At 39.9% G+C, this 60,948-nt stretch overlaps 3 protein-coding genes across 7 annotated transcripts; all 3 read left to right on the top strand.

Moving 5' to 3' along the window:
• Nucleotides 1-8,709: 8,709 nt before the first annotated feature.
• dtwd2 (DTW domain containing 2) lies at nucleotides 8,710-18,088 on the top strand. The gene is made up of 6 exons (XM_022200966.2): nucleotides 8,710-8,928; nucleotides 9,131-9,221; nucleotides 12,743-12,837; nucleotides 12,917-13,115; nucleotides 14,060-14,188; nucleotides 17,005-18,088. The coding sequence occupies exons 1-6, from the start codon at nucleotides 8,774-8,776 to the stop codon at nucleotides 17,182-17,184; spliced, it is 849 nt and encodes a 282-aa protein (XP_022056658.1). The 5' UTR covers nucleotides 8,710-8,773; the 3' UTR covers nucleotides 17,185-18,088.
• A 3,517-nt stretch (nucleotides 18,089-21,605) lies between these two features.
• LOC110955825 (cytotoxic granule associated RNA binding protein TIA1-like) lies at nucleotides 21,606-36,733 on the top strand. Of its 4 annotated transcripts, none has more exons than XM_051938880.1 (12): nucleotides 21,606-21,831; nucleotides 24,864-24,960; nucleotides 25,217-25,315; nucleotides 27,787-27,841; nucleotides 27,991-28,078; nucleotides 29,640-29,715; nucleotides 29,862-29,967; nucleotides 30,762-30,860; nucleotides 30,938-31,022; nucleotides 31,153-31,279; nucleotides 31,452-31,597; nucleotides 34,756-36,733. In XM_051938880.1, exons 1-12 carry the CDS (start codon nucleotides 21,806-21,808, stop codon nucleotides 34,892-34,894), a joined length of 1,143 nt encoding a protein of 380 aa, XP_051794840.1. In that variant the 5' UTR covers nucleotides 21,606-21,805; the 3' UTR covers nucleotides 34,895-36,733. The 4 variants fall into 4 exon arrangements, with proteins under 4 accessions (XP_051794840.1, XP_051794839.1, XP_051794838.1 ...); XM_051938879.1 differs by having other exon boundaries at nucleotides 31,449-31,597; XM_051938878.1 differs by having other exon boundaries at nucleotides 31,153-31,294.
• Nucleotides 36,734-38,698: 1,965 nt separating this feature from the next.
• c18h2orf42 (chromosome 18 C2orf42 homolog) lies at nucleotides 38,699-48,373 on the top strand. Of its 2 annotated transcripts, XM_051938875.1 has the most exons (9): nucleotides 38,699-38,835; nucleotides 39,108-40,221; nucleotides 41,229-41,348; nucleotides 41,493-41,603; nucleotides 42,510-42,614; nucleotides 44,021-44,128; nucleotides 45,522-45,622; nucleotides 47,616-47,778; nucleotides 47,861-48,373. In XM_051938875.1, exons 2-9 carry the CDS (start codon nucleotides 39,144-39,146, stop codon nucleotides 48,097-48,099), a joined length of 2,025 nt encoding a protein of 674 aa, XP_051794835.1. In that variant the 5' UTR covers nucleotides 38,699-38,835; nucleotides 39,108-39,143; the 3' UTR covers nucleotides 48,100-48,373. The 2 variants fall into 2 exon arrangements, with proteins under 2 accessions (XP_051794835.1, XP_051794836.1); XM_051938876.1 differs by lacking the exon at nucleotides 41,493-41,603.
• Nucleotides 48,374-60,948: the final 12,575 nt, after the last annotated feature.

Below are 60,948 nucleotides of genomic sequence, written 5' to 3'. Positions count from 1 at the left end.
TGGCGTTAAGAAATTCTTCGATAGATTTATTTTCAAGATTCTTTAGATGGCGAGTCTCTCCCTTCTAAAATTTCACCTCTGGCTAAGACAGTAAGAAACATATTCCTGTTTACTTCAAACAAGCTGGATTTTTATAAATGACAATCTTCTTTTAGTTTTTAGTATTTATTACATGTTTTACCAACATGTTTAACTGCATCATTACTGAACAGAAAAAAGCAAACTATAGTCTTATTTTATAAAGCACAATCTTCTTTACATTCACTGTATTGTTTTCTCTATGCTGGTAACATTTTATAAATATATTAAGAATAAACTACAAAATAACAGAACTATTCATTTAAATTAAAGCTCAATTAAAAGTACTATTTTATCATTAATTGAACACATACTTTATTATTATTAGTTGTTTTGTGATAAGTGCCTTATTTTGTGTAAATATATTATTGGAAAAGAAACAATAATCTTATTCATACAGCTATAGTTGGGTATTCTGCAGTATAAAACATAAAAAAGTGCCAGAAGTGATCACTAAGAGTGATGGAAAAGTACTATGGATAGTTACTCAAGAAAAAGAAGCAATACCACAGTGTAGAAATGCAAAGTCCTGTATTCAAAACTAAAAATATGACCAGCAAAATATTTTAAAGTAATAAAACTAAAGTGCTTATTTTACAGAATGACATGAATGATTCAGAAGAAATATACATATTGGTGAACAACTTTCCTAAGAGAGGCAGACAGCAAGTTTACTGCTTTTACATATCACTCATTTCCATTCTAAATGTTCAAAATGAATACAGACATAAGTTTGCATCAGCACATCTAAACACACCATGTGCTTTTGGTGATTGCCATCTTCTGGACAGTTACTGATATGGCCAGTGATGATGAAAAGTTCAGATTCTTAAGTAAAAGTAGCAACACAAACGATATAAATACTTTCTGCATAAAAAAATCTATTTAGTAAACAGAAAAAAATACAATTTTTCATGTTATACTACTCTACATCTCATATTTAAACAGTAAAATGACATTATGAAGAAACTACATAGATAGACTGTCAAAAATATATATACAGATCAGAAGCAGGGAAATTGTTTAATCCTACAGGAACATACTGTATGTCAGAATAACATTTCCTCTACTTGGTTGAACTAAAGCAATTACAGATTAGTTGCAGTATTATGTTGTTTATAGTCATGTTTAATCTGCCTGACTGGTGCACACAGTGTTATGGCCCAATAAGCACGAAGTTTGTGTATTAGCCAATGTTTGTCATGTCCATTTGGAAAGTTTATGATTCACAGAAGGTATGTCAGACCAGTTTACACAAGAGAACTTTTGCCCAGATACAACCTGCTGACTAAACCCTCCCCAACTCTTCCAGTCTTTCACTTCCCACGTCATATCTCTGTCACACTGCATGACAGACATGAACAGGTGTGAGGCTGGCATTTTCATAGAAGCGTGCTCAAAGTCAATAAAAACTGATTTCATAAAACAAAATACTGAGATTTAGCCATTTTTTTTTGCAGCCTGGCAGCTCATAAACAATTATTATAGCAGAAAACGGTGATCAAGCTTGCTTTTTATCGATTTGTTTTCTTTATGTAAGATTATGTTGCACAACTAAAAACTAAACCGAAGACTTTGAAGATTCTTACCTTTGACAGACTTACAGACAGACTCGACATCAGATACAGGCCACCAGCACTAAATTATATATAGACCTGGCAAGAAAAGCAACAGAGAAGCGTTTACTCAATGTTGCTGCATCTTTGACTATTCACATTAGTCAAAGGCAACAGCTGATCAATCCAGATTAGCCTGTTAATTGTGTGGACTATAAATGCAAGGGTTCATCCAGTGTGAACAGATGACAAAATAATCTCCCTACATGTTGCAAATGCTTCACATGAAACACGGGAAGGATAGTTTTCTATTTCAAGATAATGCTGAGCATGAAAACTCAACTCAAGCCTGCTTGCTTAGAATGTGATCAACAGAGCGGCGCTGAGTTGAGCAGAGAGGCTAAAGCAAATTCATCCAAGATAATACAAACAATGGATACAGTGACGGAGGATTTTGCACGTTCAGATGTTGATGCTGAGATGACAGTGTTGACACCTGAAGATATTACTGGGCAAAACGTTGACACTGGTGATGAAGTGGAGACACTTCGAAACAGGTATTTTGTATTCTGGATGAATTGCTGCAGAGTCAAATATGTACCGGTAATAGGGTTTGCTTCGTAGCTTTAATAACAATAGGAAGCTGCAGAGCGAAATCCAATTTTTTCATTTATCCACAATCCCCAGTAGCTCAGAGGCAGCAGTTTATTTTACAGTAATAAATTGGATTCATTTCCAAACAAAATGGGGAATAAATGGAGGAAACTCCATTAGTGACCAACCTGTTTATACTGCAAGTGTGGCTGAGCAGGACTTGAAGCTGTGCAGTGTGAAATTTGCTCTGTCGTTGTATCTGTGTGAATTAACCCTCTGAGTCCGAAAGGCATGTGATTTTTTTTTTTAAATTGCCAAAATTACACCTGTCAGAAGAGCCAGAAACAGTAAACACACACACACGAATCAGAACATTTTCAACTTTCAGATAGTCTTTGAACGTACGGATCTGTGAGCGAGAATAACACAAGTGAAGCTGGAAACTGATATATTTGATTGAAATTAAAAATGTAAAAAGTAAAGAATTTGCACCAAAGTCTGTAACAAAACACTTGAAACTCTGTGTGTCTTGGTGCAATTGAGAACCTATGACTGACAAAAATTGAGATTTTTTTTCAGGTGAACTGTAGGGTGTTTTCATATAGAGAAGAGGGAAGGCAACAAAAGAGACTGAGAGGAAAATAAAACATAGATCAGTTAAAGAAATGTGGCCTCAAACCTCAAAAGCAAGTTGCTGTAAGATACATTCAATATGGTGAAATGCCTTTCTACAGTAGATGTGCAGAGTAGTATGAAAAACACCTTTTATGTAGAAGATTTTATTTTAAATGTACATAGATAAATATCTATATGGACTCCCAATTTTCTCTGCTATTGGTCACTATTAGAAAATGTTGCCGTAACTATACCTTTTCTTTTTCTTAATGATTTATGGGATTTTAACTGCATCATACTGCACAGACGACATTTTTGAGTTCTTTCTCCTTCTAGCCATGGCTATTCTGTTTTTACAGACCTGCAGGGCTTTGATAAAAGAGAAAAAAGGGACAAGACCAAAAATTGCCCAGAAACTTCTTGGGATTCAGAGGGCAAAACTTTCTTGCAAAGAGAGTAGCAGAGGCAGCTTTGCGCAACAATTTTAGTATGCAAATTATGCTAATTATTAGATCTCACAGGCCCCTCGTAGCAAAGTAGGGGTATCTATGAGATTAGATTTAAATGAGTGGTTTATGACAAGTTTGTGTTGTTTGGGGAATCTGACTTGGACTTCAGTGCAAAAAACACTGAACCGGAAGGACAAATGTAACAAGTTGGCTTGATGTGGCTTCTTTGTTTGTGTTGTTTTGCCTTCAGCTTACGTGAGGCCGTCCATGACGACAATGTCCGGCCTAAGATGCAGTGCCTGATGATGGACTCCTCTTTCTCTATGGTGACTATGCAAGGTGAGGACAGCGGGATCGCTTGGGAGACGACCCCAAGTCGCTGCACCACACCCTGGGCATCTGATGCTGGTAACCACACTGTGGATCTCAGCTCTCAGGCTGCAGCACGGCCTGCAACACCTGGGTCTCATCCAGCAGGAAAGATCATCTTTGTCATGGATGAGGAGCTGATGTCAAGAAGGAAGAAAACTAAAGAGAGGGTAAGCAGTCAAAAAAACAAGGCAGTCCTGGTAGAAAGCTCTGAGAACATCTCAGGCCGGCCAGAGCTGGTCGAAGTCTCCCAACCCAATGTGAAAACTGAAGGAGAAGGAGACCAAGAGGAACCGGCTGACCCTCTGGAAGATAAAGAGCAGCGGCTGTTCAGGTTGGTGTCGGAGGGCTCTGAGATCCTCAACATTGTTGTTCCTCCTAAACTGGTCACATTAGATGAAGAAGTGAGTAAAGAAATGGTGGATAATCTGTCGTATCTGGAGGAAAGTCCTGTTGCTAAAGCCAGTGAGCAGACCCATGACAATGACCTGATGATCTCATTGGGATCAGATGTGGCACCGGGTGGCCCGGCAAAGCCTTCACCTCCTGCAGTGTCCAAAGACCCACCAGGAGCTCCAGTGCCCAGACCTCCAGGTAGAGCAGCTGCTGGAAATGTGGACTACTTTGAGGCATTTAATCTGATTGATGCACAGGCTCCAGGGGGTCCTGCTGTGATCGCACAGGGACAAGGGGAACCAGATGCTGAAGCAGTCACTGAGAGCCAAGACACTGAGAAACCTGTTCAGTCGAAAGGCAACACTGCCACTGTAAGTGTGGATACTGACAAGTCAGACAATATCAGTCTGGGGGAAATCACCAGCGAGCTTCTAGATGAAGTCTTCTACGGTGGTACAGAGGGCAACCTGAAAAATCTGGACTCCACAGACAAAAGAGGAGCCACTGGAGGTGCACCATCCAGGCTTCCTTCAAAACCAAGTGGTTCGAAATTGTTTGGAAGCCAAGAGGACATCCTAACTCCAATCTTCCTACCCGAAGGACCCCCGAAAATTATTGACCCCATTTTGCTGGAGGACCCCAAAGCCATGGCCTTCCTTTACACGGACCTGTATGAAGAAGCAACCAGTAGCCGGAACAAAGAAGAGGATACAGAAAGCATGACCTCTGAGAAGTCCTTCCACAGCAGGCATTCAGACCGTGAGGCCAGAGGATATTTAGAGAAATACGTTCTTATCGATGAGACTCCAGTGGTGGAGGCAGAACCAACAAATAAAGAAAAGCAACCCCAGGAAGGATCACGGATATTGACCCAAGACTTGTATGAATTTGGAGATTTTATAACCAAACCTGAAAAAGGTGAGATTCCACTCTCTAAGGAGGAAGTGACAGACTTCTTCAGGTCGAGTGCCAATTCTTCTCCATGCGATATAGAGCCTTTCCCTCGATCGCTAGAAGAAGATGACACACAAACAACAACAAAAAGGAAAGCCAAAACAGAGAAAAGTGTGTCTATAAAAGTAGAAAAATCTGTAGATCCACTTAGCATCTCAAGCTTCGACTTCCCCTCTGAGGAAACAGAGTGGGGAAGTGAGGATGATCATCCTAGCGCCCTGGATGAGAAAACTGTCACCATGCATAAAGGTCAAGACTTGTGGAAACAAGATTCAGACACAAATCATCCAGTCGCTCCTCCAAGGAAAAAGGCATCCTCTCCTAAGTCATGTCTGGATCTAACACCTCTGACTCCAGTTGACGTTATTACACAAGAGAAAGAAGACGACGCAGGAGGGAAGGAACAAAGGGAGGAGGAGAAGGAGACGGCATCACCAGCAGAGACTGCAGACGAGGGTGACGGAGAGGCAGAGGAGACGATGGAGTCGTCCGCTGAAGTTACTCCATCTGAGAATGCTGTGGTGAAAGCTGGGCCTTCAGAAACTCAAAGTGTACAAGACGGCAAGGAAACAGCTGTCAGAGACACAAAACCAGCTGAAGAGAGAGACACCAAAGCAGAAGGAGAGGAAAGAAGTGAGACTGAAGCAGATACAAAACAAACCGAAGCAGAGGAGATCAATGTTAAGTCATCAGAATTAAATGAAACAGAGATGAACACAGAGAAACAAGGAGATACAACTCCCGCATCAACTGAACCAGCGAAACAAAATAGACAGTGTATTATACTTTAGCATAGTTACAGTATTATTAGCAGTATAACATTGTTTGGTCTTAAAATAACAGTGAAAGTATCCTACATTGTAAACATAAATATTTCCCTCCCTAATCTATATAGCTCATAGAAAATGAAGGCTGGAATGTGCTGGAATGGCTTTAATTATGGAAAATTTGCCTCCAGTTGCCATTTTTTTTTCTTTCTTTTTTTAAAAAACATTTTTTTACATTCACTTGAGATAAACACCTAAAGCTCCATATATACATTTGTATATCTGTAGTTTTTATAATTTTAGCAATACACTGCATTCACTTTAAAAATCTACTTTTGAATCTAAAACAGTCGCGATGACACTCATCAGAAAGATTTCCAGGCCTCTCTGGTGATAGTGCATGAATCCAAGTGTGTTTGAAGGAAGATCTTTGGGTCACGAGTGCAAATAAAAAAACGGTGAGAGTGCATGTGGTGGTGTGTGTGTGACTCCGGGGTGCAGCTTCAGCTATAAATAAAGCTGTTAACCTGACACCTCGTCTCAGCTAAGAGTCTGTGTGCTGTGCATCCACTTGTAAACAGAAAAATAATGTAATTTGTGCCCACATGCAGATTCATCTGTTTTTAAACAAAATTATAACCTGTAATTGTTTAATCATTCATGTGTTTGTTTATGTTAAATAATAACACCTTAACTATGCATACTAAACATATAAAATAACAATATAATACAATTTTTTGTGTGTCTTACGTGCCTGATTATATCAATAAATATTTCATCTATCATTTCTCCTCCCTCACTGAAAAAAGCCCAGTTTCAGCGCCGTATTTATTTGAAATGATTAGTTTGGCGAAACCTTTTTTTCCTCTCCCATGGATGAATGTTAAAACAGTCTGCTGGTGTTAAACTCTGCATATGAATGGTTTGGCACAGTGAAGGTCAAAACAAAGCAGGAATGAGCAAAACACATTGCTTCATGGTTGGGAGCTTTTAACAGACTGAATAGTGCCTGAGATGTCATGAAGCACATGGTTTATGTCCTGCTTAATTTGCACATACAATTGCTTCGAGCCTTGAATCCAAAGGTGCCATCTGGAGCTCAGCAGTGATCCTGGGCCTGTTGACCTTGAAGAGGAGACGGAAAACACAATCACGGACATTCATTCACACATGAGAAAACACAGTGTGCAAACCGTTCAAACAGAAGTGAACGTGTAGCAGAGACTGGTATTTTGTTTTGGCAAAGTAATAGCTATGTCTTAAGGCTTTTCTCACCTGTGTCCACCTTACTTGAACTGCTATACATTCACTTTTTATGGGCTTTGGCGACACCCAGTGGACAAATACGAATATTCACATGTTCCAACAATCGAAATCGAATTTCGGTCCTCCACATCTACAGGAGGCAGAAGTGAGTTAATGATTTAAAAACAACTTACCAAGACAAGGCTCGTAGTCATAGAAGTACAGCATACGGAATGGATATGCCAATTAATATAATTAACACATATTTTTACAGCAACAAATGCTGGTTGATCAATGTATTGTTATCATATTGAGATATTCCTCCTCTTCCAAACTTCTGCAGACTGGGAATCACCACATCAGCCAGTATTTCTGGTATATTGACAGACATTCATGCATAGAGTCAACTATAAATGTCATCGTCCATACAGCCTTTGTACTCATGCTGTTTCATACTGTCACACTCACACTTTCCTGCTTCACTGTCAGGACTACGCATTCATTGTATTTTTCCTTCCCAGGTTTTGAAAGTAGCACACTGATAAGTGGTATTATGGCTCATTCTATACCTCCTGATTAACGCCGCAACTGTGCTTCCACTTATTTTTAGTTGGTCACCAATTTACCTGTATCCTTTCCCATCTTTGTAAAGTCTCCCACTCAGATTTTTTTTTTGTATTTTTTTCCCCATGGGGATAAATACAGCCCAAAACTGAGAAAGTTCTGTAGCATTTTTAAAACCATGCTCATGCCATTAGGCTGACTACAAATTCTAGATGTACTCAGTTTTGTCTCACATGCTTTCCAGAAGGCATTTTCACTGCTGTTGCATTGAGTTTTTTACCTTGGGGCCTTTGCATTTCAACTTGCAAATAATCCCATTATTAAAAGAAGACACTGTTTTGAATCCTTTAAGCTTTAAGTGATGTTGCACACACTTTTACTCCTGATTCTGCTAACTTTGCAGCTACTAGCCATCTGTAACTGGCACTGTAGTGCTGCTTTAACCCTTAGTGATTGGACCCTACACTCTTCCATAAGTGGGTCAAAATGACCTGTATAAGGATCAACGTGTTTTTATGACACTCTTTTCATTTTGGTAAAGAATTATAATTTGTATTCTTGTTTGTATTGTATTTTGGTTCACACAGGAGTGATTTCATGATTGAAATACATTTATTTTCCACTTTTCAACCAATTTTGAACATTTTGATGGTTGAAAAAGAAGAATATTACACAGAACAGCCATGAAAGAATGTCAACATCTATTTTGTTGACATTTTCCACTCTTTTTCTCCATGTTTGTGCCCTACATCATCTCTTGTATGATATTATCAGTGACAAAGAGGTTGGGGTTGTCATACAAATATGACAATTTCTTTAAAATTATTAAAGGCAACATAACAATGTAAATGGAATGATATCAAGAGCGTGTCTTTTGAGGAATAGCTGGAATATAAAATGGTAAAAACTTTTTATTACAAAGACATTGCAAGAAAACGACCCATTTTTTTACCCACTTATGCATCAAAGGGTTAACTAACGGTGTTTAGCTGTTATTATTAGGAGCTATAACAGACTAAAACAAAACAAGCTCAGGAGCTGAAGCTAAATAAATCCAATAATATTGTGTTTAATGAATTTGCTGCTTACCGTTCAGTCTGTCTAGTTGGTGTATTTCTATACCAGAAGTGCCTCCTCGGCGCTGTGTTTGAGTACTTGCGCTTGTTAGCTTTTTGCTAACTCCGCAATGGACAATGTCCCCGGTGTTTGCTCCTCGGACCCCCCGGGAGAAAACGGACCGGACAGCGGCTCCACGGACGATGGGTTAGTCGACGCTTTCGGAGACCTGGCTGCCTTGCCGGTGGAGGTCGGCGAGAGAAGACCGACCTGTTTACGGTGCCGGTGAGCTGAATTACAGTGAGGCTAATGCTAGCTAGCAGAGTTAGAGTGTTTGGACAGAAACCCTTCTCCTCCTCTCCTTCTCCTAATTGGCATGCTTTAATGAGGGAGCAGATTTGTGTCGTTACAGAAAGCTCCACAGAGATGGGCTATAGAACTTACTGGGAAATCACAGCTTCACGTCTTCAACTTTCCTCCCATGTAGTCGCCCTCAGAAGGTGTGTCTCTGTCCTTTTCTTCCACCACAACCCCTGGAGGTGTCCACATGTCTGTACGTAGTGCAGCATCCTGCAGAGGTGAGTCCCTACATGTTTACTGTGACACTTTTTAACAGTAGTACTCTGGAAATGGTGTAAGTGATGGGGGATGAAATTCACAGCCCTCATCTGTTTACATGAAGCGAGTTTGAAGCTTCAGCAAAATTACGAACCCTTTCTTTAACATAACATTTCTCTAAAACGTGTTGAAATGTATTAAAGGTCCCATATTGTGCAATTTTTCAGCTAATTAATGAAAATCTCACATATCCCCAGAATATTTATTTTAGGTTTTTTGTTATTGTTTTAGCCCAGTATACTGCAAAGAGGGTTCATTTCACCATGACTGTATATAACCTCTTTGTAAAACGGGCTGTTTCAGTGTCTGTAGCTTTAAATGCTGCTGTCCGTGCCTGCTTCAGGAAGAAGACTCTCTCTGCATCTGTGATTTACAGCATCTAGCAAGACAGTTAACCGTTTGGCAGCTGACACAGCCGTGAATGAGTTTGCAAAACTAGGACTTTCTGTCACTTTTAGCTTTCTCCTGAAGTTATACATTTATAATATAATATTTCCAAAGGTTGTTGCTAGAGGTACGGACCCGTACCCGTAGCCTGTGGACTACGGATACGGCACTTGCCATTTGCCAATCAGATACGCGAGATCTGGTCACGTGACTCCCAGTAGACGCTAGCTGTACGGACCCGTAGCATCGGTACGACAGGTACGGACCCTAAACCTGACCCTAACACTAACCCTAACCTTAACCTTTGCTTACCTTTCAACAGTTTGCAGTGGTTAGCAGCTTCTTGACTCGCGAGACTCGCGTACGGGTCCGTATCTGTCTGGCAAATGGAAAGTGCCGTACCCGTAGCCTGTGGGCTACGGATATGGACCCGTATCCGTAGACACTACCATTTCCAAATTCACAGCACTGCTGTTGTTTTTAACTCATGTAGATGGTGAGTTTGTAGACAACATTGTGGCTTTATAATCAGTTGTTTAGTGGTGCAGGACTGCAGGTTGAACGTGGCTCTGAAGTGACTGCCGGCTGACATCCAACCATCCATTATCTATACACTGCTTAATCCTCATTATGGTCATGGGGGACTGGAGTCTATCACAGGGCTAGATATAGAGAATACAATCAAACTTGCATTCACATATACAGACAATTCAGAATTACCAATTAACCTCCGCATATTTTTGGACTGTGGGAGGAAGCCGGAGTACCTGGAGAAAACCCACACATGTACAGGGAGAACATGCAAACTCCATGCAGAAAGATCCTGGGAACGCTGGGACGTAAACCAGGGATCTTCTGGTGCTAACCACCAAGCCACTGAGCAACCAGCTAGCATGTTAATGTTAATAGTCTGTGATTCAGTCATCATTTCATACTTATTCTGTTGTCTGAAAATGGAAAAAGAAAAATGTGTTTTAAAAAAACAGCAAATAAACTGCTTTTTGGGATTTTGGCTGTATTAAAATGCAGTGTATTTGAACAGGAGAGATAGCCTAGCCGCGCTAGACCCATGTTCTGAATTCTGAAGGCACAAGGGTCTAGGGCCGCTCGACAGGGAGGGAGGTGGGCTAAAAGGTTGTCTTTTAAATCACTCTGCAGCAATTGGGTAGGTATACAACCAATCAGCGTACGTCAACCAATGGCTGACGTAGTTCCTAGAGCGCCGGCGGATTGTGGCTAAGTCCCATTAGCTTCCCAACCAGCAGAGCCAACTGGTATATTAAGGATTTGCCATATCCCGTCGGCATAAGTCCAAATACGTCTTTCTTCTCAATGAAACATTTCAGTGCCGTCCTTTGTTTATCTTTCAAGTTGAATTTTAGCTTCAAATCTTTAAGGGCTGTGGCCAAAGCCGAGTCGAAAGATAACTGTTTATTGTGCACCGGTTGTTTCTGTCAGAATCGTCGTGCCTCTGTCGTCACTTAGTTACGCCCGCCTTCTGACTCTACACTTCATGGTGATTCGTCCAGCCAGTTTTAGGAGAATCCAGCCTTGAGCCTTATGGAGGGTAACTAGACCCTCTCTAGCAGAGAATTAAATTCGCTGCCGTGGGTTGTCTAGCGCGGCTAGGCTACAGGAGAGAAGTAAACAGATGGAAACAACTGCTGGAAAGGACCAACACAAATATGACATAATTAATAACTATTCTAGGCCATACATGGCCCTACTAGTTTGATATCATACTTTATATCTTAAGTTTTATTTTTTGTGTTAACAAAAGGTTCAAATGCAGTTCGGTAAATGCAGAAATGCTGTGACTGAACCTCTTGCTCAGCACTGTTGAAGCCAAACAGGGATTTTTACACTAAAATGACTGGAGCTGTGGAAGATACACTCTTTATTTGATTTATTCAAGCTCAAACTCAACCTCTGAATGTCTTTTTTGTGCAGAAAAGTTAACGTTGACTCATGTCAAGTCAAATGATTCTTGTAATCCACAGTATTAACACTAGAAATGACTACAGGTAGCAAAAGCTATATCAGGGTGTATGGCAAACCTAAATATGACATCCTCTATCCTTTTAAACTCACAGTTTTGTCTCTCCAGATTTTCCAGTTTGTTTTATTTACTTAAAAAACCTCGCCAGTGTCCTCTTAACAGTCCAGCTGCCAGTATCGAGATATGAGAAGCGAGTTGCAATGACATGTTCGTACAGTCATCTGAGTGGGCTGCAGTTATTGCTTTTTTTTATGGATACCATCTGAACTTTAAAAACTACTCACCCTCCTATGCTTGTCTTTTGGGGGAAATGTTATTCTAATGTTATTATAGGAACATAAAGACAGTACTGTTAAATATCAGTTTGATCTGTGATGGAAGAGGCCAGTGTTCCTGAGTCAGAAGTAGTTTGTGAATTAAGCTTCATTTCAGTTTATTATAGTTATATTTTCTTATTTTTGTTTAGTTTTTTTTATTATTTGGATATTTAAATGTAGACTTATTTGAGCATCAATTCAATATTGGTATATCTACTGTTTTAGTTTTATTATAAACATTTCAGCCTCATTTCTTCTGTGTTTTTTAAATTTTACAATGATATATCTTGGTTTTTGAGGTGCACAATTAATCGATTAGTTGTCTACTCTTTCATTAACTGCCAACTATTTTTGTTGTTAATTAATCTGGCCAAGTTATTTTTAAGTGAAAAAGAAAGGAAAAAGATATATAAATTCTGAGATTCCAGCTTCTTAAAGTTTTATGATTTCTGCTTTCTCCTTCCTCCAAGGCAGTAAACTAAATCTGAACAAATCAAGACATTTGAGGACATTACATATTGACATTTCTCACCTTTTTTGAACATTTTATAGACAAAAAAAACAGCCAGATTAATGAACTGTGAGAATAGTTATGAGTTTCAGCACTATTATTTTTTGAGATTGTTAGAAATCCGTTTTAGTAATCTGACAGGAATATACACAATATTGTTTGCAGCTTTTCACCATTAATTAATCATGTCAGCTAATGGCAATAATGCTCCCAGGTTAATGAGACACTAATGGTTTCAATTAAGTTCTCTAACTGTTTTGCTTTCAGGAGAGTCGAGTACTTCGCACAGTGCCTCTACTCGCTGCTTGTTTGCCACTAGGAAAGTGCAATGTCATAGTTGGAAGGAGGTTTAATGAGGAAAAGTAAGTGTTTAAATACGCTAAAAATCCCCAAACATCCATAAACACGTTTAGGTCCTGACTCCCTTTATTCTCCCCTCAGGCACCCGGAGCTGGCTGCGGTGTGTCGGGACAGCGGAACACTGATCCTGTACCCGGGTCCCAAATCCCAGAACCTGGAGGATTTAGTGCAGTACCAAGAAGTGGGCACCGTGAAGCATAATGTGATCATCATAGACGGCACTTGGAGCCAGGCCAAAAACATGTTCCTCAAGAACAGCCTGTTCCACCTGCCCAAACAGGTGTGTAGAACTGCGGTGTTTCATTAAAAGAGGACGAGTTCAAGGGAACAGAGACCAGCATCCTGTTAACCTGAGATGACGTGCATTACACCCACTGGAGGGAAAGCTGCGTCGCCCACATGAAATGACTAATTGACACTCAAGAGTAAAAGAAGAAAAAGTATCTTGAATGTAGGCAGGTGAACACTGTGCAGCATTTCTCCTCTTTTCTCTAGTTTTGGCCAAATGCAATTGTGAAACAGATTTCAGGAATAAGCACAGTATTTACTTGCATATGTTTTCTGGGTGACTGTAAATCAACCTTCAGTGACTTTTATGTCACTTGCTTTTGCACATTTGGTAAATTATACAAAACTATTTGTCTTGCTGGTTTCAGTCCTTTGAATTTCCTTGTCACGTTCAACACTGAGGTTCTTTTTGAGCATTTTAGCGATAATATTAGTGTGAAAAAAAATCAGAAATATTGCAAAACAACGTTGCTTTACAATTTCACCTATATTATGAACTGAAGTGTCTATAAAAATACAATTTGAGATCAATGAGACTCCTCAATAATGATTGTAATCTGGGTTTTGGTAAAACAATAACAGGAGATGAAGTGTAGTTTGTTGCTTCCATGTGTTTGTGGGAGTTTTTCTTTTGAGTTTATTAAATACTTGCACCACCAAACAGCACCAGAATCCAGCATCTACAAAGTGTGAACATTTATGCATGTGGAATAACAGCATTAAGTTCATTTATTGTTCATGATTCTAAACAATCCCCAACATGGAGACTGGTGCACTTTTCTTCACTTCAAACAGATGAGCTGTTAAACACAGTCACAGTTGAATCATTTGTGACCAAACAGATATGAATCTGGAATTAAACCCTTAATCCATAAAAAATAATGTCATTAGAGTGAGATTACCACACTGTTGATCATCTCTGCTTTGGTCTTCCAGGTGCAGCTCAACAGGACTCTGTCCAGTCAGTACGTGATCCGCACTCAACCCTCCAACATCTGTCTGTCCACGCTGGAATGTGCTGCTGTCGCTCTGTCAATCCTGGAGCGGAACGACGAGATCCAAGAGGTGATGTGATGAAACGTTTTTGATCATTGTATGACAGTGTTGGTTCGTTGGTTTCCACAGATAGCACGGTTAGCTAGCCTAGCCACGCTAGACCCATGTTCTGAAGGCACAAGGGTCTAGGCACGCTCGACAGGGAGGGAGGCGGGCTAAAAGGTTGTCTATCAAATCACTCTGCAGCAATTGGGTAGGTATACAACCAATCAGCGCAATGAATAGGCTCCTAGAGCACCGGAAATCAGAGGATAGTTCGGTGAAGCCTTATTTATACAGTCAATGGGTGAAGCTCAAGTATATTACAGACATGTTAACAGAAAGATTATTCAGAGTCGGTGCTAATGGAGCTCAACGACTGTTGTCGTTTCTGTTGTCAACCCTGGCAGAGAATTAAATTCATTGCTGTGGGTTGTCTAGCGCGGCTAGGCTAGTTGTTTCCAGTTGTTTCTGTCAGAATCGTCGCGCCTCTGTCGTCACTTCGTTACGCCCGCCTTCTGACTCTACACTTCATGGTGATTGGTCCGGCCAGTTTTAGGAGAATCCAGCCTCGAGCCTTATGGAGGGTAACTAGAACCACCCTGGCAGAGAATTAAATTTGTTGCCGTGGGTTGTCTAGCGCGGCTAGGCTAACGGTTAGCTCTAAACATGCAGTAACTCTTTGGCTACTTTGGAACAACAGAATGAAGTTAATTTAAACTTGTCGCATGTTAACAGTTGCCTGTTCACACATCGAGCAGATACAGAGCAACGTTAGCCTTAAGTTTGAGTCATGTTTATATTTACCTGATAAATTTATGCGCAGAGTTCACACATGCCTTTTAGCTCTGTTTTTGGAGGTAAACATCTGTCTCTTACGCTGCTAAACACTCGACTGGCATGAGACGATAACAGAAATTTGGTAGTCTGGACAAATATCACTGAAATTCTACAATTGGCTTTACCCATTACTACAACAAAAGCTAATGAAACGAATGCATTTGGACTTTAGCTCTTCTATTTAAAATAACATGGGCGGGAGCTTTCATAATTAAAAAAAAAAAGACATTACTAGATTTTAAAACAAATGTTTCCTCTAGAAAAAACACAAAGTATTTTATGGTGGCGTGAAACACTGGAAAGTAGCCTTCAAGTGTTTAAAACTTGTCGGCACTTTGATGTGAGTTTTGTTCTGAACCTCCGAAAAGCTTCAGATATAGTCATGTGTGTTGGTTTCATCTGCTCAACATTGTCACCAAAAAGATGTTTAGGGGAAAAAACTAAATGTGATATAAAAACACAGAGGCTGCTGCACACGTTGTGCTAACACACACCATCAGTAATACACAAGGGTAATATCTAGGAGTGTAACAAAATGGTCAACTCACGAAACTATACGAAACAGGGCTCACGATGCGAAATACTCGTGATTTGAAATAAAGATTAAAGAAAATCCCCAACAGTAGGATGTTATGCAAAAATCTCATTTTCTTTATTTTTTACCTTATGCAGACATACAAAAAATAATGCTGCATCAGTACAAAATAAATGCTCTTTGAAAAAAAACATAATTGTAGTTTTTTTTCCCCTTATTAAATAAAAAATGAAGAAATTAAAAAGTGCTTTGTTTTAACAATCAGGATAACTACATTCTTGAATGAAAAGGAAAACAAATAGCAGTCCTAAGAGCTGCAATCTAGACCTATAAATGTCACAATGGGCTACTGTTCTGGCCATAACCCACGCCAGCTCAACGAAATGAGGCAGAACACACACATTAACTTCCCTAAACTTGCCTAAAAGTCCCTTGTGACCGACAGCTGCCAGGCAGCGTGCAGTCTGTCTTAACGGCACAGAACATGATTAACTCAGAACATTACAATGTGTAGCGGGTGGGGAGAATTGATGGGATTTAGAAACACCCCCAAAATTTAATCAGTAGTTCTTTGTATCATTTCCAATGGCTCTTCTTCTTCTTTTCCTTTCGGCCTTTCCCTTCAGGGGTCGCCACAGTGAATCAATTGCCTCCATCTAACCCTGTCCTCTGCATCCTCCTTTCTCACACCAACCACCTTCATGTCCTCTTTAACCACATCCATAAACCTCCTCTTTGGTCTTCCTCTAGGCCTCCTGCCTGGCAGTGGGAAACTCAGCATCCTTCTACCAATAAGTCCTGATAAGTCATAACGGTGGATTTGTAGTAGGATCGCAATCATGTGATCATCAGCAGGCAGCTGATGTAGCGTTGTCTTGTTGTCATAGTTACAGTGACGCCATGCTGCTATCTCATAATGATATGGAAATCCTTAACAAATCTGTGGATCCAGACTATAAGCCACATCACTATCAAAATCTAATGAGGTGGTCCTTGTGTCATTTCTGACCTTCCCTGAAAATTTTATCCAAATCTGTTACTTCATTTTTAAGTAATGTTGTGTACAGACAGATTCACAGAAGGACAAATGTACGCCGATAGTCACAGAACTCTGCCGCATTCCTTGGCGGAGTAATAAGGAAACAACAGAAACTCTCTCGGTTTGAACTATGTATAAATATGACACCGTTTCCATTCAGATTTTTTTGGTCATCTATACCTGAACCCTAATTGTTCACTCTATATCACAATCTGTGTGTGTGTTGGTTTTTCCCCCACAAATTTGCTGCGGAATCAGCTGCAGAATTACAGTCGGTTATCATGACATCCCTGTGCTCATCTCTGCTCAGCAACATGTTGCTAACTTTATCTGTTTATCTGCTCGGCTGGTAGCATACAAATCTGCTGGCTAAGAGAGGATCCAGTATTCTAAATGTACTCATTGTGTTTTTCATCATTCTCCAATTCCCAGGTTCTGCTGAGGCCCCTGAAAGCTCTGTGCTCCTTCCAGCTGCAGCACGGCGCTCAGATTCATCACAGCAAGGAGCATCTACTGAGGAACGGCATGTACGACAAGCCCATGCCCAAGAATAAACGCAAGATAAAGAGGATGGAGAAACTCATCACTGACCACAACATCTGCCCAAGATGAGGCCATGACTTAGCAGAGATAAGAGGCTTGACTCATCTTCTGTGTACACTGTGTGGGACTGAATCATCACGGCAGAGCATCAGGGTGCAGGCAGGGAGACCACTGGACTTTGAGGGATTTTTGTTTCTTTTTCTTAAAATATATGTAAGTTATTTATTTGTCATTAATTTAAAATAAATTAATGGCAAATTAAAGCTGTACTTGAAGCGTCATGTCGACAGTAAATCAGGTTTCTTGCTTTCTTTGTTTCAAAACAGTTAACGTATTTACGCTCTGAGTTTTTTAAGAACCTACTCTCGTCTTATGTTGTTACGACTTTATGTGGCTACATCTGGTCACATCTGGAAGGGCTGATTCCGCTGATGTTTTGAAAAGCAAAATCTTCATTCACATAAATAACAAAAACAATAAAATGGAAATAACACAAAACTACCAAAGACACGTACAGAGCAGTGAAAATGGTGACAACTGAGGTTTGTATACAACGTTATGTGAGGAAATCACGGCTGATAATGGAACTTGACTCCATAACGACACTGTTTTTGGAAAAACTGCCTGTCATAATTGTATCTGCAGATTTACAAGGAGCTTTTATTATATATTACAGAAAGCAATTAAAATACTGCACAATGTTTTCTATGCCACAAATGACATCTCAAAAAAAATGGATAACCTTTATTTTCATTTTTGTTATGTAATAAGTGTAAAAATGGCCATTTCTTAAAACATAAAACTACTGTAACAAACCATTTATATCTGCAGAAATAATCAGTTTTGAGGGAAACTGTTGAGTGATTTTATATGTAGAATCCATTTTTCAACTTGGTTAAGATGGCATTTAAGGATAAAGTTTGAAGATGTACACAAGTTACCTCCTGTAAATAATAAACAACCTTTCAGCCCATATCAAGGTTTCTGTGTTTTTCAGTAACATTCTGAAATGGTGTGCCAGCAAAGTGAACATTTCAGTCACTAGGTAATAAAATTAGGTTTTTCCTTTCACATGATCAAGAGTCTTTATTCTCATGCAATTAGTTTTTAACAGTCACATGATGGCATGTTTGTGGTAGCACCGGCTTAAAAGTCAACACTAAAAGACGTGAACAGTAAAACACACAGTGCATTGAAAAAAAATAGCAAAAATACATTCAAAGTAAGAAAATATATATGCAACAGACTGATTAAAGGACAGTTTCACTTTCATCTCAAGCTTTTAAAGTGAGTGTGCATGAAGTTGTACAGTGTTTTCAGGTCTGGGGAAGAAGCTGTCCCTCAATCTGGTGGTGCGAGTTCTTATAGATCTTTACCTCCTTTCTGAGGGCAGAGGCACAAACATTTTGTTACCAGGGTGGGTTGAATCTACAGCAATGCTGCCAGCCTTTCTCTGGAAGCGACCAGCATAAACAGGGTCCAGGTATATGATATGATCAGGAATATTTAAATAACAACATGGATTGCATGTCAATTACCAGAAAGTGTTTGACCATGTTTACAATCCTAAATTGAAGAATTTCTTAATGATGCATAATTCTGAGAAGATTGCTTTCAAGAAGGAAAAAAAATACAGCAGGAAGACCTTTATCAAATGGTCAGTCCTCAAACTGACCATTTCTGCTGTTTCTGCATATAACAAAAAATGTACTCCGAGAGCGCAGTACTCCGCCAAGGCTGCCCATTCCCCCATATTACATTGTCAGATATGCAGCATTTTTTAAAAATGTATTTATTTATTACAAATGCAGCATTTGTTTATTAGTTATTGATGATTACAAATCACAGCACTATAGAATGTGGCCATTTAATACAGATGTGCCTACAAACAAAATCACCTTGTGCTGAGTACAGGCGTGTGTTATGCACGTGTACGTTATGTACGGACACCAAATCGCGTGACCTAAATATGTAGCAGGCAGCAGGAATTGATGGGACTCGGAAACACCCCCACAATTTAATCAGCTTTTTCTGGTATCATTTCCAATGGATAAGTCCTGATAAGTCTGTAGCAGTGTATTTGTTGTAGAATCGCAATCCTGTGATCGTCAGGAGGAAGGTGGCGTAGTGTTCACTTGTTGTCATAGTTACAGTGACACCTTGCCGCTATCTAACAGTGATACAGAAATCTTTAACAAATCCATGGAAGCAGACTATAAGCCACATGACAGCCAAAATCTAATCAGGTGGTCCTTGTGTCATTTCTGACCTTCCCTGAAAATTCCATCCAAATCCGTTAGTCCGTTTTTGCGTAATGTTCCGCACAGATGGAATAACAGATGGAAGGACAAACCAAGGCCGATTGTCACACATCTCCACTGCGTTCCTTGGTGGAGTCATAAATACAGAGCGCCTTAACCCATAGTAAGGATGTGAGCTGTCCACACAGAAGTAGAAATGCTCTTTGTACACTGTCTTGTGTGGTTCTCTGATGGCCTGTGAAATTGATTTTAGGGGTAGAAGAAAGGCCCAGTTCTCAGGACTATTAAACACAGCCAAAATGCAGCCCCACACATCTATAAGTATGTAAGATACTCACAAAATTAAGCAAAATTGCATGAATTTGACAATATGAATACTTACAGTGGGAACTGTCTTTTTTTTTTTTTTAATTTTTCCATTCTAAAGAATAAAACAATGCTGTGGTCCGTACTAAACCAGCATGTTCCCTTGGCTGAGACATCTCTGTGGCAATTCATTATACAATTGATTATAATGGTATTTTACCTTTTCAAAAAAAATTGCAGCTTCAAAATTGCATTAAGCTTTAATGCAGTGATAAAACCTTTTTGATTTTAAAGTACAGTCATTTTAAATGGATGAAATGTTGTCCCATCATGTGAAAAATTGCCAGGGAGAAGGAAACATCACAGTGCAGAAGAAATGTAATCCAGCCCAATAAATGAAAAGTATTTTTCACCCAGCTAAGAGTAAAAATACTCAATTGTAAGCATTTCAATTTTTATTAAGGTAAATCTACAAAAATATGAGCATTGATTTCTGTTTTTTTTTCTGTAGCACCTTTCAAAACTGAGACAACAGGGTGTTATAAAACATTGTTAAGCAAATGAAACCAAAAAAATATATAAAAAACGGAACAAAAATTACAAAAGAAAAGAAAATTCCTGTCTGTCTAAGAGGGGTTTAAAGTCTTCTTAAACATCGGCACTGATCTGTTCTGACAGTAAGAGGGAGCTTGTTGAAGAACAACAAAAAAGGGTCGATAGTTCTGAGATGTAGAGCAGAGCTGATGAAGCAACTGGTAATGCCAGAAATAATCTTAATACTTTTAAGTTCTGAGCTATAATAATACATCAGAATATAACTGTTTATTACTCCACAAGGAGGTGGAGTTATGTGACGATTGTTTGTCTGTCTGTCTGTGTGCAACATTACTCAAACACGGACTGATGGATTTGGATGAAATTTTCAGGTAAGGTCATAAATTACACAGAGACTAAGTGATTAGAGTTTGGCAGTAATGCAGCTTAAAGTCTGGATCCACAGATTTTTTTAAAGATTTCTGTGTCATTGTGAGACAGCAGCACGCGTCACTGTAACTATGACAACAAGTGAACACTACGTCAGCCATCTGATAAAAATTGACAGTTGTGACTTATCGGCACTTATCCATTGGAAATGACACAAGGAACAATTGATTAAATTGTAGGGGTGTTTCCGAGTCCCATGAATTCCTGCCACCCGCTGCATATTTGGGTCACATCTATATTGAATGGCCACATACTGTGTTGCCATGATTTCTGATCATCAATAACTAATAAATTAATGCTGCATTTCTGACAAAGCAATATGGGGGAATGAACAGCCTTGGCTGAGTACTGCGCTCTCTGAGTGCTTTTCTTGTTACATTTTATATTATTATAATATAGCTAGGTACAGCATTTAGGTAAATAAGTATTTTTAAGCCGTACCTTTACACATGATTATAGTTGTAAATCATAGTAAATTCGAGAAAAGACTAATTTCATGCACAGTTACAGAACCACAGGTCCAACTATCCTGCACTCACTGTGATATTAATATGGAACATGAGCTATGCACAGAAAGAAGGTGGAATGACCCTACTTTGCTATAAGCACAGCGTCTCACACTTTACATTAATTTTAATATGGTGCAGTTAAGAGGTTAAAAAGACTTCTGAGCTCCAATATTTCAGGATTTTAACAATGCCTCTGGTAGAAGATGTATTTCTCTACAAGTACTGTTCACATTTTGTGAGAAAAACAGGAAAATTGTCTTGTGAGCTGTATTCATTTGAATGTTAAATGTAATTTATGTAAATTACCAGGTGAATGTATTTATTAATCTGCCCAGAAGTTGCTATCAGTGCTGAGTCTGCCTCCTCCTCCTCTCTTTCTTCCTCCACCTCCAGTATGCTCCTCAGAAGTTGCCTGTGGCAGAACTATTGCGCATGCGTGTTTCGGGTCGGCCCCCGGTCGCTCCGCCATCTTTGTCGGCTGCCCATTGTTCACTGTGCAGCTAACATCGGTGGTAAACCAGTTCGCATTTCGTTTAAAAACAACTTGACAGTGTTACCGGCAGCTGCACGCGACAGTCGTGGATTTGCTCTCAGGGTTGCGTCTTATTTTCGGCCGGCAAGTGAAGCAGAATGGACGATGACCAGCCCAAAACCCTGTAAGTGTGTGTCACTGCCAGCTAACCGCTTGTGTTCGTCACGTAACATTCAGCGGCAGCTTGTTACCCAGAGCTCAGCCCGGTCCAGAAACGGTCCGAAACTCATTATGGAATCAAACATTGAATGCGTTTTTGCACAGGATTTTATTAAACACAGCCAAACTAACGTCTTAATTAAAACCGAGCTCACGGTAACGAACGAGCCCCTGGTAAATTCGACACATTGGTTGATGCTAGCTAGCCAGCTAATTCCAGAAAAATCGCAAATTAACGCGTCGCTTCGCACTACTGTCCTTTTATAACCCGGCTTAAAAGTTGAAGTGTTCTCTAAATATATACTGTTTGGTATGTTCCTTGCATGCCGCGTGGAATAGTAATTTAATTAGGGTCGTTAAATCCATCAGAAGCAGCTCTAGACCGCAGTGAAGTCTTGGAATGAGCAGAGGAACGTTAAACTACCAGGTTTTCAATGGAGTTTGGCGTGCCATCACCCCCTAGAATCACCACGCACAGGCCGAGGAACCTATATACACTTCTGGATGTGTTCAGAGGTGTTGTTAGGATCTTCAAACGTCTTAGCCCAGCCCAGAAATCTTTAGAATTGAACCTAGAAATGACTCCACTTTCAAGGTATTTCAGAGTAAAATGAATATATAATGTAAGGCAATGCTGTAGGCAAAGTAAGGTCATCCCATTTTCTTTCACTGTTCAGTCCTTGTTCCATTTTAGTTTTGCGGGTTAGCTGGTTCTCTAACGGTCTACATCGAAGTCTTATTTAATGCTGATTTACAATGTAATATTATGTACAAATGTTCTTGGAAATACTAGTTTTCACAAAGTCTTTTTTAAAGGTCAGACCGAAATTTTAAACAGTCCAGGAGAATAGATGCAAATGCTGCTGGGGGGGGGGGGGGGGGGGGGGGGAATTCACACTATACCTAGTATCTCGCGTCGCACAATACGTCAGATAAATAATCCAATATAGTATTAGTAGGATCAAATCTAGCTGACAAAAAAGCATTGAAATTGTGCCCATAGTGTAATAATTTGTCTAACTTCAGCAACATACAATAAAATGTGTTGTTGGTGCTGTTCTGCGTCCTGTTACTATATTTTGTTCTAATGATTACAGGGACCATGTTCTGTATTTAGTTATGGGGGAACATCCATGCACATAATAATGTTACTGCTGCAAATATCCTACTGTGAGACTATGAAATGGGAAAATCTGCCTAATTAGGTGCTTGATGTGACATAAAAAAGTGCTGACTTTAGTAAACAGACAAATCGGGCTATTGGAAACTGTAAAATAATATTCTGTTGTATGTGGTTAACTGTATTATATTATTTCTTAGCACATGGTGGGTTTGTCAGATTAATACATCCAGTGCAGTTGTCTAAAAAAAGTCTTCTGTTTTAAATAAAACACAATGGAAAAACTCCTTATAGGCTTGGATATCCAGACAGATCTAACAATGCCACGGCGTTTCTTAACAGAAACCCAAATGAAGTCATACATGGCTTCATGCTGATGTTCATGTTTTTATGAAAACTAGTTATTTTTGTTACTTGGGTGGGATTCATTTATTTCCATTTCAAGCCAGCAGTGAGGTTGAGCGAGGTAGCGGATATTTCAAGTGTTTACCTGTCCCTGACTGCAGTCTATGTTTGGCTGATCATTAAATGTTATAATTACACAATCATTTGGCATAAACAGCCTGGAGATTTCATTGTCTTGAGATGTTTATATTTATTTTCGCTGTGAAGATGGACAAATTTTGTGTTCTTTTAATGCACGAAAGCTGAATATTGCTGCCTGCTGGTGTTTTTTCAAGGCCTTTATTTGTCACAAACACAATTATATATTCTGTGTGTGTGTTTTTATCACATGACAAAAATGTCCTCGTCCATTTTAGCAAGTTACATCATACTTATTCAATTACAAACCATTTCCTCAACAATCAGCCAATCATTTGGTCTGCAGAATATGAAATAAACTGTGATAAATGCCTGTCACGCTGCACTTTTCTTCTGGCATGTCTGATAAGTGTTTGTCCAATCCACAGCCCCGTATCGCAAGAGATTAGGTTTACAACCACATAAAACTGAGAAAATGAGCAAATAGGCCCACCAACAAGAGAGAAAGATTAGTGGACTATCAAACTAATTTCTAATTAATTTTCTGGCTAATTGAATGTTACAACCCAACAACATGACAAGAAAGGAGAGCAACTTACCACTTTTAGAATCTGGAAGACAAAACCTTTTATTGTTTAGACATACGTTTAGCTAAATACACACTAGATAATATAAGACAATATAGCTAGAAAATTCTAGGATGGTAATTTAATATCTATTTAACAGCTATTGTCATTGGTTACTTTGCAAATAAAGATTGTACATTCAAAACCTATCATCAGCTTATTAATACGATGCTTTTCCATCGGTTAATCTTTACATCAGTATGCGTCATTGGTTAAAAAATTAGCTTTACTTCAGTGAACTACAGTAACATGAAGCCTACAGTCCTAATAATACAGTAATTGAAAATATTTAGTGTAACTTCAGCATGCTTGAAATACTTTCATGCTTCCCCAGAATTTTTCATTGAGGTCTTCTTGCATTTTTAGTTTATGGTGGTGGTCTCTGTTGTTGTTTTTAAGCAAAACTGAATAAAAAAGATAGTTTTATATCAACTTGAGGTATTATTGAATGGCTATTCTATTCTTGCCTTTTCAAACAAATCCTTAGAGTTTACAGCCCCCATCCTGAATAATTAAGAGAAATATCCTCTATGTATAGCAGAGCATAGAAATGTGTAAATGAGGATGATTTGCTCCATTTAGAAATTAATTTAACTAACCACAGACTATGAATGATGGCTGGATTTTCAACCACAGTTAAGATTTTGAGGGAGAAGCAAGCTCCCTGCTGTGACACCCACACAGGATCAAATCGCTGTCAGCAACTAAGTCGCATCAGTAATTAATCCTGTCTGTCTTCTGTTCCACTGTTTGTGTTTATGAACCTAGGTATGTGGGGAATCTGTCCCGGGACGTGACAGAAGCCCTCATCTTGGAGTTGTTTGGCCAGATTGGACCCTGCAAAAGCTGTAAAATGATAGTAGATGTGAGTCTATCAGTCATTTTGTCCCACTCTTTTCTGTCTTACCGGATATAGTAGTAGTAAAATCCAAAATAGAAATGTTCTTTAAAGAATTTGTGCTCAGATGCTTTGCTTCCTGTCCTTGTGATCTCTGGTGTCCTCTGGTGTTTATCCTGTTGATAATTCCCCCTCTCCCATTCAAATGCTGAAAGACGGTGTCATTATGCTTGTTGAAACTTGTACACGCCGACTTAATATCTGTGTTTAATGTCCACTCCAGACAGCAGGTCATGATCCGTACTGCTTTGTGGAGTTCTATGAGCATAGACATGCTACTGCCACAATCGCAGCCATGAATGGTCGGAAAATACTGGGTAAGGTAAGCTATCATGTCTCCTGGGTGAGTCAACTGGGGCAAGGCTGGGTGGGCAGGGGTTGAAAATGAAGCGGCTGGAAGAACTTGTCTTGTTATCTTGCTGCCCTGTTCCTGCTCCACTTCACGTAATTTGTTTTATTCCCCTGCGTACATCATTCTTCTGTGCTCCGTCTGAAATGACCAGGGTGGGAACACCAGCCACTGATCTGTGTACGCTTATTGCTGTGAAGTTTCAGAATCCTAGAAACACAATATTTAGATTCTCAAACGTTTTTAAGTTTTTTTTCTAATTGCTAGTTTTGTAGTATTTCATTGTGCAGACGTAAAGTAATCAGATTCATTAGTTAGTCGATTGTCATAGTGTGTTCTGCTTTTCTGTAGTAGGTTAAGGAGGCTAAAAATTGTGAAAGGTTTTTGGTTTTTCTTACCACTTAGAGGACCAATATTCAACATCAAGACTGATTATGTTTAATTAGCAATACTGCTGTTGCCACATGTTTTTGCATACTGTATTGCATTAGAGAACTTTATTTTGAAAATTAATTCCAAAAAATTTAACTGAAGCAAGATTTTAGTAGGACTGCAGCTAAATTTTGACTTAACTCCTTGCACTATAGAACTCTAAATTATATTTAAAAATGATGGCTACCTAGCTACACCCACTCACTGCTGTTGAAGGGGAGGACTCGGATCATAATGTGAGAGCATCACAGTATTTTTAGAAATGTACAACCAAACTGAATGAGAAAACGACCTTGAATCGGGCTCTGAGATGTTTAAACAACACCCTATCCAAAACATCTTGTAAGAAGCGGATTACAAACCCTCAGTCAGTGTATCGATCTGAGAAAGTTCAGGCTCAGGGACAGCTCTAGGTGAATATTGAGCGTATGTTATTGTGGTGTTTAGTGCAAAACCCAGAAATATTTAGTTGAATATCATTAAAGAGCCCATATTATGCATTTGAGTTTTTTTCTTTGCCTCAGTGTGTTACACAGCTGCTTTTTTGTGCATATGCAAGTTATGCAAATCGACACCAAAGGGACTTATTAACTGGCCTTTCTGTTTAAAGTTCAGCTTTTTTGATGTGATTACTTATCTGTGACCATGGAACACATCTGTCTAACACCTGCCTAGCAGCTAGCTTGACACACCCTCAAAGAATGAGCCGCTTCCTTGCAGATATAATTATTTCTGAGATGGAGCTACACCCCCGTATTTATAGATCTGTGGTTATGCTACACAACCTCGCTTTCTCCGGCAAACCAGTCTGAACAAACTGAACTTTTTAGAAAGGGGGCCTCAAAGAGACGGAAGCAAGTATAAAGCATTTCAGAGGGTGAGGAGAGGTGCTGCAGCATTGAGGAACAAAAAAAAAATTACAGTTAAAGTGCACAAACATATTACAGCAAACCCCTAAAAATGAATTCTGAACCTGTGAATGTGTATAATATGGGTCCTTTCCTAAATCTATCTATCTATCCACATTAGAGAATTTGGAAGCTTTAATTTTTTGTATTCAAAAATAGCTACTATTAGTTGCCAATTTATCTGACTTGTTTTCAAGAGTTCACACATTCGTCTTATGAGGGTCACAGGTTGATACGTTATCAGTTACATTTGTAGTTTTTTTTTTTTTTTCTCCCTGTTTCAACAAATACTAAACATTCTCAGCTTTAAATGCAGGGTCTTGTTCTAGTTTACAGTGCAGGTAATAATGAATAATCTAACTCTGAATGACATTGTGTGCAAGACATAAGGTTTCCTATTGTCACTTCATGCTCCATGCTGTGTCTGTTTTAATGACAGTTTTCCTTGAGTGAGTTTCCATCTGTGTATGAATTAATTTGCCGTGGCCCTGCTGTGTAATCATGTAACATTCTTTGATCTACTTTAATTGATGCTCTTCTGTCCCCCTACATTTTTACTGCTGTGTGTTCTTTTGCAAAGTTATTTCCACATAGAATCCACATAAGAGCAACTTGAAGGAAAATACATTCAGTTGAAAATATTTTATCCTCAACAGGTATTGAAGGACCATTTGAGGAGTATAACAAGTTCGTAAAAATCACTTGTTTGTAAGTCCCTTGTTATTTGGACCTTACTTCCTACAGTTTTGCTCCAAATTATTCTTAGACTGAGAGTGAAATGTTCCTGATTATAAAGGTGAAGGCTTAATGTCCCTTTATATTCTCCACTGTATTTTACTGTGTATTAATTAATGCAAAGGTATGTAAAATTAGATGATAGCAATGGATAAATCAGTTTGTGTTGGTGGTTTAAAAACCCAAGTGTGGCATACAGTGACCATCTTATTAAAATACAAAAGTTCTCAATCACAAAATGTGACCTAAGTAATACTGGTGTGTGACAAAACCTCTAATCAAAGAACAAGAACCTTCCTCCTTTCTACAGCACGATTCACCGCTCACCTTTTTCCTCTTCCTCGCTTTCTGCATCTGTCTCTCTTGCAGGAGGTGAAGGTCAACTGGGCCACGACACCAACCAGCCAAAAGAAAGACACAAGCAGTAAGTAGTTATTCTCATTTACCAATTCCACGATGTACAATTTTACAATACAGATGGAGAACATTTTATCATTGAATCATAAATTAAGTTATTCATTTTTATTGTGTTTATGAACTACAGTGGGAATTCATTTTTTACTTTTTATTTAGGTCACTTCCATGTCTTTGTTGGAGATCTAAGTCCTGAAATCACCACAGATGACATAAAAGCAGCTTTTGCTCCGTTTGGGAAAATATCGTAAGTGTGTTCTCTCTGGTTATTAGCTTGTGTAACTGGATGAAGTCAAAACCAGCAATGTGTTCATCTGTCTCCTGAAGTTTTCCAGCTTCACTAGCCATTGTCTAGTGCTCAGCCCTGTTATTTTTTTTTCTCCAAAAAATGCTCCTCAACAGCTGGCCAGTGTAGTTTTAAGCAATCTCTACTTCCTACTCTCTGGACCGTAGGCATGTTTTGGTTTTTTTTTATTTTTTTTATTTACTCCAGTTTACAGTCCTGCACCTCTATGGAAACAAATGTTCTCTGTGCAGTATAGCTAAGTTATAATGCCGTTAATCATAAAGAATGAGAAAACATAAGTTGGATTTCTTTGATTATTTAATAAAACTTGAAATTCTGAAGTTAACATGTACAAGAATTTTCCAGGTGTCCAAAAACTGGTGAAAACAGTGACTTTTCATACTAAAGAGATTTAATTATTTATGTTTTTAAAACCTCTGAAAGCCATATTTTTACTCTACATGATTACTCTAGAAAGCTGATACTACATGTATTTTCTAACAACTCTCTCCTCTATATGAGTCAAAATCAGCTAAGGAGTAATGATGTGTAACAAATCATCTAGAGATTCAAATTCTTTTATTGATTAATCAAAGGACATTTTATTACACTTTGATTGCCTTAACAATAGAAACCTATGAAAAGATTACACTTATGTATGTTACTTTTTGATGGAAAAAAGTGAGCTTTTTTCCGTCAAAAAGTAGCATACATAAGCGTAATTTTGGAAACTTGATAGGCCATTTGTCAAAAACGTGCCTAGTTTACTATCGTGACTCATACTTTTTTTTTAGCCATACTGCATTTATTCTATTGATGAAGTATGTTGTTTTTTTGTTTTTTTTTAACAGTCTGCGATTCAGCAGAATAGTCTCTGAATTTTTTTCCAAGTGACTGTTGGCCTCTCAGTTGTACTGAGCAGAGCATGGTGCAAACTGTTCATTTTAACATTTTCTAAATGAGATAATTATCTCGAAATATTATGATTTTAAGCTTAAACTTGGTTAATTTTATTATTTAAGGCCATCAGAATGTTGTAAAATAGCAATTCTTTCTTATTTAGCATTTTCCAGCTCTGATAAATAGTGTTTTTTGTATGCATCAGGCTTTCGATGCAAAAACAAGACTTGATAATGGAATTAATTCGTTCTTGGTTTTGGTCTTTTCGTAGGATTTGGCGACAAATAATATTTTAGAGTCAGTGAAGTCTGATCCCTGCATTTAGTTTCCTTAAAACATCATGTAATATGTCTTAAAGTGTGTGTAACATAGCCATTCATCTCCAGATAAAATAACTTAAAATGACCCGACTCACATATTCGGGCGAATATTCGGATCCCAAAATTAATATCCGGATACTGCCGTAGCGAACGAATATTCGGGTCCAGCCCTACATTATATGTGAAATTAAGCATTATTGTTTATTTAATGTCAATTTAATTTATATAGTGCCAATTCACAACATATTTCTTCTGCTTGGTTAATGGTGTAAAATGAATTTTTGTATCATATTTGTCTGCAGGGATTGTCGAGTGGTGAAAGACATGGCCACAGGTAAATCTAAAGGCTATGGCTTTGTCTCCTTCTTCAATAAATGGGTAAGTGTGCCAGCAGGGACTGTATGTTAGAGGGCTCAGAAAACGTTGGAGGGCTCTGACTGTTGACTGACTTAGAGCCAGGATTTACATCTTGTATTTGATGCTGTTCACTAATGTTTTGTTGTGCGTTTGCTTTGTGTAATCAGGATGCAGAGAATGCCATCCAGCAGATGGGAGGACAGTGGTTGGGAGGGAGGCAGATCAGGACCAACTGGGCCACGAGGAAGCCTGCTCCTAAAACTACAAATGAAAGTAAGTTCACAGCGATTAAACTGACTGATGAATGTTATCTTGGCCTGTTTGTTTTCATGTTCTGTAGATAGGCTTGTTTGTGACCCTCAGTTAATGCAGCCTGTAAGTTAAATCTGTCTCTAAAAGATGTGTTTCCACTGCTGCCTCTTCTACTTTTCTCTTTGCTAGCAGTGCAGCTCTGGGGATTAAAAATGAAAGGAATTCGAAAAGCATCAAACCTTATTTTTCCAAGGAGACCCTTTTCTCAATCAAGTGTAGTGCATGCATTCAGGAGAGATAGAAAATTGTAGCATAAAGGATTATGGCGAGACAATACAGACAAAGTTTTTATGCACTTGTCAATTTGGAGGTTTTGGTATATATTTTTTACCTGTCTTCTTTTAAATTAAATTAATGAAAAAAAAAGTATTAAAATGACGATTTAGATGTTTTTGGTTTACTACAGTTTGTCTCTTTGTGTCTACAGATTTCAGTTACAATACATGTCTTTGAAGGCTTTTTTCTAAAAGATTTTATTTCCTCCTGCTCTGAGCTAGCACCAAATTTTACTGTTTTATTTCTGGTCTATATTTCGACGTTCATTGTTTTGTTCACGTCATTCATAGTCAAATTTGTAGAACATTTCAGTCCTGACATTGATTTTTTTTTTTTTCTGCCTGTGGATTATATTTTCTGACTTGAGACTTAATTTTGTCTCTAATTTGTCAAAAAAAAAATTACAATTTTAATTTGAAAGCTGGTTTTATCAAATGTTCAGACTTCAATTGTAAATAAAACTTCTTATTTCCTTTTAGCAACCAATACCAAGCAGCTCTCTTTTGATGAGGTGGTGAGCCAGTCCAGCCCAAGCAACTGCACCGTGTACTGCGGAGGAGTCACAACGGGTCTCACAGGTGAGTCACAGTTTAATGTTTGAAGCCTCAAAATACTGCCCACACACTCAACATTAAGACTGTTTTTTTGTTCACAGAGCAAATTATGAGACAGACCTTCTCACCTTTTGGTCAAATAATGGAAATTCGCGTTTTTCCGGAGAAAGGCTACTCATTTGTGAGGTAAGCTGACTTTTTGATGCCCCTGTCAGGTTAAGCTGTGATTTATTTAAGGGAGGTTTAATAGATAATTAGACCTAACTTCTTCTGATATTCAGCAATCTGATGTCTAAGCTTTTATTTCTGTGTGCAGGTTCAACTCCCATGAGGCAGCAGCTCATGCTATCGTTTCTGTCAATGGCACTTCCATAGAGGGTTACGTCGTTAAGTGTTACTGGGGCAAAGAAACAACAGACATGGTCCAGGGCCCCATACAGCAGGTACAGATGGCACAGGTAGGATTATCGTCGGCACAGGTCTTGTTTTGAATGCAGCACACGTGGTGAAATGCAGCAGCACTTGTTCCTGTGCCTGAGAGGTGTTGCCCTAACTTCTGCGTGATGTTGCAACAGGATATTCTGCTTCTTAAAATACTATTCTGTATGTCAGCAGAACACGGTGAGCTTCGCAGCGCAGCCCTACAGTCAGTGGGGCCAGTGGTACAGTAACACGCAGCAGATTGGTCAGTATGTGCCCAATGGATGGCAGGTGCCAAGCTACGGCGTCTATGGACAGACCTGGGATCAGCAGGGCTACAAGTGAGTACCAGAGGACGTGAACATGACAGATAGCTTTTCTGTTTCATAGAAAATTGAAGACTCAATTGTTCAGAGAACACCCAGGCACTTAATCCGACTCCACCTTAGGGGTAGTATAAGTCGGGGGGGGGGGGGGGGGGGTGCGTTGGCAATTCTTCTGCAACTTGATGGCAACACCTTTGACCAATCGCACTTGAAGCACTTTTTTATTTTTCCAGGTTTTTCCTTATGTCTGCATTCTTGCTTGTGTTGTACGTCGCTTTGGACAAAAGCGTCTGCTAAATGAAATTGTAGAAAATCTTGTTTTCATGCAACAGTCTTGTTTCTTTTCTTGTCCTCATCTCTTGCCGTGCCTTCTGCTGTCAGCACCGCCTCATGCTTACACTGGAAAAAAAATGCCCCTTTCAAAGCAAGAAAAAAAAACTTATTTCAATGAACTTTTACCTTGAAATAAGTGAAAATGGAACATGCCAATTGAACAAGTGAAGAGTGGCTTGATAAGATTTCATGAAATAAGATGACATTTAGAATATTGAGATCTTAAAATTAGCTGGGGAAACTTATTTTAAGCTCTATTTTACCAGGATTGTCAAGCTTAGGTGTCTTAAAATAAGTCAGACATGCTAAAAAAAAATAGCAGTTTTTCACTCAAAAATAGATTTTCGCTTTCATGCAACCTCCTAATTTGAGGTGTATGAACCCTCCTGTTGTCTTCATTTACAGGCACCAAAAATATTGTTTCTTTGTCTGAAAAAAAAATCCCCAAAAATCAGCAAGAAAAGATCCCCAAATTTCTGAAAATCTGAAAAACCTTTGGGAAGAAAATTCCAATAATTCCTTAAAAGTTTCCCTTAAAAGTTTTTTTTTTTTTTGAATCCCCCAAATTTGGCAAGAAAGTTGTGATAAACATTTTTTAAAAAATGAATAAAAATCTTCAAAAAAATCCTAAAAATATCTAAAATGATTACATATAATCAGTAAAGCTTCTAATATTCTCTTAAGAACATTTATAAAAAAATCTACCAAAATCCAGTGAAATTCGCTGGATTTTGGTTGCATTTTTTTTTTTTGTGTGAATGTTCTTAAGAAACATTTTTAACATTTTTTTATTTCACCAAAAAGATTTCCCAAAAATGTGGACATCAGAAGTTTCACCGTGAAAATGTTTTTTTTCCACATTTTCAAACTTTAAAACAGGTCAATTTTTCTTGTAAAATTCAACTCAAAACAAGATAATTTCAAAATTGTTTGACTTCAAGATACGTCCGATGCACTGTCTTAAAACAAGTCCTTCCATCTTGCTGAAATGTCACTTCTTAGGCGAATATATCTTAAATCAAATGGAATGAGACACTTTGACTAAAAGTAAGACAAATAGACTTGGTAAGATTTTGAGTTTTTGCAGTGTGTCGAAATCCTCATTTAAATATTGCAACTGGGAGTATTCCATGCGGCCGCCATTTTAGCTTGGTTTCATTCACGTTATTGAAGGCCATGTTTCATGTTAAGAAGCCTATTCACACAGCTGGCACAATAAGCAGGTCTAAGCCGATGAAACACAGCAGTACAGTCCAGCCTCACTGGTCCTATTTACTCTGCAAATCTAAGTGCAATGGAACAGTTTTATCTGTGTTTAGCCAAACGATGTGCATCACACATCTGCCTGCAATCTATGTTTTTCCTGACTACATGCAAATCAGCATAAGCCTCAGAGCCCAGAGGGTGATGCTGATGTAGATGCAGCTGTCAGTAACTGAAAAAGCACAACATTTTCTGACGGTCTCTCAGGGGAGATGTTGGGTCTAGAATGAGAAGCACAGCGCCAACCTTCTCTCTCACCTCCACAGAGATGTGTGAAGGTGAGAGGAAGGCTTTCAGAATAGTGTAGAAAAAAATGAATTCAAAATGTATCATGTTTATAACAGATGAGCAATACAACAGTCAACATCTTCACAAGCCCCATGCCATTCTCACACTAACATTTTGGAAGTGATCAGAGGTCATGATACAGTATAGAACAGCATTCAGAACACCCTTGTGTAATGTCAGTTGAATATAAAATGCTTTAACAAATGTATCACTTTACAGTAATTGCATTACTTCTACGTTGAACGGTAGGGTGTTTGTAGTTTAGACTGACTGTATAAAAAATACAATCCTCACAGGAGGATTTTAATGTAGTAAAAGTCCATACACATTCTATTACTGGGATTTCAGGATAACACATTTTTACAGAGAAGTTCTCCATCCTTCAGAGACCATTTTTTTTCAGCTACTCTTTGCTGGAGGGGTTGTGTTGCTTTTTTTTTTCTTGGGTGCTGTCCATAGAGATTTTATTTAAGAGGAAGTACTCGGGTTCTTAATTTACCTTTTAAGAGATGTTGGACAAAGTTGTCCTCTTTTCTGTTGTATACTTTGTGTAGGAATGGCTGGAACCGCTATTTCCCTGTTTGCTAGGTTCAGTTTGACTTTAGCTGTGTTTTACACGTCCGAATCAGCTGTAATGGATAAATACATACACAACATACAAGGAATTTGGTTTCGGCTGTCGGTGTCACCCTAGGAATATGGAAGAGAATAATAAAAAATAAAGAAACCATGGAAAGACAAACAGGGAGGAAGAAGGTGGTAGTAATGAAATATAACTCAGTATAGACAGAAATGTACAGCTAGAAAGGACTATATAAACGTAGTCGTGCAAATGATCATGATAATTGCATGATGCAGTGCAAAACGCAGAGAATCCTGCAGATGTCCATTGGAATGCTGTCTATTGTTCGGGTGTGTAGGAACGGCTCAGCTGTTTATCAGGGGGATGGCAGTGGGGAAGAAGCTGTTTTTGTGTACAGGGCTCTATAGCGCCTGCTGGAGGGGAGGGGGGACAACAGTTTGTCACATGACAGAGATGTTATCACAAACGGCTGACGCAGGTAGTTACAGTTGTAGGAGTGAACCTTACATGTACATTAGAAGAAACCACCATTAAACCAGATGGTGTAAACGGGCAGATTCCAGCCCATCTTCTGACCATGAATTTAATTTTTCTTATTTTATGTCTGATTGCTGTTCTATCCAAAGCATGCAACTCGGATCACTGTGTCCACTCTGCTTCACTTCTTAATTCTTTTTTTCAAATTTTTGTTTGTCTGTTGTTCCAGTCATCTACATGCTGGGGCTGGATGGACAGGTGTGGGCGCCGTGAGCAATGGAGGTATGGTGGAGCCCGGACAGGGCGTCAACGGGACAGTGCTAACCAACCAGGCCGGCATGAGCACTGCTGGCTACCACACCCACTGATCACAGTAGCCCTCTGTCAAAGCCTGCGAGGCCACAAGGATGATACTCTGCCGGGGAAGGAGTGCATTAGATGTGCTCTGTTTGTCACCTCACAAAAATACTCTGTTAGTGAAGCTGGTATGTCATTTTATCAACCCCGACCAGCCCAAAACGTCACCCACTGCCCAAATCTGCAAGTGTAAAGATAACTATCCACACTTTGACACTGTTAAAGCTACCGCTAATGCACCTTGCATTCCTCTGGGCCCATTTTATTGTTTGGTGTAGTACTGGCCAAATGTAAATTAAACAACATGTCGAGATATTTCTAGCACACTACAGTTTAGTTTAAAAGGAACAGTGAATTAAATATGTATTACAACAGCAGCTTTTCTTTGTTTTCAGCCCCTTCAGAGCCAAAGAGCAAGGGCAGAATTTTATACCAATATTTAACAATCATACAGGGAGGAGAGGCTATGAACTTTGCCATAGAAAGTTCTCGATAGTCCACAGTATTGCAGTACAGCCATGAGACATGTATCAAGCAAGGGGTTTTTATTTTCTCTCAGTTGGAGCCAGTTGATCTCGCTGTAGATCCGCCCACCGGTTGCTAAAGTGAAACGTGAGTCTGAGCGAGTCCTCAGGGCGTCGTCAAGTCATTCTGTGAAACGTAGGAAATCACTGAGTAGGAGGAGTCGGCAGGTTGAGGGAAATACAACAAAACAAGCAATTTTCAGTGCTCCTTCACTTCATCTCCCGGACCGAACTGAACAGACGGAGAATCCCGTCTGCGGATAAGAAATGTGTGTGTGCTTATGTGTGTGCATGAACTGATGCTTTTACACACAAGACAATGTCCAAGTCATCTTCCCCTGAAACAGAAAGGACTACGCCATCCTTTTTTGTTTGTTTTTTTTTGCTACAAATATAATAGACAAAGTGTCATTTTCTTTTCTTGTTTTTGAGTGACTTTAAAATGCTGACATTGTATAAAGAGCTTTTGCCTTTTTGTGTTTCATTTCGGGACTGTCTTATAAAGAAATGTTGAAGTGACACCATCAAATCATGCGACACGCGAGATCCTTTGTTTAGAAAACATTAAGTGGCTGTCATCTGTCAACTTTATTTTTTAAATTAGAGTGTCTCAAATAAACCAATTGCAGGGATTACTGCCACTCTTATCTTACTTATAGGCAGACAAATATTGCACAAATACTTAAGGTTTTCACAAAATTTGAAATACTAGGCTTTTTTTTTTTGTTCAATGTTTCTGCATTCCACTTTATTTTTGATTTCATTTGGAAGTCTGTTTTATGTAAATAACCAAACAGTCTGTTCAATTGTACTGATCTGTATAAAGACATGTTAATTCAGGAAGCGTGCTTGCTCCTGGTTGGGAGATGGATCCCAAACGAGGCTGTTTGACAGTAGCATCCCTGTCCAGTGCTGGTCCGTGTACAGTAGAGACAGTGCAGCATTTCATTCTTCAAGACGTTTGGAGGACACACTGCATTGCTATGCAATGCAACAGCCTTTAGATTGACAAGTAACTCATGATTTAAGTTATTCTGTTTTAGAGCTACATAACGATTGTTTTTATAGATTAAGATCAACCTCCTAAGGATCAGATTTTTGCACTGTGGCCACCCTCATTTTAATATAGTTAAAAAGTCCATTGTGTTGCCTTACTATCAGTGAGTTACTTTTTATTTAACCAAAAATCATCCGAGAGTAGGCAGTGCCTAAGAATGTTTTCAGCCTATGTTTTGGCAAGGGAAGTTCTGTTGATGCTTCAGTAACATGGTTTGTGTTTTTGCTTTGTCCCATTAAAATGCTGATGCTTAAAACGGCTCACATTCATCCTGTTTGAACCTGATCTTTAAAACCAAAACTACATGAAGGGAGTTTAACAAATAAGCCAGGCTTCTTACTTTCAGGGTATTTCAGTTTCACAAAGCTAATTCAGCATAGTTGAAGTTCAGTTGCCATGGCAGCGTATGCTTGTAAACTATCGCGGTCCAGGATAGGCTCACTGTCTGGCTAAAGCCTGAGTTATTTTCCAATCAGACTGCCTGTGACACTGGCCTGATGGGAAAGCCAAGATAATATTACTGGCTCTCTGGTGTGATATATTTGACTTTATCAGTCCAAAAAAATAAAACATTAAATTAGCAAATCTAGTAAATTGCACAATAATAAATAAGATGTAGGCCTGTATAGATGTTCAGTTATGTGATATCAAACATGTAAAACTTCTGTCTCAGTCACACCAGTAGTGATAATTCAATACAATTGTGAAAAAAAAAATAGAATATACTAATAGTTCAAATTTGGCCTCTGCGTCCATTTAATCACCGTGATCTGTTTGAAACAATTTTATGTGACCTTGCCAAATGTCACGTTAAATTTGTAGAGATGTTCATCTCTGTGGCTTAACAGGTGAAATGTTTTTTTGAGGATGAAAACACAAAAAAAATCACAGGTCTAAAAATAAATTTCTCAAAATTTAACTAAAACCTTGTTCAGAAATAAAATTGCTCTATAAATGTATATATTGTTTCAAAAAAAGTGAATTGGTGTGCGGACTACAATACACACACACACACACACACACACACACACACAGCACAAGTGTATGAATAAATAGTTCATGGTGTTGCTAACAGCCAACATGCTAAAGTTGAGCAGATTTAGCTGGTGTAAGAGTTTATTTAAAGTCTTTTTCAGACATGTGATATGGAGCACTGCTGGCTTTATTAGTGGTGGATTCTGTCATTCAGACAAAGGTCACTTATCAAAAAATGTTCATCAGTGCTTTATTCAGGAAACAACACACCCACACAGCCACAGTACACACACAATATTTGTCAGTCACACAAGATTAGAAATACACTAAGTGCTGTATAATACATAATAATGCAGTAAAAGACTAAACCTGGCTGTCAGATCCTGGCCCAGACCATAGACTGTATATAAAGAGCAAATAATATACTGTACATACTCTTTATATACAGTCTATGGTCCAGACTGATCAGAGCTCCATGCCCTCTTTATTTCTAATCATAATTTAATAAAGTAACTGCTGTTCTCTCTGTTTGAATACACACATATGGATACTGCTGTCTCATCAACCATTTAATAAACTCAGAGTGAATAGTTCTAAACAGCTGGTAGCAACAAACTTCAGCTCGTTATCAACTAGTGGAGGGGAAAACTCAACTACAGTTTTGGTGAGCATCATTATTCTAAGCTGTTAGTACAGTGACTGTGACCACTGTGCTCATTCAGCAATGAAGCCAACATTTTTAGGTGCTATGAGACGATTGAAACAGGGTACATGTAATCTAAAGTGGCTTCAATTAGCATGTTGACAATTATAACTGTTACACCATTTCATTATTTCTAAAAGGTGGGTAATTAAATGCAGTTAACTACAAGAGCCTCATACTCATACTCATACTTTGAAGCACGAACCTACATTTAAATTGAATGTGTTTTATTTTAGCAGTAAATAAGTCATTAACCTTGCAGAAGCCAATCTGCGACAGTTTAGCGCATTAACCTGGTTAGTAACAGTTGTCAGCTTAGTTAGCATGCTAACATTTGCTAATAATAGCTGTTACACCACTTAACTATTTTTAAAAAGCTGGCTAACAGCCCTAAATAAACACAGATTACTACGAAAAATGTGTTTTATAAATACTTGACAGATTTATAGTGTTTTAATGTTTATAAGGGCCAACATTGAGGAGAAAACGTACGTGTTTCAATTAACCACAACTCCCATGATTCAACGCTCCTGAGAGACCGCCCCACTTTTCCTCACGTGATCGCCTCTGGCCAATGGGGAGTGTCGTTACAGGCGCAATGCGGTTGTCGGGATGTAAGGAGGAATGGCGACGGCCGAGAGGGTTTTGGAGGCCAGAGCGGAGCTGGATTTGACCAACAGAGGCGGATTAGAGGTAGTTTGAACATTTGCTTTGGAAACACACACAGAAAGCCCGTGTGTGAGACAGTTAGTATGTTTACAGCGAGGTGATGTATCACTGAAACAGATAAAAGACGTAGTTAGAAACACTGAAACTGTTGTAAGATTTGTAAGGCAGTGCCATTTTAGTTAAAGTTTAATTATGTAAATAGCAACAATGCAATAGAATGTTTGGCTGATAATATGCAAACAAATTGTCCTGAAATCCCTGTAGATATGTATATTTTCTTTTCTTTCTTTCTCCAGGCTTGAATCTTCTCTGTGTTCAACTAAAATCCCAAAATGGAAACCGAAGTTACAGTCTCCTCCTCATCGAGCATCGTCTCATCCTCCGCTCCACAGACTTCAACCAGTCAGGCCAACCTGGCAGCAAAACAGCGAGACAGCAGAAAGTCTACAACTCCTGCCTTTCTGTCCAACCTGGGCAGGGCCACCCTGCGGGGCATTCGCAAATGCCCTCAGTGTGGCATCTACAATGGCACCCGTGGCCTCAGCTGCAAGAACAAAGCCTGTGGGGTGTCCCTGAGAAATGCCACAGCAGCAGGTCGAAGCAGCAAGAAGTGTGTGGTGGAGGTGGCTCAGGTGATCATTGACAGTGAGGAGAGGTCGGGGAAGGAGCCTGAGGGAGGAGGGGAGGTCCTGGGTGGTGGCTCAGGTGGAGGAGCTCAGGTGTTTTCCGTCTGTCACAGAGGAAGAGGAGCTACAGCGACACAGTGGGGCTTCGTTGAGCTTGTTCCCACTGATACTGCAATAGCTACTGGGGATGGGGCCACCCTGCTCACCCGCATCAACCTGGGGCGCTGCTTTTTGCCCTCTTGCAGGCAGGGTCAGAGGTCAAATCAGGGTGAATCAGAGTCGGTGGCGGCCAAACAGTCCTCCGACAGCCTCTGCATCCACATCAAGCAAGCCATTGAGTGTCGGAACCGTGCGACGCCGCTGACTTTAAAGAGCTCCACCCTAGAGGGCTTGCAGGCCTCCATTCAAGCCAGAGAGGAGCTGTGGAGGCTGGCCACGGAGTCTCCCGGGCCCCTGGTGCAGCGTGTCTCCAAAGACACCCTGGTTGTGAAGTGCCACACGGACTCCCACCATCCTCTGGGCCTGCTGCATCTCACCGTGGGTGCAGGGGGACTGTCAGACCCCTTAAAGACTGACAGAAGTGTTTTTCACTGTGCCTGCCAGAGTAGCATGAGAAGAAACAAACCTGGTGCTGATGGGGCAGGTGGACCGGTCAACTCTCACCCTCCTCCCAGCTCAGTCACATCCCAGCCCTGCCTTCACTTCTACGCCTGTGTGTGTGCCTTTGCAAGTGATGAGAAACTGGCTTCAGAGTTTGCAGCTTTCATCAACTACACCTCCAGAGGTACAAAAACCACAGCTGTTTTTTATGACTATTGCAAGCTATTATAAAGGGCCCAACCCAGTATAAATATATAGTAAAGTATGATATTGCAGCATATTTTTAAAAACAAATGTTATTGATAAAGAAAGTATTGACTCTCCTCTTGCATCACAGTTTCCTTCAAAAAGTGAGTTTTAGATGTCTCCCTTAATATGAGTTATTTAATTTTTCATTTAAAGCCTAAACAAGTTGGATAATGCATATTATAAATAAAGAAATATTTAAGAAAAAATAAATGTATGGGAAACAAAAATGTTAAACTTAATAGTTAAAAATGTAAAAATGTATAGAAATGTTTGAACAAAATATGTATTATATTATTGACAGGAATAAATATAAATATAATGCTAAAATAAAATCAAACAGTCTATGTATAGAAGTGACAAAAGAAATTCATTTTCGGTAGATTATCATCACCTAAAAAACTGGATGAATGAAGGAATAAAACCGTCTTTGAAAAATTATGAAAAAAATGAATAAAATAATGAAAATATGTACATCAAGCAAGCAAATTACATATTTACATATGTAAATAACAAAATTATAAAACAAACAAAATGCTTAATATACGGTGTATATATTACATTGAATAAAGGCAAAAATAAGAATAAGAACAAGTGATTAAAGCCAAAGAAAACATAACTAAATATTTTTTTTCTCCATGAAGCTTTCTGAAAAAGAGAATGAATAAAAATTTTGATAAAAACAAAAATAATAATTTTAATGTTTAATATTTTTTAAAAATTAAAAAGCTACTTTTTTTTCGATATGTGTACCCTTTTTTGTCCTTTATTTTTCAACAACTGCTTCCTCTTGTTTCCAGTCTCTATGTGTAGCTTCAGTTCAACACAACCCATTCCTAGCTCTCTCTCTCTCTCTCTCTCTCTCTCTCTCTCTCTCTCTCTCTCTCTCTCTCTCTCTCTCTCTCTCTCTCTCTCTCTCTCTCTGTCTCTGTGTTTTCCTCTCAGGTGTGCAGCAGAATGCTACCTGTAGAATAATAAGTCCTGGTGAGAAGCCTTCACAGCAGACCGAACCCGTCAACTCTTATCACAAAGCCAAGACTCTCCGCCTGGAGGACTCTGTCTCTGGTGATTGCTTCGTATTACTTCCAGAAAGATTTAGCAAGAAGCATTTATCGCTCATTAATGTTGGTCTGAATCTTCCTTTGTCCTTCCTTCTCCTCCTGTCTTATCTGTCCCAACCTGTCTTTCTGTCATTTCCTGTCTATGAAGCCCCCTCAGTGGCCTCTCCCTCTGGACTGGTGAAGGAGGGAGTGTCGGCCTCCTGCCTGAGGAAAGCTGCTCAGAGGAACCACCCTGGTGCTAGTGGGCTGAAGGCTCCAGGTGCTGCCTCCTGCCTGTTCTCTCAGCCTTCCCCTCTGCCTACTTTTCCATCTTTCTGTCTGTTAAAGAGCCTCACATTGTCATAAACATCTGCCTCTGTCTTTGTCATTCTTCTGTCTAATCCTGCGCTAATCCAGAAGAGGGCAGGGTCAAACTCTAGCATATTTTAACATTTAATTTGTGGCTGACAAACCATTTCCCTCTGAACCCCAAGCAGTGTCTGGGGAGTTTCTGCTCCTGTCCCTTTTTACTTATTTACTTACTGTGAGCTGATTTGTCACTGCAACATAAAGTCTTGCAGCAGGAGAGAGAAATGAAAAGTGTATTTTGTGCAGCACGACACAGTTATAATTCATAAAATCTATGAAGAAAAGTAGAAGGAAAGCTGGATTTCTTTGACAAAAAAAAAAAAAAGCCTCATCAACATGTATAACATTTTCCCAGATGCCAGAAATGATGACATTCAATCTGCTTAGTATAAACACAAACTGAAGTTTAGCTAAAAAATAAATTTTCATCACATCACTGCTGGTTACAGCTGCGCTACTCATGGCTTTTTGATTATGTGAAGGAGCGCAAAAATCTTTCTTTGTTACAGAATCTGTTCAGTGCAAACTGACTGTTTTTTGGGTAATCGGGTATTTTAGTGACTTTATGCTTAAATTTGGCTGTTTCCAGATAGAACACCACAGGACACGATTAATTTAAGGCCTGTCAGAAAATAAAAAATCTAACAAGTCTTTTGTTTTATAAGTTTCTGGTTCTGATAAATGGTGTATTTTTTTTTTTTTTTTGCAAACAGGCCTTTTAAACTCGTCAGTCATTTTCAGAGGGGTAAATCTGTCAGGACGACTTAAGGACTGAATGTCTGGGTTTGATCTTCTAATCCGTGTGTCTGTTTCTCAGGGAGCACTCAGGTGGTGGATGAGCGAACCGTGACGATGGGCTTCCATGAGTGGCTGGCCGGTGTCACAGAGAGGATCCACCAGACAATGCACTACCAGTTTGATGGTAAAGTTGAAGTACATATACTAAAGTACTGTACTTGGGTACAAATTTAAGGTGCTTTAATATTTTCTTTCTATTCAGTTTTAAACTTGTATTACATCTGTTGGACGTCATGTAGTTACAAATTAAGTTTTTTTTGTACAAACAAGGTATATAAGGAGGATTGGCCTTATATCGCTTTTAATAACTTTGTGCTCCCCACAGTGACTACTGATGCTGGTGGACACCACTGTATTGTTAAAATAAAGTCAGATAGGCCAATGACAGATGAGCAGGTTGTGAACAAGATATTACTTTGAGAGTCCCAGAAATCTGGACATTTATTGTGTCTCATATGTTTACACAGGAAAACTGTGCACATGTGCAGCTATGTAAGCTGTAATGTTCACAGTTCACAATGAGATTTGCTTTCTAGCGTCCTGAGATTTGGATACAGACCACAACAGAGAGCGATCGCCAAGTAATGTGGAGGTTTTCGTTCACTTTTCATCTCTAGTATGTTGTGGGACACTCATTGAGACTATCTGAGCCGGTCAGTGTGGGGAAAAAAGCACGTTAGGGCGGACTTTGACGCAGGGGGGCAAGTTGCCCCATACGTTTCTCTAGCTGAGCTGCTAGCTGAGGTGCTAAGCTGCCTGCCTGACTAAATACTGGAGCTATGTTGAAAATTCATTTCTCCATCACTCACATGTATGAAATTACATATGAAAACAGACCCCAGGTTGAAAAAAACCGAAGTTCCCCTTTAATGAGGCTCAGAATGGACCTTTGGTAGCTGACTATGAATGAGTTGATAATTCATTGAAATAATTCTGTTGTATCTGACCATTTGAAATGCAAAAATGATTTTTATTATGCTTGAGGAAATGAAAGCCCAGTTAACACTAATTAGGCAAAAAAAATATTTTTTATCCTCAGTTGTTATTTTGGTGCTCTTTTAGAGGTGCCAACAATTCATTTATTTAAGAAAAACCCTGCATTTTTCAGCAAGTTATTGTCATTAATAAATCTGAATGAATTTTATAAGTCTTAACCATCAATACTGACGTTTCATTGACCTGTTAAACTTCCAGTGCCTGAATCATATGACCACATGGTGGTGACATAACACGCTTTTGAGTTGAGCTGCAGAACTACGCTATTTATCAATTCATGAGAGAAATGTCTGACTGTAACTGCTAAATATTGATCTGTAAGACATTATTAAATGTGTTATTAACTTTCAATGAAAACTTTAAGTTCAAATGAACACACTTTTCATAAAAACCTTAATACTGAAAGCCCCAAGTTGAGTAGTGTTAGGGCTTGCTTACAGTACATATCATATCTCTGCCTGTTTATTTCTGCAGGTTGTCTCTCTTTCATTTCTCATTGCACACAGTAAAAAGTTGTTTGTTTTTTTCCATCAGGGAAACCGCAGCCTCTGGTTTATCACATTCCCCAGGAGTTCTTTAATGCTCTGCAGCAGCGTCTGTCGCTTGGATCAAAGAAGAGGAGGCTGCCCAACTTCACAACAGGTGGGAAATCACTAAGCCGTGTTTAGTTTACTTTAATTATGTAGACATTTGTGAACATCTGAAATCTGAAAATTAACTGAGATCATAAATTTACAAGATAAAAAGTGCACTTTGTTGTTGTTAAGGAACCACAGGGCTTTACTTTGCAAGGCTGGATCAGCCTCATCACACAAGTTAGTGTGAGGTGCAACAGTAAACAACATGATCTCTGACGTTAAATCAGACGAAACCTTTCCTGTTTTAGGTCAGTCAGGATTACCAAAATTATTTATATTTGCTAAATGCCAGAATAATGAGAGAGAATTTTTTTTTAGAGAAATCAGAAGTTTACTTACATTTCCTTAGTATTTGGTAGCATTGCCTTTAAACTGTCAAATGTTTTTGGTGTCCTTCCACAAGCTTCTCACAGTAGTTTGCTTCAATTTTGGCCAATTCCTTCTGACAGAACTGGTGTAACTGAGTCAGATTTGTAGGCCACCTTGCTCACACTTTTTCAGCTCTGCCACAAATTTGTGAAGGCAACTCCAAAACATTGACATTATGTTGTCCTAAAGCCACTTTGTAGCTAATTTATCAGTATTTAGGGTCTCTGTACATTTGGAAGACCCATTTGAGTGCAAGCTTTGTTTTCCTGGCTGATGTCTTGAGGTGTTGCTTCAGTATTTCAACATAATGTTCCTTCCTCATGATGCCATCTATTTTGTGAAGTGCACCAGTCCCTCCTGCAGGAGAACACCCCTACAACATGATACTGCCACCCCCGTGCTTCACAGCTGGGATGGCGTACTCAGGCTAGCAAGCTTCTCCCTTTTTCCTCCTGATCTAACAATGGTCATTATGGCCAAACAGTTTAATTTTAGTTTCATCAGCCCACAGAACATGTCTCCAAAAATTAAGGACTTTGTCACTGTGTGCATTTGCAAACCATAATCTGACATTTTTGTGTTGCTTTTGAAGTAATGGCTTCTTCCTTGTGAAGCAGCCCATGTCGGTACAGGACTTGTTTCACCGTGGATAATGACACATCTTCACAAGATCGTTTGCTTTTGTTCTTTGGTTGGTATGCTCATTTTTCACCAAAAGACGTTCATCCCTGGGACACAGAACTCATCTCCTTTCTGAGCAGTATGATGGCTGGACAGACGAGTATTGCGGCCAATTAGAGGAGCCCAACGCCTTAAGTTGGGAACCACTGGGCTAAACTGCAGTCTAGTAATGTCGCATATAATCGTACATTAGTCAGATTTGTCTATTTTTAATCTTTGAAGTGTGTTTTAAAGATATTACTTGTTTGCTTTTGCTATAAACAGCTACACTGTAAAGGTTCTGAGTACCTCTGGCTAAACTAACTACAAATATGTGACCAAATATCTCTGTTTCTGTACCTTGTCAGCATTTGTGAGAAATGACGGACTTCCTCTGGGCTCCTTCTCCAAGTACACCTGGCACATCACCAACCTGATGCAGGTCAAACGCATCTTTGACACTACCGAGGTAAACTCTCACTGCTAAAGAGGTCATTTCTGCTGATGAATGGGCAGGACGTTCCGCTAACGTTTCAGATTGTAAAAGATTTAGTCATAGTTCTTGTTTGATTTTTGATTTTTTTAGCTTACATTTAGGTGTGTTTAAATGTTTCACCTCTCAGGCCACTCTGCTTTGCTCATATGAGGCCTGAGAGAAGACAGTAAAGGACAGAGCTCAGCGTTATTCAGATCTCATACCATCAGATCTCCATCAAGGTTGTCAGATATGCTTTAGCAACAACAATAATGGTCTTTATTTAGAAAGCATTTTTCCAAATTACAAAGTGCTTCATTAAGTGCACCAAAACAATACAAAAAGTCAACAAGATTTAAAGAAAGACTGATAAAAACACTGTGTATAAATCTTTGTATTCTTGTATCATTATTTTTTATTATCCTACCATTACAATGGCAAGCATGGCACTATAATAACATTCATCATTTGGTTCAAGAAGCTGTACATAGATTAAATTATACTATACATACACTCTGCCAGTTGATTAGATGCGCAAAGCTAAAATAAATGCATTTAAATACAACAGTCCTGCAACAAATCCTCCCTTTGTGAAGGTTATTAACCACGCCTGACGTGTACGTCAGCGGGGTTACTGCATTCGCTTCGGTATCTGGCTGGCTGGTTGGGTAAGTATGTATGTGTGTATGTCCGGTCAGATATCACTGCAAGTACTGAAGTCAGGATGATCAAACTTGGCACTGAAGATCGGTCTAAGGTCCCCTGCTCAGTTGTAGAGTTAGAGGTCAGCAGATCAAGGTCAAGGTTACAGGGGTCACTTAGCACATTTCCTGCATATTGCATCATTTGTATAGGAAGGGATATAGGTAGGATGATCAAAATTGATACAGAGCATCATGCATGGGCGTGGTTCTGCCATCTACTGAGGGCTTGTCTAGTTACCTTCAGTTTTTGTTTGAGACAAGCGTCGATGCTGCTGTGTGGTAATTTTTGGAGAATGCACGGCAGCATTCTAGTCACTCCCCTTGGAAGATTTTCTCCCTTATTGTTTTTCAACGTTGAGGCTTGGTAAGTTTAACAGAAAATACTCTTTCTTGTTAGCCTAGCCGCGCTAGACAACCCACGGCAACGAATTTAATTCTCTGCCAGGGTGGGTCTAGTTACCCTCGTTAAGCCTCGAGGCTGGATTCTCCTAAAACTGGCCGGACGAATCACCATGAAGTGTAGAGTCAGAAGGCGGGCGTAACTAAGTGACGACAGAGGCGCGACGATTCTGACAGAAACAACCGGCGCACAATAAACAGTTATCTTTCGACTCGGCTTTGGCCACAGCCCTTAAAGATTTGAAGCTAAAATTCAACTTGAAAGATAAACAAAGGACAGCACTGAAGTGTTTCATTGAGAAGAAAGACGTATTTGGACTTATGCCGACGGGATATGCCAAATCCTTAATATACCAGTTGGCTCTGCTGGTTGGGAAGCTAATGGGACTTAGCCACAATCTGGCGCTCTAGGAACTACGTCAGCCTATTCGTTGCAGTGATTGGTTGTATACCTACCCAATTGCTGCAGAGTGATTTGAAAGACAACCTTTTAGCCCGCCTCCCTCCCTGTCGAGCATTCCTAGACCCTTGTGTCTTAAGAGCTGGGTCTAGCGCGGCTAGGCTACTTTCTTGTCAAAGTAAAAGAAGATTTTCTTTAAAGTAATGTCAATTAATTCAAAATATAAAATGTAAAATAAATGGTTGTGTAAGTATTTAGACCATTTAAAGAGGCGTAAGTTTTTTTATTGTGCTGCTGAACTGGCTTTGTGGACTGGCTTAATAATAGAATAGATCATTTGGCACTGTTCAGCTGCTCCACACAATCATACATTATTACCATCATGAAGGGCCAGTTTAGCCTGTTGTAATAATTAGAAACTAACGGTTAAATGTGCAGAGATACACCTGAATGTGCACTTTTCATCTCAATGTTTGTCCACCAGTTGCCGCTGGAGGTCACTCAAAGTTTTGTGAAAAACGTAGATGGTTCTTACTCACGTTTCCGCTGTCCTGAGCCGCTGCCTGAGCCAGAATTACCGGAGGGATTCAGGACAGATCGACCGCAGGCGATACGACCCATGGAGCTCCGCACTTTCCTTAAAGTTGGTATGTGAGCTTTATTTTGAAAGCTGCAATGTTACCACAATGCCGGCACGTGCAGCCGTGTTTTACACTGTATCTCTGCCAGGACCGGGCACAGAAGAGCAGAAGGAGGCCACTCCGTTTGTGATCGAGTGGATCCCCGACGTTCTCCCCCGCTGCCAGATGGGAGAGCTCAGGATCAGCTTTGAGTTTGGCCACCAGCAGAGCGGTCAGCCTGAGTTCTACGACAAAATGAGCACGGCGGAGAAAGGAGGTCGCAACAAGTCAGACTGTGTCCAACCCAAACTCAGCAACGCTATGGAGATTCTCCAGGTAGTTGTCTGAAGGCCCTCCATTCTCTTCCTTGTTACACAGTGTTAAAATCTGCAATAACCAACCTCACATACAAATTATGTGCCATATATCCATGTGTTATTACTGTTATTAATATTATGCAATTTATGTATGATCAATTGCCACGTGACTCACACAGTATATTGTTGAACAGTCTAGTCTGTAACTGAGCTCTCATCTTAATGCTGAGTATTTTTAAGTCTCAGCATTAAAATCAAAAGGAAGTATATATATTTTTTGGAAATAAAAATCTATTATTAAATTATCTCAACCCCTTTTTTTCCTAATGTGGATCATGCAATCAGTGAAAATGTTTAAAAACACCACAAAACTAAATTATTTACAAGATAAATACTATTATCCTGTTAGTTTTGCTGTGTAAAACAGTAGGAAAATAAAACATATTTAATAGTTAAAATGTCTCTGCCAAAGAAAAAGGTGCAAATGTTTGGACGGGACATTTTTAGCCTCTTTGATCTGAACTGAAATATCTCAACAGCTATTAGTCGGATCGATGTGAGATCTAATGACACTGGGGATGCAGGCTTTCCCCACATCATTTGCCTTCATGAAGATCACATTTCAAGTCATTCTGAAGAAGAAATTTGTGTGTAAACATGAACTTCACGTTAATGCAGCCTTCATGATTTTTCTGCTCTTCAAATGCTGGTCCTGATCTTAAATGCACAGTTTGGTCAAATATGCTGTAAATGCAATTCCTTCAAACCAGAACACCTTAAACATCATTTCCCTTCATATTTATCACATTTCAAGTCATTCTGAAGAAGAAATGTGTGTGTCAACATGAAGTTCACGTTAATGCAGCCTTCATGATTTTTCTGTGCTTCAAATGCTGGTCCTGAGCTTAAATGCAGTTTGGTCAAATATGCTGTCCATGGAATTCCTTCAAACCAAGTCAGCTCAAACATCATTTGCTTTCATATTTATCACGTCTCAAGTCATTTTAAAGAAGAAATTTGTTTGAAAACATAAAATGTACAATTGTGCAGCCTTCATGCGGCCACAGTTCCAGGACAGAGAGGGAGATGGCCCTCTCTCAATTGTACAGAGTCCTTCAAAAAAATCCTGGATCCAGACAGTGATCGGGATCACCTCCAAAATCTAATCGATTGTTGCTTTTGCTCTTCCGGACATTCTGTAAAAATTTGATGAAAATCCGTCCATGACGTTTTGAGTTATGCTGTTAACAGACAAACAGACAGACAGACAAACAGACAAACAAACTCCGATGATTACATAACCTCCTGGCGGAGGTAATAAATTAGGAGCCGTTTGGGAGCCGAAAGATCCGGCTTTTCTTTGGAAGCTGTGCCAAAAGTTCTCTGAAAAGAGCCGAACTTTCATCACTACTGTCCTCCTCTCTGTCCCTCATCTCTCAACTGTTTTTTGAAGGCAGAGCTGCGATGCAATGCAGAGACTTCATTGGCTGAGTAGCGTCATGTGGGATGCCTAATATAATTGTAATAAATGCTGTCCTAGAGAGGCTCGAGGTCGCCTCACCTCCAATCGAGAAACAGTCCCGGGCCGTCTCACTCCCACCGGCGGAGGAGCGGTCCAGTGCCGTTCCACTCCCTCTGGCGGAGGGGCCCATTGCCCCGTCTTTGGTTCCTGTGGGGTCCATTGCCCGTCTTTGGTTCCTGTGGGGTCCATTGCCCGTCTTTGGTTCCTGTGGGACCCATCGGCCTGTCTTCTGTTCCTGTGGGGCCCATCGGCCCGTCTTCTGTCCTTGTGGGGGTCATCGCCCCGTCTCCGGCCCTTAGAGGAGCTACAAGCCCCCCCGGCGCCCTTAGGGGAGCTACACGCTTCCCCGGCGGCCTTAGAGGAGCTTAACGCTCCCCCGCGGCCTTGAGGAAGCTAAGAGCTCCCCCCGTGGCCTTGAGGAAGCTAAGAGCTCCCCCCGCGGCCTTGAGGAAGCTAAGAGCTCCCCCCGCGGCCTTGAGGAAGCTAAGAGCTCCCCCCGCGGCCTTGAGGAAGCTAAGAGCTCCCCCCGTGGCCTTGAGGAAGCTAAGAGCTCCTCCAGCGGCCTTGAGGAAGCTAAGAGCTCCCCCCGCGGCCTTGAAGAAGCTAAGTGCTTCCCCCGCAGCCTTAAAGAGGTTTCCCGCCTGTCCTGCAGCTTGAGAAGAGCAAAAGACTCCCCTCGCAGCTTTAGAGGAGATAAAGGCTCCCCCCGGAGCTTTAGAGGAGCAAAAGGCTCCCCCCGCAGTCTTGAAGAGGCTTCCCGCCTCCACTGCAACTTCAAAGAGACGAAACGCCTCCCCGAGTCCTTGATGAGACGAAACGCCTCCCCCGAGTCCTTGATGAGGCGAAACGCCTCCCCCGAGTCCTTGATGAGGCGAAACGCCTCCCCCGAGTCCTTGATGAGGCAAAACGCCTCCCCCGAGTCCTTGATGAGGCAAAACGCCTCCCCCGAGTCCTTGATGAGGCAAAACGCCTCCCCCGAGTCCTTGATGAGGAACGCCTCCCCCGAGTCCTTGATGAGGCGGAACGTCTCCTCGGCCGCCTTGAGGGGGCGTAACGTCTCCTCGGCAGCCTTGAAGAGGCGTGAGGCCTCCCCTGAGCTCTTGAAGGGGCGTCACTCTTTCATGTCTTAGTATACTAAGAAACACCATGTTGATAAGGTAAACATTGTTATTTTAACTAGAGATTATCTTTAAATTGTCCTCTACTTTTAAAGCCACCCTGAGGTTGACATTTTTGGTTTTTACCATGTCCCATAATTATAACAATGCAGATGATTCCTTATGATGAATAATTGTTTTTCTTTGGTTGTTCATTCGGCTCTTTAAAGCTCATCTCTGTACATTAAAGTCATTTTTATTCACACATTTTTTCCATGAAAAAAATCCCTTTATGCCTTAAAATGTCTTACATGTAACTCTACACCTCTAAAATGTCTCTCCACTCACTCCTCCCTCATGATGTATCCTCCAGTATGCTAAGAAACACCATGTTGATAAGGTAAACATTGTGATTTTCACTAGAGATGATCTTTAAATTGTCCACTACTTTCTGCCTGTTCCCATGAGTCTTAGATGCACTTTGTGTTTACTGGTGTGGCTGTAGGTAAACACATGTAAGATATTTAATACTATAAACCTTCAAACAGAACATGTAATTACGCAATAGATAACTGAAAAAACACATGAAATCTAATAATTTCACAACACGATCATTTAGAAAAAAGCAAAATAAGGCTGAAACTGCAACATTTTCAAGGGGTGCTAAAAAATGGTGGTCATGCTTCATGTTGCCACGGTAACTCATGAAGTTACTGAAGTGGACTATCCATCAGTGGTGAAGGAAAACATCAGTCCAACTACTATGTCTACACTCATTGACTTTGATACGTGCTCCTGCTGAGTGTATGAAGACTGTCTCTCTGTCTGATGTCAACTATTCAACACCGTTATCTCCCCTTTGTGAGTCCACATATCTGCAAACACTCTTGAGGAATTTGTCCATATATATATATTCAAAAGTAAGCACAGATGATGCAGGGAAGAAATCTGCCAAGAAGTTTATCTGTAAGTGGAAACATCTGGCTGCTCACTGTTGCCGTTACTCAATGCACCTCAGTGGAGTTGTTTGTGTTTTTCAATAAATATCTGCAGAGATTCACAGATGTTCATGGCTTTCCTGAGTTTGCTAACATGTATAAACACAACGTAATGTCACAAACAGGGAGTGATCAGCTCAGCACATCGAACGGCAAATGAAACTCAAGTTCTCTTTCAAAATGGAGATATTTCCAAGCGCTGTGTGCTGTCATAGTATGTGTCTTGCCTCCGTTTTGTATCTTTTGGAGCCATCACAAACTGAACAGCTGTCAGTTAAGCGTGTGAGGATTTAGTGGTTCGGGTGGAGACTGGGATTAACTGTGTATGTGCAGTGTTTTATTTTCTAAATACTGTACTTTTATCCATCCATCTATTATTATGCTCCACTGTGCCATCCTGCCCCTTGGCTGTCAAGTTAATGAAGACGCTCTCTATTTTTGTAGGTTTTCCCAGTTTCCACTGCATCAGGGCCACCTCAAAAAATGCTGTTAACAGACTGAAAGAAGTCAAACTCAGTGTCACTTCTGCATGCATTTTTTTCTACCACAATCTGCCTTGTGTCTTTTATTCCTTGCAGAAAGAGGTTGTCCTGTATTACTTTCTCAGCCCTCAGAAGACAGCGGAAATACAAACTTTTACCAGCAGATGGAAGCAGAAGGCTGCTCCTTCAGCAGCAGAGAGCAGCCCAACAAAGCTTCTCAAGCAAACACAAGTAGACAAAATGGAAAACATGACAGAAAATCAGTGTAACCACTGCATCATTTTGCTGTGTTTCTGTGTTTGGGAATGAGCGAATGTGGAGCAAAATTAGGTGTATAACAGCATTTCATAATTTGGCTCGATCCGTTTTGCCTCCCTTCTGGGCACCACAAAGCGGCGATTACACACTCGCTGTGTGATATATCACTGGAAACATCACACATGCTTCCAAAATGTGTCCAAATGTTCATGAATTAATTAAGATTACAAGTTAATACCATGAGAACATAACGCCAAATTATATGCGCCGCTCAGAATAGCAGCTTGCACACTGTGTATCTACATCGGGGGTGTAGGCGTTTAAGAACAGTGCCAGCCCCCGGCCTCGTCTTCCCTCACGGGCCCCCAGGACATCAGTGTGAGTACAGCCTCTGCCTGCACAGGGGGCCCGGCTGCCAGACAGCTCTGAGCCACGCATTTAACTGTTTATGTAGTCTGTCAGTCACAGAGATGGGAGACGCATCAATCCTCTCCTGGAAGGAAAAGCTTGCACATTGTAACAGAGAGACTTCCTCCATCGCCCGAGAGATGTGTTACAGGCAGAGACAGCAGAGGCCCGAGAGGGGAGAAGGGCTGAGGGCAAGAAGACACGTTTGAAACCAGGAAAGCTGGACATTGATTTAAATATAAAAAGACTGAAGTGGTGTAGTGAAACCAATCTGCAGGTTACTCTCGGTTCAGGAGCATGTGGTGGTTGTAGAGGGATGTGTTTCTGCTTTTTGATGGTATTTTCCATCAACACAAACCACCTAACAACAGCAGATGTCACTTGATTAGCCTGTCACATCAGGACGCATGTCTACTGCCAATTAAATAACTTCAAGACAAAGTAAACGGATAAATGTCTGTTTGATTTCTAATACGGCTACACAATATTGGAAAAAAAATTGCAATAGTTTGTTTTTTGGCAATATTTATAGCAGTATGAAAAAATACAGGGTGTTTTTTCAGATGACTTGAAGAATTCTATTAGAAAAAATGAATCCACAGTTACTGGAGTGATTTTGTAGAAAGATAAAAAGCTGTTTGGAGCCTTACTTCAAGGGGCAACTCTGGTAAAATCATCCAAAAAAGTATATATATTTTTTATCATTCAGATTTGGCTTTGCATTCATCACACAGAGCTTTGTGTTGCTGATTTACATGCTCACACAAGTTAGTCGTGTTTCCTTGAGTAGCGGCAACAACTATAACACACTGCCACAGTGCCTGGTTTTGGACCACATCATTCATCATTCTATATATAAATATTTCCAGACACATGTCTTTTTTGCAACCTAATCTTCCTTTTCAGTGTTTCCTCTCATTTTCTTTGCTCATTTTACCATGCTCATGTGCAGCATATTATCAAACTCTGACTTGTGCATAAAGTTAAAAAACAAAAAAGTGAGTGTATCCAGGAATCCTTAAAGCAAGCAGAGGAACTGATGCTCTATCAGATAGACTTCTCTTCTAGATTAGTCACAGAAATGTGTCAGTTCTCTGTGTAAAGCAGCAAAAATAGGCATAGCATGATGTGTTTCAGGTTATTTTCTGATAATGTAGTACAAGCAAATATGAAACTGCTGTTGTCATTCGTGTTGTTGGGTCACATTCTGCTCAAAGGTGTGACTGTAAAGTAATATACCAGCAAAATCTTATCAGTTCATACGTGAGGCTGTGTCGAGTAGCAACCTTTCATTCTGAAAAGTGAAGCCAAAGCTGAAATGCCAAAACTGCAATTTCCCAAATGGCCACTTGAGGCTGGTTCCAAAAACAAGTCAGTCCCCACAGACCCCCTTGCTAAAATGTTCAACTTTACAGGGGAAATAAACGTGATTTCACCATGCTGTGCAGTATTGCCTGCTAGGTAACAGGTAACTTTGAAAGTTGCTGTCCAAAAAGATAAAACTTGAACAGAGAAAGATTCAAACCAGCAGCAGAGGAAACTTCACGGTAGAAAGGTCAAGCAATCCTTTCCTACACAATTAAATCAATGTGAAGTAGGCCTGTTTCCTCAGAATATATTTATTCATTTATTTTAATGTTTGGAGTGTGGTAATATCTAACTAAAAGCAGCTAGTTTTAATCAGTGATAAATAAACAGTATGTCGTATCTGTGCGTAGTAATATGTTGTTAGTATTCTGTAGATTTCAAATTCCAAAAGCTCCAGTGGTTGGAAGTGGTGAGGAGCCCAGCTGACCACAGAGTGACTCAGGAGATCTGCCAGGAAGCCGTGGAGACAGAGATGGAGGGTGAAAAAGCTCCATTGTCAAAATATATTACTATCAAGGTTTGTTTATGCAACCAAACTTTGCTTTTTCCCTGTGTTTATGTCATGGCTCTTTGCTTCAAATGCAATTAACTGAAACAATGAAACATTCTATCCAATTGTTTTTCTATAACCAACGGTGAAGCGTCTATCACCATCATTCAATTATCCAAGGCTTTGGTAGCTGGCTGCCATCTAATTCATAGGCTTTACCAAAAATGGCAGAGTCCCTGTCAGCATCATGTCTGTGACAGTTCCTTTGCATACAACAACTGTTGCTTAGATTCTTCACCAATCAACGCTTTATGGGTGATTGGCAAAGAGAAAGCCATTCTGAGTTTGCCAGAAGGCAAGACAGTTATTTGACCTAATGAGAGAAAAAACTGAACTTTTCAGCCGTCAGAAAAGATGCTGTGTTTGGCAAACACCAAACAATGGACATCAGCATGAACACAAATTTGTCCCCATAAAGCATGGTGGTGGCAGCATCATGATGTGTGGATGCTTTTCGCCAGCAGCCCCAGAAGGCTTGTAAGAGTAAAAGGTAAAATGAATGCACCATGGAAATGCTGGAGGAGAACCTGGTGCAGTCTGCAAGAGAACTGTGATTTAGGAGAAGATTCAACCTCCTGTAAGACAATGACCTGAAGCGTACAGCCAAAGTGACACAGAAATGGTTTGAAGACAACAAGGTGAAGTGACTGAGTCAGAGCCCAGACCTGGATCTAATTGAGAATTTGTGTCTGGACTTGAAAAGATCACTGATGATCTTTGTGCAGCCTGACCCTGCTGGTTTAACTAAAGTGTTCAGAACTGAAATGATTAGAATTGTTGAACCAGGAAGGTATGTAGATTTTACTTTTAGTTTTATTCCAAAGTATTTCACTTCACTACAATTTAAACTGCCTTCATTACAGAGTGAAGATTTAGCCCAACCTCAACGCTACATACATTAGCATTCTGACTCGGTTAATAGAATGTCTATTGTGTAGATCTCAGACCTAATCAAGGTTTGTTCTGTGGAGGAGCACAAATGGTGGAATATGGATGTGATGTAAAATGATGGATTTTAATATGACATTTTGAAGTGTGTCAGTTAACTTTAAAGGAGCAAAAGTACTGAATTGTTTTCTTCTGTTTTCATTCCTATTCTGAAGAGGGCCTGGTACTAAAGTCGTACCTCTTAGTTAAGTTGGCATTATAATGTTGCTCATTATCTTTCAGTCAGTATGAAACTTAGGTATCAAACTATATTAAGTTTTATATGCATGCTTCCTATAAAGCTACAATGCAAAAATAGAACCAGGAAAAAAAAAACAAAAGAACTTTTACTCTATTTATGTCTAGAGAAGTAATGTTTTAGCTGAGTTGATTTATCAGAAGTATTTTGAGTCCAATTCACCCTCGTACTAATACTTCTACCTGAGTTAAAGTAATTTAACTCTCTCTACGCTTCTGTTTGTACACTGTAAAAAATGATAATGACAAAATATTTTTTAAAACTTTCAAATGTGTTTTTTAAAACAATTTACCTTTTCAGATGTTTGCTGTTTTGTTAAATTATAGATAACTAGTAAAATCACAAAAACAAAGTTTTTTTTTTTTTTTTTTTTACAGTGAAGGCTATATAAACGTAGACTCCAAACAAGTTACAAATCCGTTCTCACTTCTCACAGCGTCCTCGTAGCCTTCATCACACGACTCCACTGTGCAACAATAAGGACACAAAGGTTACAACCCTCTGCACGCAAGAACTAGACAAACAGTGTGCTTTATGTCTTTGTTTCCAAGAACAGAAAAACAGCATTAACTAGGAAAAAACCTCGAGGAAACTTCGATCATCGGTTACACATGTCAGCGTTTTCTGGGCCAAAACGAACAAGGCAAAACATTATCTGAGCAGCCTAGCGGAGTCACACATATTAGATTCTCAGAGCACCTGCACTAACAACACATGACGTGCTGCCCTTCAGAATAAGACGAGGAGGAAAGAGACCTGCCAACAAGTGGCCTACCTGCCAACTGGAAGAGGTAGAGGCAGACTGACGGGTCTTGTCAACACATCCGTGATGACTGACGACAAACTGTGACACGCAATATTTCCACGGCCTCGACACAAGCTCCGCTCAGTCTGCCCCAACAGAAAGTCATTAACCCAGGCAGGGAGGACAAGGAGCAGAAAGAGCATTGAACCAACGACCTCCGAGCACTGCCTGTCAATCCTCGAGTCAACCAACCACATCTAGTGTCAATCCCCTGACGATCCACATCTCAATACGGCCGCTTTTTCTCCTGACTTCACAGCAACATGTATCGACTCATATTAGGAGGGTTAAATCAGCCCTGAATGATGGATGAATATGTGGAGAGAGTCGATTGTGCCGAGAGGAAGCTTTCAGTGCAGACCTTTATAAAACCACCCAGCAGTGGTGGGATCGAATTCAGTACATTTACTGTGCTTAAGCACGTCCTTTGGTCCTGTCACGTTTTTCTCACTGTAGGCTAATTTTTACTGCAATATTAAGTCCTTCACCTCTATGGAAACAGCACAGCCATGGCCAGAAGTAGGGAGAACTTTAAAATGTCTGCTGTGTAGTATGACAAGGCTATAATGCCATAAATCAGACAAAAACAAAATTACAAAGTTATCCATCCATCCATCCTCTATACACCGCTTTATCCTCATTAGGGTCGCGGGGGGGGCTGGAGCCTATCCCAGCTGACTCGGGCGAAGGCAGGGGACACCCAGGACAGGTCGCCAGTCTGTCACAGGGCTACATACACAGACGAACAATCACACTCGCATTCACACCTACGGACAATTTAGAGTACTCAATGAACCTCAGCATGTTTTTGGACTGTGGGAGGAAGCCGGAGTGCCCGGAGAAAACCAAATAAGGATCTAGTCAGGAGAAAACAACCTGGATAAAAGCCATAAAACAAGTGTGATAATAGGACCGTGGTGTCTACAGACAGTGCAGATGTAATAGGATTTTTATTATTATTACTTTTTCGCAGTCTGTCAAGTGCAAAGGTGTTCAGTAAAGAGCTGGGTTTTGGTCTTTTCTTAAAGACCGACAGAGAGTCAGTCACCACCAGGAAAACCACAGAGGAGAAGATTCTAGCTATTGACTGGCCCTGTTGCGGTGGTTGGTTGTATCAGGCGTCTTTTACTGTCCGAGTGCAGTGAGCTGGAGGTAGTGTAGAGCTGAATGAGAGAATTCAGGTAGGAAGGAGCTGTTTTCATTCTAGTGCTGAATGCAAATGTCAGAGTGATGAATTTAATGTGGGAAGCAACTGGAAGCCAGTGAAGGTATCTGAACAGCCGTGTGACATGAGCTGTTTTTGGCTGGTTGAAAACTGCTGCATTCTGGATCATCAGCAGAGGTTTGACCGTGCATGTAGGGAAGCCTGACAGCAAGGAGCTGCAGTAGTCGATGCGTAATATTACGAGATTTTTTTTGTCAGCTGAGTCAATGATGTCTTCAGAGTTGTGCAAAGAAGTATTGAATATTTCGCTATTCAGAATCAGAATCAGATTTAATGGCTAGCGGTGTAGACTGTTGGCCACACTTTTAGGGAACAATTTCGGTTTCTGCTGTTCGTGTCACCTTAGGAATATGGAAAGAGAATAATCAAAATAAAGAAACTATAAAAAGAAGAACAGGGGAAAAATAGGCGTAATAAAAGAAATTTAACACAATATACACGGATATTTACAAGCTAGAAAGGAAATGATTTTCATTTCAGATTTGGTTCATTTTCCCACTTAACCGTACATCGCAGATGAGTGATAATCCAACAGTTGTTCTTGTTTTAACAGTTCTGTGTCTGATAAATAGTGTAAATTTGGTGATTTTAACAAACACAAGAACATGCCCTTTAAACCTGCTGGTGGCTTCTGTTGCTGACAGCGTTATTTTCCATTTTCTTCTGCAGATTTTCTTGAAATTTGGGCTCCATTTGCTTCTCATTTTGTGCACCTCAGCTGCTACACTGCATCATTTAACACGGCCTTTCTTTTCTCAAGACACCCTCCTCCCCTTCACGTGCAAACTTTCTTTGCTCTCTCTTCCTGCGTTCCCTCACACGGCTTCCTGATCGTTGGGCTGAGCGGAGTCATCATCAGATCCATCAGTGCACAGTCATTGCCTGAGGAAACACGGGCCAATTATGGCCATAAATAATAATGGGAGAGCACATCTGGCATGATAACTGATGGGCCTCTCTCACAGCTCATTTACATGGCTTTTGTGTGGCCATCAGCAGCTTTGCTCTAATGTAATGCTCAGAAAATGAGGCTTTCAGAGAATATTGTTTGATTCAAGGGCGGAGACACGACACCAGGGTGGCATTTGCGGCCAGAGGTGGATTGGAAACGGGGACGGAGTGCGGATAAAGAGGGCTTAATTGTCACTTTATATGTTGCCATGCATGTGCAGGCTTGCTGTTGATGTGCTGGTTGTCTGTGTTTGTGTTTTCGACAAAGAGAAGTCCATCCGTCAGCATCAATTACAGCGACATGAAGGGAGATTGATTGTGTCTGTGTGGTCAGGTAACAAACCAACCACCTCCCACACTCCAACACACACACTACAGATACTTTACATGTGCCTGTCAGACACCTGCATACTTATCCCGCCGCCTTAATGCCCTCCACGCCATTTTCTGAGGCGCAAAGGGGAAAATGATAGAGCTACTTCACAGCACAGATTGGGGGTCAGTTTTTAATTTCTCAGCATAGGTGTCAGCGGAGAATCCTTAATCTGTCCTGTGGGTCGGTGGCAGCCTCGAGCCAGAGAACAAAAGGCTGCAGCATGCTGACGTGTGTCCCGGGAGCTGATAAGCCTGGTTGTTAATGGTGTTAGGGTAGATTTCATTACCCCCTCCAGACTGCTCTCATTAAATAAACATCCTCCTGTCACATCCTTCACCCTGCGAGCAGAGGAGTAAGCGAGGCGGGAGTGGGGAGGGGAGGGGAGGTATGACTGAGACAGACAATAAAGTGGAATGTTAATGAAAAACTTGTCAATCAAAGTTGCATCAGTAGTAAAATGTGTGTTGGTGTTCTTGCAGAATAGCTTGTAATGCCGTTTTTCAGATTTTTAGCCAAGCTGGCAGTATGGCTCAAGGGACGGCAGAGTGGGCCGGTCCACCACCCTGATCTACCAACAACTGTTTCACCCTCTGAACTACAAAACCCACCAAAAATACAGCTTCAAAAGGTGTGTTACCTCTAAAAAACGCCAAAATTACATCACTTATTAGAGAAAGAAATTATGAAAACAGAGAGAATCATTTGATTTTCAACTTTTTAATTAACCTTTAACTAATCATCTGTGTGCACCATTCCATCAGGACAATTAGCCAAATTTAAGCTTTCAATCATTATATTTTAATTCTTTACATTTCATTCCAAAATTTACCAAAAATGAACCGATTACTCCAACTAGCTTGCAAAAGTAACTGGAAAAAAGCAAAACAAACAAACAAACAAACAAACAAAAAACAATCTGCACTCCTTTGTACAACTAAGAAGCTATTAGTGAATCAGTTGCGACCAAGAGTCATGGGACAAAAATTCAACAGTATTTTGGTTGAACTGGATGGTGTGTTTGCACTGAGCAGTGTGGAAACAAATGTAAAATCCAAGCAGTGAAATATCTATGTTATGTGGAATCACATTTTTTCAGCATTAATAACAACACTGTGCACTTACAAAAATGTTGATTCCAATTTTGTTCTTTTTGTATAATAAATAATAAAAGAAATTCAACTTCCGATTTTGCATTTTCATGCCCAGAGGACAGGTTTCAGTTCTCTCTACTTCTAGTGATGTATGAGAATAGTATTGTTGAAACATGGACACCCCCGACACATTTGCTCATTTTGCTGTTTGAAACCCCAGCTGTGTGCCATTTTTCATATTTGCTATTGATGTTATTTGTTTAAGTAATAATTGTGCTCCAACTGGAATACGCAGACATGGTCTATTGTCGGTGTAGTAACTGATTTTCACCACTAGATGAAGTTTACTTGTTTGTGACCGCTATCTGTCAGAGGAAAGCCGAGCAACACATGTTGTTGTACAGTGTTGGTGAGAGTATGAGTGTGATGCTAACGCTGTCGCTATATCTGTGCACACTTACAGGTAAGCAAGTGTTAAAATAAGTTACAGCGTACATGTTAATGAGTTAAGCACTGAGGTTCACGGTGAATAAGGGAAAGTTGGCCATTTCTCACTGTATTAT

This window comes from Acanthochromis polyacanthus, chromosome 18, assembly GCF_021347895.1.
Source record: "Acanthochromis polyacanthus isolate Apoly-LR-REF ecotype Palm Island chromosome 18, KAUST_Apoly_ChrSc, whole genome shotgun sequence".
Taxonomy (NCBI): Eukaryota; Metazoa; Chordata; class Actinopteri; family Pomacentridae; genus Acanthochromis; species Acanthochromis polyacanthus.
This window is presented reverse-complemented; position numbering and strand designations above follow the sequence as displayed.

What these genes read in the sequence shown, in the direction of transcription:
- dtwd2 (XM_022200966.2), top strand. Translation starts at nt 8,774, where the DNA reads ATGGACAATGTCCCCGGTGTTTGCTCCTCGGACCCCCCGGGAGAAAAC. An exon ending in CCGACCTGTTTACGGTGCCG is followed by an intron (nt 8,929 to 9,130) that starts GTGAGCTGAATT and finishes CCTCCCATGTAG; the next exon opens with TCGCCCTCAGAAGGTGTGTC. An exon ending in AGGAGGTTTAATGAGGAAAA is followed by an intron (nt 12,838 to 12,916) that starts GTAAGTGTTTAA and finishes TTCTCCCCTCAG; the next exon opens with GCACCCGGAGCTGGCTGCGG.
- LOC110955825 (XM_051938877.1), top strand. Translation starts at nt 21,806, where the DNA reads ATGGACGATGACCAGCCCAAAACCCT. An exon ending in GTCGGAAAATACTGGGTAAG is followed by an intron (nt 25,316 to 27,786) that starts GTAAGCTATCAT and finishes TCTCTCTTGCAG; the next exon opens with GAGGTGAAGGTCAACTGGGC. An exon ending in TGGGATCAGCAGGGCTACAA is followed by an intron (nt 31,598 to 34,755) that starts GTGAGTACCAGA and finishes CTGTTGTTCCAG; the next exon opens with TCATCTACATGCTGGGGCTG.
- c18h2orf42 (XM_051938875.1), top strand. Translation starts at nt 39,144, where the DNA reads ATGGAAACCGAAGTTACAGTCTCCTCCTCATCGAGCATCGTCTCATCC. An exon ending in CATCAACTACACCTCCAGAG is followed by an intron (nt 40,222 to 41,228) that starts GTACAAAAACCA and finishes TTTTCCTCTCAG; the next exon opens with GTGTGCAGCAGAATGCTACC. An exon ending in GCATCTTTGACACTACCGAG is followed by an intron (nt 45,623 to 47,615) that starts GTAAACTCTCAC and finishes TTTGTCCACCAG; the next exon opens with TTGCCGCTGGAGGTCACTCA.